The sequence below is a fragment of the Bactrocera latifrons genome, unplaced genomic scaffold (assembly GCF_001853355.1).
Source record: "Bactrocera latifrons isolate USDA-ARS-PBARC rearing strain unplaced genomic scaffold, ASM185335v1 scaffold_195, whole genome shotgun sequence".
Classification (NCBI taxonomy): Eukaryota; Metazoa; Arthropoda; class Insecta; order Diptera; family Tephritidae; genus Bactrocera; species Bactrocera latifrons.
The window spans coordinates 360,324-432,412 of NW_017535463.1; the positions used below are offsets into that span (position 1 = coordinate 360,324).

The following is a 72,089-nucleotide window of genomic DNA, read 5'->3' on the forward strand; positions in this document are numbered from 1 at the left end:
ATTACAATTTGGTACAAGGGCATGTAAGGAATAAATCAAAATTAGAAGTAAAGAATATGAAATAGTACTCTTCTTGATAAGACCGTATTGCATAAGCGATATTGAACGAGTGAGTCGTATTCTCCTTTCTTTAGATGGCGCCAAATCGAAATATCTAGTGATTCTCCAGTCCTTAAGTTCAAAGCATCGTGTCTCTTCATGGTCAACAAAGGACGTACGGATAAACTTTTTAGAAAATTCTTGCTCTATTTAAAGTTTGACATTGAGCCAAGTCACTGCATTTTACTGCTTTAAATTCTTTCGACTACAGTACGGCAATACTAGTTAGATCAAGGGGAACATAGTCAATTGGCAACTTGCTTTTGAATAAAAAAGTTGAGTATGTTCCAAATGAAGTTGGGTACATTCAACTTTCTGCGTTAAACACTCTTTAACGTAATGTTGCTGCTTGGGTTACGGTGAAACCAACGATTCACGGAAATACCACAAATTCTATATAACACACCACACATACAGTAATGTCTCATGGTTCATATCGCTTTCGTGTATTTGTCGTCCTTCTTATATAAAATTATTTTAAACTTTTTTGCTTGCAACAAAATGTGTCACAACTCCATGATTTACGGAGCGCTCGCCGACACAGTGGCAGTGTTAGCGCCAGGAATTGCACGGAGCAACTACTAAAGCTGTAAATTAAAATAAAGGTGAATTTTAAAGTTTTGCAGCTGCTTAATTCCATACACAGACAGTTTTCAGACAATGGAAGTCATGAAAAATAAAAATCGCGTTGTGTCTGTTGCACGTTGTCAAATCAAAGCGACACTGACTTAATTTCTTTCCTTATTTGTAGGTGGATTCGTTTAAATGTATCCAACAAAAGAAAAATGAACGCATAAATATGGTTTTGATAGGTGTGCTGATTTCAACTAAAGCACCCTTTAGTAAATTAAATATCTCTGAAAAAACAGTAGAAATAGACTAATTTCAATTAAAAAAATTGAAAATAAATGCTTCTGTCACTAGCATGATGGCTTAAATAACCTTTATTACAGCCGATAATTGGCAATTTCAGTCGTTAGTTATTTCTTCGAGGAGGGTTAAAAAGTTTTTACTTCACAAGCAAGACATATTTTTTCTTTCATTCCCCGTCTTTTCGCCGTACATTTATGTTCAAATTTTTATAAATCGCTGCCGCTAGTCTATAGCTCATAATCTCCCATGTGTGTGCGTAAGTGTTTAACAAAGTTTTGAAAAAGTTTTTTAATCATGTACGCTAACATGCTAGCCACGACTAAAGCCGCTTAAGTCTGAGACTAGGCGCATAATTATTTATGTCTTGGTTGAACAAAAACCGCAGCAGCAACCGAGCTGCTACCAGCATATCCTCGTAAAAGGCCGCAGAGACAACAGTAACAGATGAACCAAATGTTTTTGCGCAACCACAAATAATGTTGAGAAAACAAATAATGTTTTACCACATATACATTGACGTACTTACAAGCATATATGGCGTTTATGAAAAATTGTGCAACTTTTGCATCCGAATGTTAGTTTTATATTTAATAATAATCTTTGCCTACGGCGATATTTTGCGGAATTTTGTTTTCAATTGTAGATTATTTTTTGAATTAAGCCAAATTAAAGCATCTACTATTATATATTGTAAGATGCAAAGAAGTAATGTTACTCAAAACAAAAAAAAAAAAATATAATTTGTCCTAAAATTTTTTTTGGAAACTTTTTTGGCAAATTAGCATTGAAGCATGAAAATCTGCCAAAACTGCTTCCAATGCCAAAACAGCAAAGAAGATGCAACATGTGCGTTTACGCCAACGTCGATGGCTGGTTAAGTCAATAACATAAACCAGAAAATTGTTTCGCTCATTACATTTTTGTATCGTTATGGGTTTATTTAGGTATTAGTAGCAGCTTTTGCATATTTTACAACTTATAACTAGCTTTTATCATACAAAATAATTACACCAGTTCTATTTATTTATTTATCATCTACAAATTAAACATTTTAATGCTCGATACATTATTCAAAAAGGGATTAGCAGTACACCACTACGTATGAGCAACACAAAATTCATAATTCACTTGTGGTATGAAAGCTTACTGCACTATTGTATTAGAGAATTCTTTTTTCAAAGTTGTGGATATACTTGCTTAATGCAGTTGATCAAATGGTGATCGAATGTTATTTACATAGTGTTTATGCGACTTCATGGCATCTCGCCCATCAACACAAAATTCACAACACAACATTCTGCACACAACCCTCATCATCATACACGCAACCCCACGCAACAAACAAACCACACTACACACACACTATACGTACTCGTTTTCACCACCTAACCGGTCAAAAAGGATTGGTTAGACCGGGATGGGCCCAATTCGAATTCTACGCCCGTAAGATATACCCACGTCCCGCCAGTTTATCGAGTGTTGATCCGCTTTAATTTCATTTGTGATCCGAAATTGGAAAAACCCTTGCGGTCGTGCGTGTGGTTGTGCACTAGCAGCAGTGTAAATATATACAAAATTATATTTGAAACCATATCAAATTGTGAATATAAATAAAAGTTAATTATATCAACATAAAAAATATAAAATATCATGAGCATGCTTAAATATCATTTTGTTGAAGTGGTGCCCGGATACAAATAAGATATAAGTTGTTGAATTCTATCTTGCTATTGCCAAATTACAAATCTTTCACTTAAAGACGAACAGAAAGGGTCACATCATCAAAGGCTAAAAGCGTAAGTATTTCCCACACTTAATCAGTGAAACTAAGTACAAAGAATGCATAGGAAAAAAGAGCCTTAAGGAAGCATAATGAATATCCAAAAAATATTCCAAAGTCATTTTAGAATCTTGGAGCTTTTTGTGCAAATTTTTATATTTCTCCATTTTCATTTATTTCATTTTCTCAATCTCTTCTTCAATTAATCAATATCATGTTTTGCTCTTGTGGGATATTTTCTAAAACAATGAGTAAATGTCATAAGCAATTGATTTGAAATTAAGTGAAATAATTTCTACGAATCTCAGTAACGTCTAATTTCAAACGAAATGCTAAACTTTATGGCCCAACCTCTGGAAATTCACACAAGCACGAATTTGAAACCTGTCAAAGACACTTTAGCACTCTCATGCTGCTGGCAAATTAAGTTAAGCTCAAGTACTTAAGTATACAAAAGCATGTATCGTGCTCTTGCATTAAGTTATAATTGCCACGTGAAAACATACTCAAGGCCATCCTTGGGGTCACAGAAATTGACGTGTGTGCAAAACTTACTGTCCAGGTTGAAAGAGAAAATGTGTCAAAACTCTCAAATTTAATTCTAAGACTAAAACTAACGCAATACAAAAACTTATCTTGTTGCTCGACTTCATTTACGTCAGCATTATTGAAATTGTTGTAAATGTTGGACAAACCTATTTAAAAAAATTTTTGTAAGAAAAACCTTAAAATTTTTAAACAAATTTATTTTTTTCCCTTCGGCAAGTAAATTTTAGTGAGCTTCAATCAAAAGGGCAGCAAAGAAATACATAAACTAATTTGAAAGTAATGTAAATGCAAACATCAAAAACACGAGACGTGGAAAGCAACTATTTGAATTGTCACGGCGCGATAACGGAAAAAGCTGGCATTAAGCCTAAGAAAGACAAAAGGACAGTTTCGCTAAAAATAGCATAGCGAATTTGCTGTTTTGCCAAAAAATGTGCGGCAATAAGTATTTAAATTAATGTAAAAAAGAGGAAGGTAATAAATGCAACGACAAAGATTGGCATACAAAACAAAAAAAGAGTAGACAACACTTAAAAAATATGCGAATTGTTGACACAATGCCAGCTGCTGATTTATTTAAAAGCAACATAAAGAAAACACTTGGCAAATTTGAAAAATAATTTCAAAATACAGGCTACAAGTGCTTTTAATTGTTATACTTGTAATTATTTGAAACCCAAAAAATAGTTTCAAATTCACGCAGAAAATCAGCCGGTATTCTATTAATCACGAACATGTTTTACTTCAAATGCACAACGTTTTAAAAATAAATAAGCTTTGCTTTTTTTCCAATTTAATGGCTAAGTGCACTTCCTCAAATTTCTATATAGTATACAGCACCCTCTTTCTCTTTGCGTGTTTAGAGAGGAAGTCAACTGTAAATGTGGCACGCACTTACAAAACTAAAATGAGGCATTAAATGAGCTGCTTTCTTCGTTTTTAAAATTTATGGCTGCGCGGTTAGTTTGCGGTGTATGCCAAAAAGTCTTGTACCCAACAGCTGCACAAAGTACAACAAGACGTACATATGTTGAATGAACTTAAGTTGTTGCATGTTACACAATTTACTTCTTACGTTGCACAACATAATGGTCTTAAGTGACTTTTGCGGTTGACGAGGTTTGCCAAGTCCTTAGCGTTGCACTTGAGAGCTAAACGAAGTTACATTAGCGAGGATAAGTTGCAGGTGATGGCTTAAATGAAACCAATATGAGTCTATGCAAAATATAAGGAAACTCTAGAGCTGAAATCAAAAGACACACATATAAACGATATAACCAAATAATAAAAATTGTAGGTGTCAATTTATATATTTAATTTAAATTATTTCTTGAAATCAAAATATTTTTCTTATATAATGTGATTTGGTGCATTTGTCAGAAACATCTTCACAGGAACTTCGTCCAAATCTAATACTGCGCTTTTAAAAGATTTATTTAAGAAAAGTCTCAACCCTTCTTCATTTTATTTTACTGTGAGCTATTGCATAACAATGGAGGGAATGATTAAGTAACGGGTTCAATTGCTTAAGCGCAAACGAAACAGGAAACTTAGTAGCTAATTAAAAATGGCAGCCAGTGTAGCGTTAAAAAAAATCTTGAAAGGGTTCAGAGATTGCACAAAAAGTGATATATGATGAATTCGAAGAAGAGAAGCAACAGTGCAACAATCAAAAAAGAAGCGTAAGACACTCCAAAGTAAACGAATGCAAAGCAACCTAAAGCAGATATCAATAAAGAGCTAAAGAGAAAAATAAAGCGGGACCGATATTATCGGCAAAACATGACAAAGTTGCCATTCTCTATTTTTGCTGAAAAATTAATCGCTGCTTACGCGTAAATATGGGTTGACACGTGTTACTTTCGTAGCTTTTGCGTTTATAAGACTAAGAATTATTAGCTGTATTAAATGTGTTGATATCTAAACTATTTAAATATATAAATTAATATTTTTTTAGCAAGTAAGATAACCGCCTCAGTTCATTACATTCCAATATTTTATATAATAAAACTTTATTTTTTTTTCTGAAATATTCTTGACGCAAATTAATTGATTTATTTTAAAAATTAAATGTTTTTTTTTTTTAACATTAAACACAATATATTATTACACTAAAATATGTTAAATTGCACCGAAGCAGTCTTAAGTTACGTATACGCACCGCTGACTTTTCAAAATACTACTGTGTAGAATAGAATGCAAAGTAAACATGTAATGTACTATTCAAGTATCACTTGTATTAAAAACGAAAAACTTATGCATATGAAAGCATATGAAAGCCGGTTCGGCTGGCTGAGCTTGTACTTATGTTAAATGAACTCTTATTTGCTCACCTACCGTATCAAAAAAAAGGAGTTTTGTGTCAAAGTAAATATTTTCAGAATTTATATAAATTAAGTTTTGCTGTTACGCTGCAAGCACTGTTATTCTCGGTTTTAAATTGGAATTCCACTTACCACAAACTTTTTTACGGTAATAAATCAGAAATAATTGCGGTCCTGCTTGTGGTTGTGCGTGGTATTAAATTAATAAATAAATATTCTGAATAACTGAACACATGTTTGTAAATATATTAACAACCTTTTGCGCAGGATATTTTGCAACTACTTTTAATATAATGATTTACAGGGTGCTTCAGTTCGAAGCGACATACAACAACTGAAAATCTGGAGTCTTTTATTTTAGACTTTTTCGTAAGTGAAGCTAATCTGGCTGCCAATTATTACAATATAAGATGGCAGAATTAATCACTACTAAAAGAAATATTATCTACTTATACTTCTGAATAAATTCTAATTTTTAAAATGTTTCACTTTACCACATGATCCAAATATGTGACCTATTATATTAAAATATGTGAAGAATATAGCTTGTAATTGACATTAAATATCTACATGCCTCGATCAGTGTAAAATTAATTAAAATGAAAAAAAATTTTTTTTTTTTTTTTTGCCTTGGTCGTTTATCGAGTGTTTGCAAGAATCAAATAACATATGTAGACACAATAAATAATAATTCAATTCAAATGGGATTAAATAGCTACGTAGTGAAAGAATTCAATTAGTTACGCTTTTAATAAATTATATTTAAATGAAAAATAATAAGTCTTTGTGATTTTCAACAACTTAAGATTATTCAATTGACTAAATATCAAATAAAAGGGCAAGGATGTCAGCCTTGATCATTCCTGCGCTTGACGCAAGTTTTAATAGATTCTTGGCATCGACCATGGCCACCCCAGATGCTTACAGCGTAGTCTTGCCAATGCGGGACAAGTGCACAAGAGATGTTTCATTGTTCCTTTGGTGTCTTTCTTAAGTCATTCCCTGCATCCTACCAGCATTTAAAATATTAGCCTGAGAGGAACTTGCAGGTTAAAAAGAAGCTTAATACTTAGAAAAAGTATCTGTGCAAGACAGGAAATGAAATCACTTAAAAGCTTTCAAAAGTGAAAAAAAGTCTAATGCTTCGAAAACATGTGTTAAAAATTACATTAGATTAAATTTTTTTTCAAAAATACAAATTCAAAATACAAATGTAGCAAAATGTATGAGTTCGTGAGGAAAAGTTTAGCTCTTAATTTTAAAATACAAAAACCCTGATAGATAAAGTTAGCATATGTTTTTACAAACGATCGGTCAGTTTATATGACTAAACAATTTGTTTCGAAATTTTTGAGTTCTGTAAAGATAATTTTACAGATAAAAAATTGTTTCTTATTGTAATTTGATTTTTATCAGTAAGTTTTTATTGTTGTATGTACTTTATATTTTTTATTATTTTATTTTAGTCGCCTAATATCAAATATTTCGACAAATGAGTATATTTTTTAGGGGAAAAAATTGTGGGCAATTTCACAACCGTGTCTAAAAGGCTGTAGACTAGTTCACATATATACATACAGACTCATGCTGAACTAATAATTTATTTGATACGTATGTGGTTTTTATATGTCAACTAACATGAAACTACCATATTTACAGCAATGCTTTATTCAATAGAGATTTCCACAAATATTATAAATATACAGGCGGTAGGAATACTGGAAGACACATAAAACATGAATCTAATAATTTAAAAGGTTTAGCAAAAGTGACGCGTTAACAACAGAGCAAATAACAAATACATAAAAAGAAAAGTCAATTCTATTTTATTGATTTTATTGATTATTGATTGTAATTAAACTCGCCACCAGAAGGACACTTGCGGCTGTGCATGCTTTCATCGTTCATAAGCACGCAATAAGTTACCTCGAATTGCTGCCTCTATTTACCAAACATCTATTGTTCTATAGAAAACGTCGGTTGGCAGCTCGCCAGTCTAATGACCATAAATTGGGGGCAATAGTCCGCACTGATGGAGTATACACAAATTGAATAACAATTTGCTTTTGCTTGCCACAAACAAACTTTTATCGAATAGGCCAGAAACATATGCGTACTGATACGTTGCACTGACAATTCAAAACAGACACTGAAATTCAATCATTTTGCAAGGAATTCAGAACACCGACAAACAATGCACAGTTCCGCCCACAGGAACTCAGCCAACTGACCCTTAGTTAAAGCAACAATGGCAAACTAACACAATAGGGGCAAAAATAAACTGGAGGCCCAGGCATACATATATTTTTCTGTGTTTGTAGTGTTAGAGGCGGAAATGTTAAGCGCCCAGAAATAGCCATATTCGAAAGTTTGCGTTTTATTGTTGCTATTATGTGCTCACATGGGAAACTTTTCTGTTTTGTGTATAAAAAGGCAGCTATAGGCAGGAATACGTTAATAGAAGAATCTGATTTGGACATATGGGTCTTGGTTGCAACAACAACAGAAGCCAAAGCTGAAGTATTTGTTCAAGGCTATTTATTTGTAAAGTTGACGCCCTGAAACCCGAAACAAATGATACGCAATTGTTTTCTAACGAGCAACGAAGAGGCCGAACAATAATAAACAACATAACGGAAGTTGAGGATTGTGCTATTTAACTGGAGTTAATGGAAGTGGGTAAGCCGAAGTATTTCTAACATTGAAGTAAGATACAACAACAACACCATGCGTAATTAACCACTGCAGATTTCTTTATATAGCATTCACAGCTATAATATATATGATAGTCTCGATAGTATAGTAAAATACTTAGATCTATTGCTTAAACGAGACACTCACAGTCTAAGCGACCAATTTTCACTACATATATTTGATCAAATTGAAAGGTGAATATTGTCCGTTTTATTTCCTTCAAAGTAGTCCTCCCCCCCACAGCAATACACTTATGGCAACAAATTTAAAATTTCACCTTTCAGTTTGATCACAGTAGTATATTACTTTATCAATCAAATTCAAGAACCAACACTTACGCACTCTACTGCATGAATTAAAATCAGTGGTGTGCCTTTCGCTTTTTTTTAATCAACACGATTTTTAAACTAAGCATGATCAATCTATTTGTGGGAGAATAACTAGCAGCTCGATTGCTTTCATATAGTTACTTAACATTACTCCCCTTGTTCTTATTCTCTTTTATGGTATTCCTAACAGCTTGAACGCCAATTTGATGTTAACATTCCATCCTACTACTAGTGGCAGTCATCACTTTGCTTGTCCTCCGTTAACGCAGTGATTGTCAATTTGAGAAAGATCAACATCAGTAGTGGATATCCATTTACACTGTAAAATTGAGCCATGCAATACTATGCAATTGCATAAATTGTCGAAGGTAAATTGATTGCACAAATGGAAGCAAGATTTCCGTTTAACTTCTCACTTCTTATTCAAGCAGTTATCAACTATAACTGCAGATAACTAACTTAGATTACTTAAATGTTTATGCGTTTCCCCAGCTATTTGCTTGGCTTCACCGACTTACAATTTAAAAATCATGGAGCTAAAATATTTGTATACCGTTTACTATTTAAAATTAACTAAGTTTGATACACTTCTTTACACAATGAATTGCCAGCTTAGTCATTATCAATCCACTTATGTCTACAACACAATCTACAGTAAAGATTGCGTAGCAGGACGTCAGAGTTAGACTCGTTCCTCAGCATGTACATACATACGTGGTTCCTTTGATTACTTTAATTTAGTTTTAATTGCACACCGTGGCGCATTTATACTTCGTGAGCTAAAATTACATCTTTTTTGAGGAGTCTGCAAGACAAGCTCAATATTTTAAAGAATTTGTAGACAAGAACATTAACGTCCCTTAGTTAGCAAAAGTTATGGTATTTTTATGCTCTCTCATACATAAACATATTTAATTACACGTGGGCTACCAGCACATCCCTTTGGTTTATAAACGACACCAACTCAAGTGTGTCAATAATCTAATAGTGATAGAGAAGCAATTATCTAAAATTATTATTAACATAAAATTAACTCAAGTTGAAAACATCCTTATAATTATGTCGGCATTAGCTTCTAGAAATAGAAAATGTTGGTTTAGTAGTCATCCAGTAATATGCTAGACATTTCAGACACATAAAATATTTTTGATAACTAAAGAACATATATTATATGTATTTATTATATATTTTAAATTAAATTCTCTTGAAAATGAAGGACAGCCCTCTGAAATAATTTTAATGGTTTGTGAATAAAATTTCACTACATATAAATGTGTACTGAAAATTTATGAATGATATGAACATAATATTATATAATATAATATTATCTGTCTTACACCGAGCCATTTCACTACTTATTGCTCCGTTAATCAGAATTTATAGCAATGAACTCTCATGCCAATGAGAAAATTTATTTTGCCAACAAGTTCATAAATTTCAAACTTTAACTAAATGCTCCCAAATAAGGAGAACAGATTTACTCGCTATAGCTTTACATTTCTTACTCACACGATCGTCTGTGCTTTGCTCGCCAATCTTCTAAGTTGCGGTTCGTTAATCACTTACTTTTGAATAAGCGCAAGCATCAATTTGTATATATACATAGTATGTTTATTTAAATAGTATTCTCGTAGCCTTAATTGTAGAAAGTTTACTTTTCAAGTTGCCTGCGAAGGTTTATTTTTTCGGCACGAAAGGTGCAAATTTTATGTGATACTTGAATGTTACTAAAATTATGAAAAAAAAGTAGAGCAAAAGTTTTTCAAATAACATTAACAAAGTTCTAAAATTATGAGAGCTAAATCCAAGTAAAATAAGTACAGTATATGCAGAGAGTAGTAACTTTCGCCATATACAACTGAGAAAACATATTGTTTCCTAACACTGTTATTGTAAAGGGATGTAAGGATTGTTTATTGCATATCCTACCAGAATAAAACGTGTAATTTGTTATTAAATTTTAAGATCGTTTTAAGATTATAATATGTCACCGGTAGTTACTGAATGACGGCAGCTCTTAGGTATCGATGAGGTGCAAGATTTATTTTAAATAACATACAATACTGATACAATATTTTCTACTTCAAACCAAATTTTGCGGTTCATTGCAGATTTAATCCATACCTTGATACATATGCTGGCACTTGCAAGATAATAAAGTTCGTGAAACAAATTTTTAACTGCATCAACTCGTCCTGTGTAACCACTCGGAACTTGCTACTTAAATCACGAACATCACAATACAAATTTATGCTGAATATCTATATATGTAAACGAGTGAGTATGTAATAAGTGCCTTCGGGTGCTGCCAGTAGCAGGCTTACCATGTTTGCCTAAGTGGTTAACGCATTGCTCGCACATTCCTGCTAATAGTTTTGAGTGGCAATATGGCCACAGTTTAAGTTGTTATACATATTGGCGCTGAGTAACTCCAAGCCAACTACTTGAACAAGAAACTAATTTGAAGACCCTGCTTGCACACCTATACACCTCACTGCGAGAAATATTGCATGTGTAAACTTGAATGGAATTAAATGGTGGATAAGTCGAAACTGCAGAAGTAGCAGAAGTTGAATGGTAGTCACCGTCTTGGCCTTTTGCCTTTGAAAAGTTTAATCCCACATTGTTTGCAGAATTCAGAAAATACCTTTGATTTGTAATGTACGAGTGCTTACCCAAAAAGAAATAAAAACTCTGAAAAGCAAAGTAAATTTAAAATATATTTTTCTCATAAAAAGTCTTTTCATTGAACTTTAAATCAATTTTTATGTAAATTTGATAACCGAAACTTCCATTGATGGGAGCCATTTAAGGCGTCAGCATTCCGGAACATAGCACAACCCGGAAGCAAAACGCAAATTTTACGATTTACGAGTATAAATATACATGTGTTGTGCGCCCAAAGGGATTATTGCTTAAACCGTATGCCTGCCTACCCATCTGACTTTTATGAGCGTACTTAAGTAAAGTTAAGGAGTGTAGGGCTCACACGTGCAGACATACATAATCGGATATAAAATGTAAGGGTATGTAAGAAATTGCCATTCCGGTTATCCCTTGACCTTTAAGGCAAACTATTGACCATAACCGAGTTTTGATATATGTGTAAATATAGGGGTAGCTGAGTTGAATTAGAAAACAAATTATAAATAAATAAATAATATTCTATCATTGCATATGGAAGTTGTGTTCATTGTTACGTCATGCCTTTTCGGAGCTACTGACGAAGAACTTTCGAAGTGATTTATATGGAATATTTTTCGGCGAGCTGTCGCACTTTGATAGAAGCTAAGCTTTCGACGTATAAATACCTCAAGAATTTTGTGTGCACATATATGACCGGCAATACGACATTGTTATAGAGCTCTTAAGCATTTTGGTAAACACTCGGGACGCAGGTGCAAGCAACAATGTCGAACTAAATTTGTTTAGCAATTGACTCAGAACTCAGAGAATTAGTAATTTCGACCAGTAAAATGATAACTACAAATTTAATTGCATGAAAAGCTTAATGAGTAAATGTAATAAATTTTGATTTTATGTTGCAGAGACAATAAACTTCAATATGAGTTTAAGTTATTATATACAATTTATTCACATGAGTCATTAACATTACAGATATACATATATGTATGTACATACTTATATATAAGTAAGCTGTGAATGTCAATTTAAATGCTTTGGCATTTAAATAGTAATAATATTACAAAATAGTGACGATCTGAAAACCAATTAAACTAAATAATGATTTATTGCATTTTAGCACAAAAATAAAATATTTAACCTTCTCAGATACCACTCATAAATTTTTTAACTATATTCTAGGGCAGGGGTGGGCATATTAGCCCTCAGTGGCATTTTGCCCGCTATTGCACGAGTGCACATTTTGAGAGCTAGATGAGGGGAGCATCGCGGGCAAACATGAAGGGGGAAGTGAGAGCAACGTATTTTACCGCACCAAGTTTACAAATGAGAGCGCATATATGGGAAGTTGCACTTGGATAATAACTGTAAAATATCCTAACAATTTGAAGTTCTTTGTAACTACTATAAATTAATAAAATGTAAGACAAATAACAAAAACTGTAATAAACAGTTAATATAGTTTATTTGAAATAAGAAATTCTATGTTTGGTCTAATCTCATTTGCTGTAGCTACACGCATTATTGTACCAAAATTTAAATCACATAATCTCCTTCTTATTTTATGTTTGTTTAATTTTATTATTGAAAAAAATTGTTCACAAGTGTAGGTACTTCTAAACATAGATATAATTTTCGCATCAAAATGTTTCAAACCAGTTTATTTCTTTAAACTTCCTTATAAAAAAAAAGGTAATGTCAATAAAATCTTCAGTTTATGAATTATATATTTTGGTTCTTCAAACACATGTACCCAAATGAATCTTATGAGAGCGCAATGAGAATGATTTCCAACGATTTGGGGTTTTCCCTATAGAAACGAGACAGCAGATCGCTCTCTCACAACGCAGGGTTGCCAATATCAATATACTGTAGTAATTATAAAAAATATCTTCAATATGTTCGAACTTTTCTTAAACTAACTCAAAATCGGAGTCGAATGCTATTATTTAAGTTTTGATATTTAATTTTATGAAAAATTGTAATTGAAAACTTAGATGTGGACAAAACTATATATGCGTATTGAGCAATGGCAACATTGTTCGAATGAAAACGAGAACAAAACGGTTGCCGCTCGTAGCGAAGTGAAAAGCGGAATTCGATGTTTCTGCCATTAGCATTTGTATTCTATTTGTGTGCTTAGCCACTCTCAATCAATAATGCCATACCGCGCAAATATATTTTTATTTGATGATTTCTAATATTTTTGCAAATATGTGTTCCCTTTCTATAGCATATATTATTATTTCCATACATTTCCAGAGGTAACTTAGATTTTTAAAATTTAACAAAACAATTATAGAACAAACCTCAATTCTTTGAATATTTTGATAAAACGGCCAAACTGAAAATATCACAAATTCTATATTTATATAAGCATTTTCATTAAATGGAACTGTTTAAACAAAATATATATTATGCTCACAAGTATCTTTTCTTGTTTATATATGCAGATATATAAAACTGCCTTGCATATGTATATATGTATAAACACAACTTGAGAAAAGTTTTTCCAATTGTAGCTAAAATGAATTTTTACAACTGGCATCACCACCACCAACTGAACCATAAGGTGTTGTATGGTTTATAATGTGATATTTTCTTATTAAATGAAATTGTTCTTAGATACAAGCATAACTTATATAATTTTCCATAACACTGATTAGAATTTCCCACCATGCAAAGGTAAATAAAAACCAATATTAATGCGAAACTCTTAAATCTGCAAATTATGTTTACCTCTTTTTGCTCACACAACTGTACAATCCGATATGAAGTAAACTTCCGCTCTTTAATTTGTGTACAATGTCAGTCAGCCATTCTGCGATGAACATTAAGTTATGGAGGAATTTAATTTATTTATTTATTATTATTATTTTTTTTTTTTGCAACTTCTTTTGCCCTTCCCTACGTAAACTGATATCCCCCTCATCTAGCCCTCGTGCGCACTTTGCGGGCTAAAAATGAGCCCATCCCTGTTCTAGGGCATCCATATTGGCCAAGATGTGATACTTTGATAAAATGCGGCGTGGTAGTAAGCAAATGCCGTCATCAATGAGCAAAAGATATTACCATAAAATTGATGAAGCGTGAGCATAAAAAATCATAACTGAATAACATTCAACTTATGGTAATCGCATTTGCCATGAGCAGCAGCGCTGATAATACTAAAACACGATGACCAGCCCACAAAAGCACTCAGCTTTATTGAAATGCATAAAAATGCGGGAAAATAAATATTCCGACTGAAGGAAAAATGAAATGGTTCGAATTTTCAAGTGGAGTGCCAGAAGAAGCCATATGAATATGAAAGTCAATCTGTCAAAATAAATAAATAAAATGCTTGAAAACTGCAGAATTATAACAATAAATGATTTCTTCGCCGAGCTGCTCAGGAAGACATTAGTATCAGAGTATAGATGACGGATAGAATCAACTGACATTATTTTCTTGTAGTTGGAAGTGTTTTACTCAAACTCAACTGGTTGCCTGGTTTGGTTTCTTGTGGGTGATATAACGAAACCTGCTTCTGAAAACAAACGTTTGAAGTAACGCGGTTAAATTTATCGCCGGCTCAGTAATTTTTGATAAAATTTGATCATGTAGGGGAATGTAAATAAGCGGTGGAATTGGAAAATGAAACTGTATAAATCTGCTGTATAAAGTTGCACATATTTCTGCCTCATTCCTTCGTAGAGTTCTTTCCATCATACAAGTCAACTAACATTGTGCACGTCCATTCTTTTCTCTTTCTCGGTTGAAAACAAAGGTGCATTCAACTCTACCTTTAAATTTTCGTATATAAAAGTTAGAGCCAATATTTCACCCAGCAAATTGAAGCCAAGACACCGAAATTCACTTTTTAATTAAACTTCAAAATTTATGACTACGACACCCGCTGCACAAAAAGTGCTTTTAAAGAAAGAATAATAATTAATTACAAAAACTGAGTTTGGATTGCGAAATGGCCTTGATGTACACTTCACAGTATTAATAGTATACTGTGGTCGTAGTATTGGTTAGATTCAAAATTTCAATTGTTGATAAATAGTATCGATTTTACACAAGCCGTGTGATACAAATGCTCTTACAAATTTATAAAACTATAAGTTGCTCACATTAACGTTAAGCTCACATAAGCTGATAGAAATTGCATTCATGAAATGAAAAACAAATATGATCTTTAATTCTACCATAGTATTGGGTCCACTCAATTGCCACTAAACCCATAATCCAATTACGCAATTATGCCGAAATATTTTCTTTAACTAAGCTATCGATTTTCTTTTTTTTCTTAAGCCTGCATTCCATTTGTCAAATGTTGAGAGCTTAAAATCTATTCCTTCTTTTTCGCAAAAAATTTCATTGATTGCATTTTACTTTCATTAAATCATTAGGTCAACTATGCAATTTGAATTTTTAGCATATTTCAATGTTCAATGAAAAGTATTGCTTCTATGCAATATTCTCCTTTCACCGTCTCCCGTTGTAATGTAATGACTCATATTATTAAACAAACGACGACAGAAAGCAACGTCAGTAAGGACACTGAATGTGTGAGCAAATTCATTTCTGTTGGCTAAGATTTCATACGTCTAATCCAAGCGAAATCGAAAATTCAAACATGAGAGGGGAAAGACGAGTTTAAAAGGTTAACGGTAGAGGAAGTATAGTAAGTCGCATATTATGGTTAAACCTAAGCTAATATTTGGTCAAACTTAATACATATGTAAGCATTTGAGTTGATACTGAATAGGATTGTGCAAGTGTGACTAGTGTTGCTGTCAAACTCTAGCGTTGTGATTTTAAAGTTGATAAGATGCGAATGCTAAACCAAAGATGTTTCCTCGGGCTAGCAGTTGAATCACGTACATATGAGCACTGATTTTGTTTTTGTTTCGGTTACACTGCTTGTACTTGGAAGTGTTTACCATATTCATACAAGCACAAGCAATTGTCTTGTGGCGTTACATGTGCTCTCAGCCAAGCAATTATTAAATGATTGCCGGAAGTATTTTGTTTGTCTTTGTTGGTCATTGTGCTGTCTTTATTGGAAAGCACGATATAGAAGAAACAGTAAGAGTAGTGGACTTTTATTTAAAATACCTTTGGGCTAAAACTGATGTAAGCAATGAATATTCTACAATTCATTTTAGATTTAAAAGTTGCCAAAATTGTTTTTTCCAAAAGCACAGTCAAAGCAAATTTCAGAAAATTATTATACGATAAATAATATTTACTGCATGATATGCTATTACATCATTACAAATTAAATCACACCATATCAAATCCTTTCATATCGCATGACTTAAAGGTACAACACATTACATCACATAAGATAAAGATTTCAACACATACCACAAGAAATGATGTCACGACGTAATGTCACATCATATTATATCAAGTAATATCATTTTATAAAATCACATCATGTGATATCAAGTGACATCATGATCACATCATATGATACCACATGTCACTACGTGATATCATTTAATATCGCATGATTTAAATACGCATGACACCACGTTATATCACATAATGGAAAATCACATCACTCGACAATATCAATTTACATTACATATCATATTATATCACATAATATATTCCCATCACATGATATAAAGTATCACTTTCATGTTGGGTGTTTATTGCTACTCTGCTGTTGCATGATGCCAATGCAACCTTTATTAGTGGAGTTTGCTCAACGTGAAAAAATGTTTGCGCTAGAGGCATTTCTATGTTATAAAAGCATGCAAGTAAATATGAAAAGCCAAGCGAACTTTTCTTGGTACAGTCAATAAGATGCTTGGTTTACCATACATGATCATGACATAGATATTTGGTATTCTAAGCAATCAATTCAACTTGTTCAAACTTAAATTTACTTTGAAGTTTATCTGAATTGAGACCAGGAAAGTTGTACATAATTAGTTTTAAAAGTAAGCCGATTTAACAGCTCATATCAATAAAATTAACATAAAAAATACTAAAAAATATATTATCAATTCTTGTCATTTACATTTTTTCTTTCGCTTGGTTTGAGTACCTTTGGATATCCTCTTGAAATACGTTATCGCTTTCAATTTTCCGTAACTCATAAATAATGACTTTAAATTATGAGAGCTGCCATTTAAAACGAATAATAAATTAATTTTCAGACAATTTTGTTATTTTACGACTATCTGTATCACTCATCGCGAAGCAGCCATAAAATCACAACATCACAAACGACCGCGCTGAGACTGCAAAGGTTTACGCAATGTTGAGCCTAAGGGGCTTCTGTTCCACTCCAGCGCAAAACAAGACCGTAGCAGGAGAATTTTTATTGATTTACATTGAACTTCGGTCTACAATTGCTTTGCATTGCTTCAAAAGTGTGTGTACGTTTAATGCAAAATATGCTACTTGTGTTGAAAATGTTCACGCTTATGCAAAATGATACTGGGCGGCTGCAGTGTCTCGTTGGCGCTGAACAGTAGCGAGCGCTTTCTTCCATAGGCTTATATTATTCCATACACATTGTTGATCCTTTGAATTTGCAATAAAAATTCATTATATGTGTTACAAATTAAAAGAACGAATCAGTAAATCAATGCAGAATTGTATGTGGGTTAACTGAAGGTGGAAATTTCCAGAACGCAGAGATATGCGTTTCATTTGAAACCCAGAATAGATGTCAAATACTAACCGTTCGAAAAATAAAAATTTAATCTGCAAATCAACAAATTACCAAATGATGGATGACAAAAATACATTTGTGGATTTAAGACTTAGGACATACATACTTACGTTATTGTATATGTTTACTACTCTTAACGCAGAGCAAACCCAGAATGATTGTTCCAACAAGCACACATATTATTTGCTTTAAATGCAAATTTACAAATCCTATTACGGCACATTTGCTGYCTTAGCGTCGTGCAATTACTGCGGCAAATTGTGAAATTCTTGAAACATGTGCACATCTTTAGCCGCTCCTTTGCAAACTGACTCAGTCACGCTGGCACTTCCTTCCGTTCAGTTGTCGGAAAGGAAAACATTGTTCTGTACTCGTTTAACAATCACATTCACTCCTATTTTCAAATACATATAYATGTATGTACACTCCGCTCATGCAGTATGATAAGCAAATATGAAAGACAACTTTTCGCTTGCAGCAGCATAGCCCATCATTTGTTGGCTCGCTTCCTTGGCAAATGTTATCCTTAGCGACAAGAAGCTGAAAATTGTGCGAASACTTGGAAAATGCATCTACTTCAAGGATGTGCAAAACTAAAGGATGTCGTTGCAGCAGCACACTATCGCGTGTAAAATATATACACTGAGCAGTTGAAGGATGATATGAGCCAAAATTAGTTCAAATTCCCTATGGTTGCGATATGCATATGTTATATGATTCCAGAAAAAACTACTTCCTTATGCATCTTCCGAAGGCAGATGTGTTCAAATTCAATCGAATGATCTCGCTGTACAAAAAAAAACTTTTTTTAACCCAATTTAACTTTCTGAACAAAACTAATTCTAAGCTGATGAATGATTAGTGATCTTTAGCTCTTAGGGCTCATTTCATGTATTTTATTGGTATCATAGTAATAATTTTTACTCTATATCTATATAAATAAAATCTTTTTTCCAGTGTATCGTTGCATTTGCTATTTGCTCTTCGAAAATTTTCAGCTTGCTTGACAATTTGCAAATAAAAATGTYCGACTTAGATGAAGCTGAACGCTCGTAAATCTTTATCATCGCTTCGAGCGTTGTAACGCTGTCATTTCGAGAATTTATTTCTCTCAATCTAAAACAATATTTTTAATAAGGCGGCAAATATAGCGAGTATGATGTCATGTTGCCGGAATTAGAAGCATTACAACGAGTTTAATTTCCAAAAAAAGCGAGCAATGAAGCAGGCATATATCTGTTTACTTAAAATAAATATATGCCTTTTTATTTAAATCTTTAAATATTAATATGTGGAAGTCAGAATTATGCAGCAGTTAACTTTGAAAAGCTTTTGTTCGTATGACTTGGTTGGTTCCAGCCGAAGCTTTTAGCAAATGTAGTATGAATGAATCGTTGAAATGATTTTGTTGCCTTAGGAGGATCTTTTGGATGTGATAATAAAGATATGTGTTCAAATACTTTTAAATGTCGTTTTTGGTTTCCCARTCCGGGTCAAATTTGATCAGACAGTAAAGTAGTATAAAGCTGCATAACCAAATGATTTTAATTTTCGCTCAAAGCTTACGTTCAGTAACAAAAATTTAATTTATTATAGTCTCGACTGGCCTAAGCCAAAATATCACTAACCATTAATATCCAATAGTACTTGAAGATAATTTAGGGCTATGCTGAAAAAATTCTTATACTTATGTAACACTAGTAAAATTTATGTCATATTAACCTAATATGAAGATTTAATTATTATTAAAGTTTAATGACAGGCTTAATGTTTTTGATCACATATATATGCACTTAACAAAASTAAATAAATTTACATAAAAAATATAAATAAATAACAAAATAAAATTGTGCATTGCACAACCCACACAGACTTCAGCCCTGAGTAAATATTTKGATGGCCCTTTTAAGCCTGCTGTGATTTTTATCTGATGGGCCATTTGCGGGCGCTTTTTAATTGATGCAGTGCAAACACTACGCCGGCTTTAGTTACATCAAACAAACAACAATTTTCAACATTTTATAGAATTGCGCTTTTGGCGATATTCATTCTTTTCGAATGCTTGTGTGTGTACATTTGTATGAATGTATGCATTTTATTTTTTTTACTATTCAACTTTATTTCGTTAAACTGAGTGCCGGCATTTTAGCAGCAATTTCTACATAAAATATTTATCTCTACAAATGACCAAAGGCTTTTGGAAAATCTGTTCCGGCTCTGCAGTTTTTGTCTGACGGCATTTTATTTACTTATGGGTGTGCATGAATGCTTACTGTTATATATATGACATATTTACACATTTACTATTTACACACTATTACGTAAACTATCAATGCTGAAGGGCTTAACAATTTTGCAATGGAATGTCAGTAATTCTATTTATTGTGAGSCTATTTTGTACTTTCCAATATTGCCCCACTTCAATGCTCGTTTTTTATTCATCAACGCACTTTTATTGATCTCTCTATGATTTATTCTCGTCAAATTGTTGATTCTGACCTTTTGAAGGAAAATACATATGAAAGCAAATATGGTAATTACCTCAACTTTTCACTCACCAAGTGCACTCGTGGCCATGCACACCTTACCACTATACTTTCTGACATTTTTTTCGGACTTCGTTCGTGATTTTTTTCAATTTTTTTTTTATGTTTTTTGTAAGCATAAGTAAACTAAATTATTTTATCTAATTATGAATACAGTTTTTAATWTATTACCTTTAATGAATAAAACACAAATTAGCTTTTCTGTGCTAATACAAAAGCGGCCGATTTTAGTGTTTTTAAAATCAGACACCTACTAAACTTCGCGTTTCAATTAAAAAGTTAAATAAAATAAAATATTGCTTTCAAGTATAGTGTAAATGAAATTAAATTTAAAAAAATATATATAATTTTGTCATCGTATGTGAGTATCTCACATTTCGACCTCATTTTGTAAAGCTCACTATCTTGCAGWTGATTTATCTATAGCTGAACGTGTTTTGTTTTTAATTCTTAATATTCTTGATTAAATTGTGTCTAAATAAAAAATTTCTTTACCGCAAAAAGTACCGCTATAAAGTGTAGGTGAGGTTTGCGTGGCCACAAGTGCATTTCAAAATTTATGCACCCAAATTATGCAACATTAAAGTACAGCGTCAGGAGGCCAGCTTTTGACACATACACATACGTGCCATGAGTACCACATATGCAATGCACGTAATTACTCCATAAGTCACATATACCGAAATATGCTTTTGTAAATGGCCACATTCATCATACGCCCTGTGGTCCTCACATGCAGTATAATTTATCGCAGAAAAGGGGCTAATATTTTACAATCAAGAAAAAATTTAAACACATAACAGCGATAAAAGAGCAATTAAATTAAAAATAAATTTAATTTATTAAAATTAACAATTACTCCATTTCCGGAGATACTATGATCTTTTTGAATAAAAAAAATTTCTCTATGAAATGTAAATAAATTATAAAAATAAAATTCTAAAAAATAATTCAAAAATGACCTTCTATAGAACTAAAAGTCAATATAAATGGAAAATTTACGAAAGACACTGACAAATATTCAGAAATATAATTTTTGCCAAASGCATTACTGCAGCTGAGTTAACAACGAATTAACCTACTCAATCGCCTGAACAATTCAAGATAGCGTAACTGCTTTTATAATATTTGAGAATAGTATTGACTTTTATTTAAAACTAAATTAYCAAACCTTGGGGGACTTTAAAATATCAAGTCACGTGTGAAAATTTGTAATGGCATAAGCATCATTTATAAGCTTATTTCGTTGTTAATAAAAATTCAAAAGAAGGGTCGCCTTTTCAAATACTAGTACATTTTAGCACGTGAAAAAGATATAAGCCAATAAGTGCTTCACATAAAGGTGTTATAAAGTGMTTCTATGCATATACATAAAAACCACATGCACATAAAAATACTTAAACATATTTGTTAATTATAAGATAGGGAGCTATAAAAGCTCCTACAAAAGATGCAAAGGCACATAACAACATGTTACACAATAAAAAACAAGCGTTGAGAAATAACAAGCACAATAAAGATAATCGCAATCTAAAACGTTTATGGGAGCCTSGCGCGCTAAATCAGCCCACTGAGCACTCCCTGTACAACAGCACGCTAGCTACCACATGCATTTCCCAAGCTCCGGCGCCTAAATTCACACATATAACAATGCCATACATACAGCAGATAGAGTCTTCTGTTTCACACGCTTCCGCAATAAACATAAATTCCACAAAGAAMCGTTGGATAAGCAAAACAAAACACTTAGCAAGTCGAAATAAAATACCACAATGAAGTAATCTTTACTTATTTTCACAGTGAAAATAAAAACAAAAAGTAGCTCKCAAAACCACAAATATCCCGGAGTACGTGGTCGCCACGCGTCTTTTATATGGCTGGRTAAGGCGTACACGTCCCGTTGATCAGCKACGCTAGGCCKGTAGACAATAACAATGAACGCCTGTTTGCTCCCCTGCAGGAAAATGAGGACTGCTCGTGAAGAAGTGGTGTACTACTGCGGGMAAAAAATAGTAGGATTCAACAACTGTTTCGAGAATTGGAAAAAACATTGCCACAAATATATTGGGGGGATGATTTTGAAGAATAAGTTAAAAACTCTAAAATTATGAATAAAATCTTACTATTTTTTGCTCACAGCAGTTTGTAACTTCATAAAATTCATAGCCAGTTTAGGGGCTATTTTGCAGAGCTGAAAATCTATGTCCCTTCTTTGGTTTCTCTTCTTCAAATGAATTAAGTTCGGCGGTTGGTTTTGGGCTTGCCTGCCGGGAGCATACTTAAACTCTTAGCAGCCAACAGTTTTCCCGAACCTGTGTTGGCAGTGGATGGGAGGTCATGCTGTGAAGTTTTCCTCTTCTCAGGCATTTAAATATTTACGGCGTGGGCACATACCATTGTTTGTATATATTTACGATTATTACATGTATTCATAATTTAAYAGACGTGACCAAAATAAGTTGCACACGTGGCCACAATTCACAGTTTCGAATGGCCATTTTGGTTATGAAAAGTGGCTCAGCGGATAGCAAGGTGAAAGCTTGTTATTAAATGTAATTATTATTTAGAAACACTGTTGCGAAAACTGAAATTCTGATAACGCAGAATTCAACAAGTATACAAGAAAAAGCTTTCATAGTTTGATTTTCGTTCAGCAGATATTAACACATTTATTTTGAAGTTTTTTTCGTTTTCGACATTTCCATTTTTTCAGATGCTTTTTCGGCCACACGAGGCACTATTTTTAAATTTTAAATATACGAGTATTGCTACACTAAGTTAAGGTTTATTTCTAATGCTCGAGATTTACCCCATTCGTCGAACATTCCCCACTTATCCTTAAAATCTAAGTATGCCTATCATTCCTCCGTGTACAATGGCGATGGTTTTTTATATTTTCGGCAACGTTCCAACATCAACCGCTCTTCTCGTGACTCACTGCGTTTTCGCTGGAAATCATTCATATATGTGCTCATATCACGAACYGACGCCTCGTGCGCACGTTCGCAGTTTAGCCGATGTATAATGCCAGTCTTCGTTGGCTGATTGTAGTTTCTCAACATTTCTTCAGTTTTTTCAAGCAATTTTTGCCCACTGGCGGCCTCGGCGCGCGCTTTAGCCGGTCGTATATTGTACATGACGTCCGATGTTGTTGTCATGTTCTTCAAAAACTCTTCCGAATCTTTGGTTCTGAAGTGGGTGTCCATGCTGTTGAGCCTATTGACAAAGGCTTGTCTTTTGTATTCGTGATAGTTCCATTTGTCCGCCGCTGGCTGCTGGTAAGTCTCAACATAGAGACTGTGCTCTGCGGGGCAATTGGAGCTTCCATAGATACCCGGTACGATGGCTTTCTTGTCCACCATGCGATCGCAACGCTCCTCAAACCAGTTTCCGACCAACACATTCGGATTAAAGTATTTCTGYGTCAGATGATCGAAAGCAAAAAGCGCCATTGTGGTTGTGTGTTTAGTCACTTTGAACTAAGCTACATGCATGCGTGCAGCCAAGGTCAAGGATCGCAATTTTTACCGTTGCCGAAGTAATTTGCGCTAATAACTACCCCGCTGATCTAAATGATTTTTATTCTAAGGTTTTTGTATCTTTTTCTATAAAACTACTACTGAGAAAGCGAAAATTTTCACTTAAAATATTTTTTTTTTTCGAAATAACATAAATCGAAAAATTACTGTGATAGAAATTTTTTGTCAGCTTCCAGCTGAGTTTAAAATGCTTTTCGAAGCAGTCCGAAGGTAAAAAATGTGCAATTTACACATTGCCGTTTGCCAGAATTTGCTCTTTTGTGCGCTTGAAAAAGAATTTATTTTTTCTTAGAAWTCCTTTTCACTGGTGCATGAATAGATGAATGGAGCAATGCATAGCACTTGGCTGCTCATCTCAATCCTTTGCTGCATCGCTTCGCTATTGAATTGGCAATTGAATCTGCCAATATATTACGCTCCAGTTTCTTCGATTGAATTCACAAACATACACATATTTGTTTGGTTATTTTCTGATATATTGGTGCATAGCTGCATGAAATTGTGTAACCGATTTTGTGAAAGCTCTCAGAAATGTATAAAGTGTTATACTCAATATATTTTCTCTATTGATCTGYTCATCTTTATTCTTCACACATGGGAATTTTTATGTACCTTGAATATTTATTTGTTGCCTTTCTATTTAAAAAAAAGAAGCAAATAAGCTCTAAGGCAGCCCGTTTGATGGAAGGTGTATATAGATATGGAAATTGTCTTCACAGCATAAAGTTGCTCTTCACAGAGTTTTCTTGAATTTAAGAAATTAATTAAAGATGTTATAAATACTTAWACCGCAAACTTCGCTCAGTCTTTCGATCATTACATATTCACCTATTGAAGTCAAAAAAATTTGTTTGGTAAATTYTAATAGTCGACATGTGTTGCCCATATTCCCTTAATGATCTGGAAAGACTTTGCAAGTGCAACGCTAAAGAAGATGTTAGATCCACTAGGAGATCAAAACATTATTTTAATAACTTTAAAGAGGCTCTAAGAGACTCTAGTGATCCCAAAGTCGAGCAACTGTCGGTATATTCCTTGTTGTAAGCCCTCTTCTTGTCGAAACAAAAAGGCTTTCCTTTAATTTCAGTGATCTCCACTTAGAAGACACTTCAGTGGAGATTTTGGTATTTATCTTTGCAGAGGAAACCCCTCAGTTGTTTARCTTGAGGCCATCTGTATAGATGATTATCTTTGCGACATTGTCTACCTSCTTCCTTTGCTACTCATCTCTGGAAGAGAAGGCAATATTGGACATCTTCAAAAACATATTTCAAACAAAAATGCTTTATAATTTGAAAGCATCCCACCTTTAAGCGATCAATTCGCTTTTAAAACTATGTGAGTTAACATTTTTGGACTATTAAATGAAAGATTGATCACATAACTTCGAGTAAATAGAAAACTCACCTATCGACTGAAATAAATTATATACTTAGACAATAGATTTTTAATTACCGATATGATTTCTAGCAATAGTTGCTATTTTTCCAGTTAAAAAAAAAACGGAAAATATATTTTGTTTTATGTTTGTTATAGCTGCAGCATGATTGAAAGCAACGTGAATTAAACAGAATAAAAAAACTAAAAAAAAAATATTTTTATATTTTATTTATAAAACACATTCGTATGCTTGTTGGCATCCCTYCAAACACATCGATGCATTCACGTAACCTTTAATTTGCGAACATATTTCCATTGCGAAGCATTCTTGCGAACAGCACTTACCATTCTTTGACATTCAGATATACTTTTATTTTTTTATTTTTTATTTCWAAACTTTATAGAATTTCCAYTCAATCGCAGTGCTTTCAACGCTTTAGAAAATAGAGCATGTCACCAATATTTAATTCATATTCACCGCCGCAAGCCAACAGCAATTGAAATTTTTTATTCATTTGCATATTGGAAATTCAAAGCGAAGGTTAGGCAAGCAAAGTGTTTGTTTTTATTTCTAAAAAAAATATGCAAATAACCACAAATACACGTGTATGAAATTTCTGTGTGTACATACCTTCATATACAAATGGTCTTCATCAGCTTTGGCCGCAATTGAATTGAGAAACTTAGTGTGTAAATATTCTCTAAAAGGCATTTGTATACACAGTTGGAGCGTGGAATATTTCAAAGCGAAATATTTTTAAATAAATATTTTATTTCTATAAAAATGTTATTATTATATATTCTTTTTTTTTAACGAGTGTGTATCAGCTTCTCCATTTATTTAACTCAAATTCCATTGCCGTCCATTAATATCGTTAGGATATTTGGTAGTTTTAGCAAATATAAGCAATTTTGTTGTCATTTTTATTTTTAAATATAATTTTTTATTATTTCCTGTTATATTCAATAGTTCTTTGAAATATGGTAACAGCTTCCTAGCTTTGTATTGAATATAAAAAAATCAGGTATATTTTATACTCGCMGCGCGGTCAGTAAAAATCATTAAGAACACCAATTTCGATTTTTTACACTTTGCACACTTCCTTTTCACACAAATAAACTGCACATTTTTCGCAACTGTCGATATCGAACCACTATAGCACAAAGCTGCTATACAAACCGGCCGAAAATATAAAACTTTTTTATTTGAGGAACTACCTTCACTAAATTCAGCATAGATTACTTTCTAAGTCTTCGCTGCAACTGATTTGCGAACTGCCACACAAACTGACCGATCAAAATCAAGACAAAGATCTTTTAATACCCTTTTATGCCGTAACAACTAGCTGTGAAGAGTGCTATAAATCCATYTCGGGGTTCCCTACCTTTTTAAAGAAATAACCACATAAATTCGAAACTTCGAACTTTCTTTGGCATTTATTTTTTGAAGATTGGTAACTGACGAATGACAAGCGTAATGTTTTGCTCCAAGGTCTGAATCGAAGCGAGACTTGAAAACAAATGTCAACGAGATCACGAGCTTCAATTTCAGTTGGTTATCAGTCGGTTAGCATGGCGCAATATCGGTCGCCAAGATGGCTACGTTCGCAGCAACATCATTTTAGAAGAAAGAAAGGACCGTTGATTTCACCAGGACACAAACCACACCACACACACTTTTTTTTGATGGAGTGGCAGCTTTTGAATCTCTTCAGTTTGCTCTTCGTCCCAAATGCATCAACTTTTCTTTTTTACATACCCAATGTGAAATAAATCAGAAATTGACCTCATGACTGAACAAAATTTACCTCGACAATGTTGGATCTTTTAGGAAGTTTTCAAGAGCTCATAGAGCGAAGCTTCAGTTTTTAGACAACCTATATTTTCTACACTTACAATTTTAGATCTTTACGTAAAGTTCGCTAAGTCGTTCCGCACGTCAGTCCGAGTTGCTGCGATTGGCGCCAATCGTCTCCCACGGACTTCGTGTATACTCTACATCTACGACTGCTGTATTTTCTTCACTGAATATTAACCAATAATGAATTCTGGGTCTCAAGATGGGTGATGGCGTTGCGAATATTACGCTCAGTAGATCGATTATGTTGACCATAAGCTCAGCGAAGCGCGTGAGACACATTCTTTACAGAACGGAATTTTTCGTAACAAAGTTGAACGATTTGTAAACGTTATTCAGGCATAAGTCTTTCCATGATCAAATACCTTTACTGAACAAAAATAACATGACAACTTAACTGACGCGTGATCTGTCAAAAAAAGGCTATTGAAATAAGTATCACTAATGTTTTTCTCGTTTTTTCATTTTTTTATTTTTATTGCGTTCCATAATAATATTTAGAATTTATATATTTTTATGTTTCCTTTTATGGTACATTGAATAAAAAATTAGTAAGTTCTGGCCCGAAATATTTCATTCTCATGCTATTCAAAAACTAAAAAAAAAAATCATCAACAACTCTAGTAAAATTATTTTTCAATATAAAATATTGGATTACAAATTAATTGCCTTAATTACTCGCAATTTAGTAACGTGAAATCTCTGTTTTGGAATATGCACCAAAACTACTCGCAATCAAAACACCATAAGCCGCTGAAGCTCCAACCAATGCTTTTAGTGCTTTAATGTTATGATGTGCCGAGAGAAAGGGGCTATCAGTGCATTTCAGTTTGAAACTTTCCAATGCTTTGGCAACGCAAAATGGCTACTAGAAAGGCAAGCGAAGCCACCGTTATCAGGCAATGGGCCAACGAGCCAATGGCGAATAGTGTGATTGAAGCCATGCAACGCGACTTTTTTCTGCTAAAAGTGCATTACAGATGCGTGTGATTACTGTCCGTTAGTGTGCTCGCATGCCGGTATATGCTGGTATATACATAAGTTGACGCTAATGCCAGTTTGATGCCTTTTAATGTAATTGTTGCCAACACTAATGGAATCGTAACGCTCAATGCGCGCACAGATGGGCAACAACAATAACAATGCCACTTACGTGTATCGAAAAGTGCATGCAACAGCTATGGTGCTGCTGGAAAATTGGTTTACTTGAAATTTACTTGTATGACTTTTAAACTTTTTACTTCACACATCAACATTAAGCGAGCTTTTATTTTTTTAATTATCAAAAATTTCTTTAATCACAATGTAAAGTGATTAAACCCCCAAAAAATCGAATATGTCCAGTTTAAAGTTTATGGGATTTGTATATATGTATACCAATTCGAAAGTTAATTAGACATTTTCATATTCGCTTACATAATATTTATCAAATATTTGTAAACATTTGAACTCGATCAATACTTTTCCTGCCGGGTCACACTACATCTAACTATATGGGAATGCGTGATTGCCAAGCACGCAAGTAAAACTTGCAATTCGCGAAATGTGTGGCTATTATGCTAGTGCAGCAGCTGTCAACTGTGGCGCTAAAGCACATGCCACTTAAGGCCTACATCCGTATAGGCATTACTGTTATCGTACACTGGCTCTAGCCCACCAGCAATGAGTGGATTGCTGATAGTGGTGTTTGTGGGTTGCAACCGAATTCACTTAATTTTCCGCGAATTCAGTTCCAACTTAACTGTTTAATACGAAAATTAGGGCACACACTTGCAGTTATCTGGTGATTTGAACCACATTCAAATTAATGATAGATTATTTGTATTCACTTCAATATGGTAAAATGTAAACCAGATGGCTTCAACTCAACTGCATGTTCGTTGATGTTTTGAATTTCGGTATTATCGATACGAACTCATTTCGTCAAAAAAAAAGTTTCGCTTGAAGTAACGAACTTCAACTTCTTGTGGTATCACAAATTGCAAATCTAGGTCAGTTGGGTTGACTAAAACATCAAAAACTGCTACCAAGCAGCAGGTCATAGGTTGCGCCAGCCCAGAGTTAAAATCATTTAAACTGCATTTTCGATATCTGCCGTCACTACGGAAGTAGAGAGTTTGTGGTAATGACTCTTCACCTCACTTAATTAAATTTTGTTCAACGATGAGGCTTTATGGGCATGTAAGAGAGTACAATTGCCGCATTAGATAGGAATTCAAGAGCTGCCACAGTTTGGTGTGGTAGAATCAACGGTCCATATTTCTTCGAGAACGATGCCGGTGTGAACGTAGCTGTCAATGACAATCGATAAGCGACTATTTCAGGTCTGAAAGTGAAACTTGTGGTCTCGGCGACATTGGGTTGCAACATTTCGCCGCCACTTCCCACACATGGCAATAATTAATGGATTTATTGAGAGGACACTTGGGTGAGCACATAATTTCAAATTTTTTGCTCTCGCTTCGAATCAGGTCTTGGAGCAAAACATCACGTCTTCGAAAGTTGAACTCAACCGATAGCAAATCTGAGGCGTAGCCGCGGCTAACATTTGAAGGAGAAAATAAATAAGATATATAATAAGAAAAAATAAATGCCAAAGAATAGTCTTTCGAATGATAATATGTAATATGAATTCCCATTAAATTTTTAGTTTCCTCGAAATGGATCACCCTTTATAACTTATGAATATTCAACARACATTATTTAAATGCCACTTAATTTTCAATAAAATTTGGCTTACTTGGTGTTAGGTAGTTTCAATAGATTTGAGTGATCACGAAGGCTTTTCGAAGGCGCARTACATCACTTTTGACCCTGATATTTTTGTTATCGTAATCGGCAGTTTGGTGGGATGTCTGAAGATATGCGCTCCCAAGTGTTTAAGGCTTGACAATCAAGAAGTAAGTGTTAAGTTGTTTCTAGCTCATCTTCTTCCATACAGCTCCTGGTAAGATTTCTACTTCTGGTAAGATTTTCCAATGGTCTGTTAAAAGACCCACAACTAGGTTCAGGTTTGTAACACTAATGAAACTTCGACAGCAAGTAGTTTAAGTTTGTAATATTAAAAAGTATCTGAAGAACAGTTGTTTTAACTTTACTTCGACTGAGTAGAGTTAAAAAATAGTCGGGTTATAGGAGTATAAGTAAATATATGTACCAATATATAAAGGAGACTTTAACAAGCGGATTAACAGAAATGCTTTGTTCGAATAAGCAACGTCAATTTAGAACAGATCTATGGTAAATTAGGTTAATACCCGTTTCAATTAATATCACACCCTAGTAAAAGGTAGAAATATCGCGTGTTTTACTTATATAGTGCGAGTAGTTTATGAAATATGTATGTATATTAAACATCGTAGAAGGTAGACTTTTCAAAACTACAAAAAATGAAATGCGCTCCTCCCAGTAAGATACGAGACAAATATTACGAAACCACTTTATCTCGTGTCTACCACTTCATTTCGAAGCACTTTGATCTACGTTTGCACATTCGAAAAAAAAAAACAAAACAAAACAATACGATTGAGAATTTAATCAGAAATTAATTGCTGCAATTAGCTGTTGTTATGGTGGTTCACCGGTTGCCAAAAAAAACTTTAACACGTTTTGTACACTCTGTTCAACATAAGAGAAATGTTTATTCTAATTAAATAGATAAAAAGTATCAATGACGTTCTAAAAGCAGAAAAACAAATAACAAAACCTAAAAAGAAATATGAAACGAAATAGTATAAAACCAATTAATGTGTACACTTCAAATAACAGTTAACTTTTGAATCAGTGATCACTATACTTACATGCATACATACGTCCATATACTATACATAAAATACGCATTCACGCTTATCTCGCACACTTGTTGCGGCAAAATGAGTGTTGTTTCACCAATTTTACAAATAACTGTCTCCTCGTCATACATGCGGCTTGTCATAAAAAAATATATGTATGTAATCAAGAAAGCGCACATTGATCCATAATAATAAAGCAATAAAAATATTGAATTGTTGTACAGACTTAAATGTGAACCATAGAATAAATTGAAATATTATTGCAAACTAACTGAGAGCCGCACATCGTATACGTGATTGATAGATAGCTAAAGCTTTTGCAAGAGATAAAGCGTTAACTGACTTTGCTGACGAATATAAACACTTACATATAAATACATACATATGTACTATATGAAATAAGAGTAAACAAAGAGAGACGTTATAATGCCTCTACTAATAAATATGCCATAGGCAGTGTGATAATTCGATCAAAGTTTTAAAGCATACTTTTACGAGTGGCGCCATCTTATTGAAGCCAAATGTTGCCGACACCACGAGCTTCAATCTCAGGCATCAAATAAACGGTTATCATAGCGCAATAGCGGTGGCCATTTACGGTTACGTTCTCACAGGTATATATTTTGAAGAACTTAAAAACGTCGGATCTTTTTGGAACTTTTCAAGAGACCATAGAGCGAAATGATGTCACTTGGAAAGGTCGATCGCGTCGCCTGTCAAAAAAGGCTACATCTTTATTTTATCTAAAATTGATTAATTACCTATGATGCATATATACAGTTAGAAAAAAATTTACATCCAAGTAAGACAGTTGAAAAAAAAAATTATTTACAAGATTCGATATTCTGTGAAAATGAATATGAAAACAGACGACAATATTTATGCAAGTTTGCAAAAAAAAAATTATCTACAAATGTTATCTAAATAAGTGAAGTTTGTGGAATTTCCTATAATTGATTGTTGGCAATATTGTGTATCTTCACTCTCAAGTGCACTTCCGGCCCCAAAGAAAGCGCAGAGACAGCTACGCACGAGAGACTCTCACGCCACAGCAAATAAAATTCAGCTTGCAAAAAAAAAACCGCTTCCTCGATCAGCTGTTGCCATAACTCAAGTTAAATCATTTGAACAAGCCGGTGCAAGTGCCGAAATTAACAAACATGACTAAGCACATGCCGACACCGATACCGAATCACCGCATTATACACAGTATTTACTCACTCTAATCACTTCAGGTCGTCAAATTATTCTGCTGTTGTGAAATGTTCGAACAAATTTATAAAATATACTGACCAAGTGACGTTTGCAAACAATGAGATAAGAGCGCAGGTGATCGTTGTCCGTTCCGAAGGTTACGCATCATGGTCGACACCACGCAACGGCGAGCGCGAAAGCGACTTGCAGTATCGGCGGTGGCATTACCAGTTATGAAGCATTCAGCAAACACACTTTCAAATCGAACCGCCAACCGTCAATCCGTCAGCCGGTAATTATCTGTTGCGTGACGTCATATCGCCACCGAGATAGCGACGGAGTTGGTGACAAGCAAAAGCATCGCATTGGGTCAGTTGAACACAGCGTGTAAATAACAAGTGTCGACTGAGATAAAGTTTTAGCGCAAACCAAAATAACAGCAAACTGCTTCGGCTAAATTTGGTAGTGCGAATCAGTTGGCCACTGCGCGTGCCGTTCAGTTACAGTTATTGCGTCTCGCTACTTCCATATTGATTAGAGAACGCTAAATCACACAACAGCTCACCGATTAGTATCAAGTATTGCCTGATAGAACAGCAAGCGGTCGAAGCTAGCCTTTCTTCGTTGCTAAATGAGAATCACTCACTCAGAACCACAGCTGGTATCAGCGAGTTCGGACGCGCTGACGAAACACATTGTCTCACTGGCGTGAAGAATTGTGCAGAAGCTTTAACACTTTATCAATTGTTATTAATCAGAGACAACTATCTTTGTAGCATTGCTAAGATTCGGTGTTGTGAAATTAAAAATTAAAAATATGTATAGAAAATATTAATACAATTTTGAAATTATTTTTAAAATAATAGGTATAAGTGTCTCGACGAATGAAAGTGTTAAGTTTGGTCTGTTAACAATACTGACGACCGATTCAAAGTACCAAAGAGGCAACTAAAGGACTATTTTCTAAAATCAAAATATATAATGTGCCTTTAAGTGAACCCAAAACGAGACGCCATTTGATCACAGCGTGGACTAAGATTAATAGACTGCGGCGGATTTGACACGGCAACCAAAAACAGTCCTAAACAGGTAATGAAAGTAGCATTAGCAAAATATTTTTGTTATGCATGTATATATATTATATCTGTTATATCCGTGTATATGCATAATTAACATCTGTCTCCACAGTTATCTGCACGGCGTTGATGTTTTTATGGCATTTAATTGATATACCCAAAAATGTACACTCAAATATTACACACCCTGCAGCTCCAGCTATGAATTTCACCATTTCTGTATAAAAAAGTATATAGAATACCCTATAGGAAATCCAATACCAAAATATTCAATACAAGCTTGTTAGTGGTTCGATATTTTTTTGATTCAAGAGAGGGTGGCCAAGATAATTTCTTTCAAATCTTTGTTCCAAGTAAAGTGTTGATAAGACAAGAAAAACGTGGCAGTTTGTATGACAGCTTTATATCATTGTGGTCCCATTTTGGTGGTTCGAAACAAATGGTCAGCTTTTTGGAAACAAATAGCGATATCTAAACGCTGAGGAACTAGTTTCCATGTATAAAGACCTAAATCGACTCAACTCGTCGCGCTGATCATATATATACACTGTTGAGGGTATACATATATACAATTATTTGTTCAACCTGCACACGAAGCAGGTTGTTATTTTTCATTGGGGGTGTTTTTTCGTGGCGAGTACCAAACCAAGCACACAACTATGTAGGGGGTGTTTCGCCTTCTCACTTTAGCTCACCTTCAAACGGATGTTCTTAGGCTACCCAGAGGATACTTGGTCAAAGACCGGAAGTCTTGAACTGCTTGAGTCATATGTAAAATAATCGTTTCTGGCCACTTCCAAGTGAATGGCAGAACTTTCTTCACTTCAGTGATCTTCTACACATAACTCCATCCATCCTCGTAAGAGGTTTCTACGCCAGTAAAGTAGAAGAAAAACAGACACCCTAGACCATTTTGCTTTGAATTTCGTTTAGAGCATTTTCCATTAGCGTATTCCTCGAAAATCTATATATGAAACTAGATTCAGAACATCTCTAGACGATAGATATCAAAAGCATCTGCCGAAACCTGATTTTCGAGTTAACTTTTCCTTTTTTATTTTTCTTTCTTGGCACCTCCTTTAATATTATATTACTACAGTTTCCACATCTATTCTTAGCCCCAGATTTTATTAATTTCAGAATCTCTTAATTTTTATAATTAAATATAATTAATTTCCCGACTGAACTTGGCACTAAAGTGTGTATTTACTTGAGTACTTTTCCGCTACTGAAACTACCCTTAAGTAGTACATGTAGTATATTTGTACATACATATATGTATTTATAATTCTTAAGCATTACAATTTACAGATAATTTACAATAATATACTTATATTGTATTCGATTGAAGAATGACAATTGAAATTGAAATGTTATCAGATGCAACACCCAGCTTTGATTGGCTTTCAAGTATCGGCCTTATGTCTGAAGTGCAATTATTTTCATTCACATAAATAAATAACGCCAACAGTGTTGCTTACGATTTAAACAATGACAATTTTTGAAATTATGAGAAAAAGCAACCTCTTAAAAAAATTGTTTCGATAAGCGGAAAAAGCGGTTTTATAAGTATGTTGCAACTGGTGGGGCTTACTTCTACTAGTTCACTGATTTAAAAAGCTATTTCGACCATTTTTTTTATGAAAGTTTGGAACTGCAGCTGTCAAACTCGTTGTATTATTTTGTAACGCTCCATTTTTACTAAGCCTAAACTTTTCGCTGTAGATTTATTTTTTTTCAGCGTTGTCAATACTTTACTACATAAATGGCGGCAAATTTCAATCTTCGGTAATTTTGAGACACCCTGTGTTTAATTTCAAACTTATATTAATTTTGAGATACCTTTTATACACATTTACATAGAACAGTAAAAATATCGTTCGCCGATTTTTCAGAACACCTACAGTAAAAGCTCTTTTCTTACGTTTCTTACGCTTGACTCCGATTGAATTCTTGAATTCAAGTTGTCCCTATCTACAATATTAGCTGGATTCTCGTCACCTCCACCACTTGTGGGTGTCGAAAAGTTATCAGTAAATTTGATTTTGTTTCCAATTTTACCTTCATAATTATCATTTTTTAACTACTATTCTCTGGTGATGGCGGCTGTTTCGATATCTCCTTACTTTATGTCATTCAAACTTTAATCTTGACATTATCAGCCACTTTAAATGTGGAATGCAAATTAATTAGAAGATTTTTATTATTATTTGCGTCATTCTTAAATCATAACAATGAAAGGAAATGCACGAGACCGTGTAAAACATACCTACATCTATTGGAGTATAATTGACAACCTTGACATGTGGAAACTATGCATTTCTTGCAATTGTTTTTGCTGTACCTATTAATTGAATGCTGAAAGATAATAAGTTCTTTTTATCAGAAGTCGCTTTACTGACAAGTGCACTCAATATATTTCCAAAGCCACTTGAAAGAAACTGCTCTCAAAACTGATCACTTCGATGCTTTACGACACCAGAATCACACCAAAGTCGTTAATAAGTCGTTAATTTTAAAAGCATACGTACCCGAAATCGCGCAGACAGAGATTATTGAAATGAAAAATTACTTTGAACTCACACGACCTGAGCGTGAAGTCGATTAGAATGCTTCGAAACGTGTGAAAATAAACACGCACAAAATAAATTGATAAGCAATTGTTCATGAGTTCAATAAGTTTTACGGGAGCTTAACTATGTATGATTTTTGTAATTATTTGTTAATTTCTATGTGGCTACTTCATATTTGAAACAATTGCATTTTTGTTATTTTTGAATCCAAATCAAACGTTAGTGACACAGCAATATTAGAACGTCATATCAAGAAGCTTGACATAGAGGTCTCGGTATAGCACAGATATATTAGAAAGATTGAGGTTTTGCACTGCGACACATGGTCTATTGTCCCGCGGTATAGCATAAAAGTATGATGCATACCAGGGAATTTCCAACACTTTTTACAGCTGATTATTATTATACACACTACATATTTTTGATTAATTATATGGCTAATCTTTATATTTAAAAATGACGTGTCACATTGTTTGTTCGCGATGGACTCCTAAACTACTGAACCGATTTTAGCAAAATTTAGCACACAGTGTCCAGTTCGAAGCAACTGAGAAGATAGGACAGTCAAAACAATTAAAAAATAAAAAATACAGTGAAAGCTATATTAAATTGTTCTATGTCAGATTAGACTTAACAGTAGAAAAGTTCACACAACGCATACATTATGCTTGTCTCCTTCGAATATCAGATTCCGCGACAAACAAACCTTGCAAATGGGGACTAAAGAATCTTCGACGGTACTCTTACAGGGCCCTTAAAACGGCTATGCGGTTCGGTTAGTGACCAATGTTGGGACGTTCGGCCACACATGGTCAAGTACACAACGTAAGTGCAACGTCAGAAACTAAAATAGAAAGACTACAGCCAAACAAATGAAGATTGTAGGGCACTAAATAAGAAGAGCGAGACATTTCCAACTTGTCATATTATCCAGTAGCGGTAGTAGTAAGAAGATCTCATGTTCACCCAATAAATACAAGAAGTTACCAAAGTGTTTAGTAGTTTCAAATCTTTTAAACCAGCCGGAACGGATGGTATTTTTCCCGTTCTACTACAGATCGTTTCAGATCTATTTATATTTATATATTTTGGGACACTTTGTTCATTAAATTATTACTTCTCCCCGACAGGGAACAGGAGCGCGCTTTTGTTGTATTCCACTCGCAAAAGAAGTTACAAACTAAATAATGCAGTCATCCATAACCAATTTTTGTACATAACTGAAGGTGTCAAGTGGACTTCCACTCTAACCGGCAAATCCATAATGTCTAGTGAATAGCAAAGCGGTAATTAAGGACACACGCAGCGACAGTACTAAGTCCCATTGCGTTAGGTTATGCAAGCAGGCATTAACTGGGCTTTCGGTAGATAAATCGGTTAATATCGTCTGGGTACACGGTCTTATAGGAATAAAAGGAAATGAAAAGATAGACGAGATGTTCCGCTCGGGGGCAGCTGAAATCACTATTCCACTAAGTTTACCCAGACATTCAGCTTCCTCAAGGATTGGAAAAGAGTCAAGATTTACCAAATTCACTGGGTTGGTGGATAAATTTTAAATTTGTTAAGTACTTAATGAAGGTTAATTAGTTGATTCAAATCTAACCACCTTTCATCAATATTAATATAAACTGGCTAAGACTGATGATTGTCCTTGTGATAATCAAACATGCCTACAAATTTTCTCAATTTGCGTTCAATAAAATTTAGTTACACAATTCAAATTCCAACTTCTGAATATTCGTCCACAATTAAATTAGCGGCAAATTTGCCGACATGATAAGATTTTATAAGATTTATCTTTTCTTTTTGCAGCCTACATCAGCCGAAGAAGACTATAATAATCACATATTATTTATTGAAGCCAAAATATTGATAGTATTAGTAGTATTGTAAGCAGAACTAAACTTAGAAAATGAATTCTGAATTAGCGAAGATAGAGGGCAGCACGCTTGCGCTCTCACCACTCATCACAAAAGCGCTGAAAAAGAAGCCGACGAAACCGCTTGGCGAACGCAAGAAAGCCGTGCGACGACAGGTAATTATACATCATGCATTCAATTTCCAAATTTTCCACTGAAGTTTACTTCCCATTTCAATTTCAGGAACTTATGGTGCTGCTTGGTAACACCTGTGTTGTGGCGTCTGGCATGTCGGTCGCATTGCCCTCCGTTTCATTGGGTCAACTGACAAGTAAGGATGATATTTATCAACTCAGCACCGAGGAAAGCAGTTGGTTTGGTAAGCAGACACAATCTTATAACGTATTAGTAGTAATATACTTGCAAGTAGTTTGTAATTTGGCTGCTCCTACAATTAGCTTATTAATAGAGTCGCCGCTTACCATGATATTTTTGGAGAAAGTTAAGGTTTGATGTTCTTCTTACAGCATCCATCAATAGTATGGCCTGTCCAATTGGCGGTTTGATTGTTGGTTATCTGATGGATCACTTTGGTCGCAAGAAGACAATGCTGCTTACCAATGTAGTTGGTGTGATCGGTTCGGCGTTGTTAGCCACGGCACCCTACCAAACTTCCAGAGATGCTCTTTTCACTCAAATGTTAATTGGTCGCTTTGTGTCAGGTAAAAAAAAGTCGCTTCATTACTTATTGTCAAAAAGACTTACTCATTCCATTTTACTTCCTTTCAAATAGGTCTTATGATGGGCGCAGCGCTGTCGCCCATTGGCTCTTACGCGGCGGAAATCAGTTTGCCGCTCATGCGTGGTCGTCTGATTTTAGGCTCGTCCATTGCCATAGCCACGGGCATATTGCTGATGTATGTGCTGGGTTTTCTGATACGCGTAAGTAATTAGGTCAACCAACCTTTAGAATGCCTCAGACAATTACAGACTATTTACGAATTCTATTGCAGGACCAATTTCAACTGGTTTGCCTCATTTCCGCGATTTATCAATGCATTGCCTTTTGCTGTGTTTTACCAATACCGGAATCGCCCAGTTGGTTGATGCAGAAAGGTCTTGTGGAGAAGGCGCGTAAATCGCTGAAGTATTTCCGTGGGCTCTCTGAGAACGGTAAGTTGTGAAGAGTACACTCAGGTAATACGTTTCTGCGAGTAACACATTTTCTCGTGGTCTTTAGACAAAACCACCTATGACGAGTTCGAGAAGGAATTAGCAATGATTAAAAAGAACTCCGACCAGAGTCGAGAAGCTGCCGAAAGCGAATCACTCTTACAGGCCATACGTTCACCCGAAGTACACAAGCCACTCATCATGATGATGGGTTTTTTCTTCTTCCAACAGTTCTCGGGCATTGTCATTGTAATTGTATTCGCTGCACAAATCGCCACCAGCGCCGGTGTCTCCGCAGATCCTATGCTCGTGGCCATCTTCGTCGGTGTGGCACGCATCACCACTACCTTCTTCATGGGCACGATTTTCGAGCGTTGGGGTCGTCGGCCAGCAGGTATGCTCTCAGCGACTGGCATGACAGTCGCCATGTTTCTACTAGCGGCTAACGGCTGGTGGCCTGTCATCGGCGAATATTTTCCACTGTTGCCAATTATGTGCATTGTGCTACACATCATATTCTCCACTTTGGGAATGCTGACACTGCCATTCTTGATGATCTCCGAGGTGTTTCCACAGCGTGTGCGTGGCAGTGCCAACGGTTTCACGCTGTTCGTGGGACTCACATTCTCGTTCTCCGTTGTAAAATTGTATCCCAGCGTAGAGGCGCTGATCGGTACGACGAATTGTTTTGCTGGCTTCGGTCTCATTTCACTACTCGGATTAGTGTTCATCATTTTCTTCGTGCCTGAGACAAAGGGCCGTACATTACTGGAAATTGAGAACTACTTCCGCACCGGACGACGTGTAACGAACGCGCAAGTGGCGCGCCGCGAGTCCCAGATCGCAATAGAGGTCGCCGCGGGCGTTTATAGTTCACAGTATGAGCTGGATGAGGTCATCAAGCGTCTGAGTAAACTGCACGAAGACTGTGAGGCAAATGAAACGGATGATTGTGCGTAAAATATTTTAGAGTTATGTAATCTATTGTAGGAACTTATTTATGAATTGTTTGGTTGTAGAATATATTGTAATTAAAGTAAACATTAAATAAATTATTTATACTATGATGCTTACCCGAGTTTCCAATTAAATTTGTATGTCATAAAGGAGAAGTATGCTGAAAAATTAATAAAACAACAACTTGAAAGACTTTCGGTGGTTTCTATTTGTTATAATACGTACAGTTTGTATTACGCAGCAAAAAGCAATATCTTTAGTACTGGATACCTTTCAAAATTTTTAAGGAACTAGTAAGCCACTTTCCAAGAACGGGCATATTTTATAATCTACAATGAATTTTTCTAAATACAACAATAAAATTTTTTTTATCTATATACACACATGTGAATATGTAAACTTTTGTCAATGTAAAATAAACTTTGATGTAGTATTCGTTTTAACAACCAGAGCTATATTTTGAATTTAAATAAAATAAAATATAGGTTCTAATAACGCTTTGCGACATCTGTTGTGAAAATTTTGCACTGATTGCTTTTAGGTTCGTACAGTACTCACTGTACGGAGCAAAACAATGTATTTGGAAATGGAACCCACATTACATTGCTTCGGTTGGTTTGCGTCTTTGCTAAGCACCCCATAAAGTTGTGGAGTGTGGATTTGTGAGGTTATTGTTGATAAGGTTTATGAAAAATATGTTGCTTCGTCCTTTGAATCGTGTTGCTAGACATACGCCAAATTTCTTTGTTAGTAAGAATGAATAAATATTTTATTTTATGTTATTTATTTTCTGTTATAGAATAATTTTATTATTAATAATTAGAGCTGAGTAAGCCGTATCCGTTTATAGGTCTCTCTATCAGTAAAGACGCAAACTAGTCCCTTAGTTTTTAAGATATCAGTCGGAAATTTTGCACACGTCCTCTCCCACAAAGAAACTGCTTATTTGTCAGAGCCATCGATAGCGAACACATAGCTGTCATAAAGACTGACTGATTCAAAAATGTATGGAATGGAATTAATATTTACCATATATGATATATTCAATAAATTTGGCATACATTATTGGCCCAGTCAACAGCAGAGTCTCCGCTCACACCACAAAATCAAATTAAAGTTCATTTTTTTCGCTTTTATGCTACAAGAAATGCATCCGTTAATTCCATTTTTCGATTTCAAGGCCTACATCGAAGCGAGATCATCCTAAAGCCCAAAACGGCACTCAGATCGAGCTTGGTGCTATTACGCATCTCTTACTGCCACAGCGTCACCTGAATCTATAGAAATACAAATATATGGCTTTTGGTAAAAAAAATTTTTTTTTATATATTTTCTTCCGTTTCTTACCATGCTGAGTTTAAATATTATTGTTAGTCCTAACGAATGACTACTCCTCATGGACGTAGTAACTCAACTCAACTGGTATCGCAAAGGACCAAAACTGGTCTGTGCGTAGCTTTTTGGCCCACCAGATTAACCTAACCCTGCTTATATTCCGTACACCTCAATTTGTCACTTTTAAGTACTTTTTTGCTGGAGTGTTTTTCGGAGTTTACTTTTTCACGAACACGGATTTGAGTACCACGAAGCATTTAGTGAAGTTCGTTCATACGAGTCGTCCTTATACCTCTGTTAATGACGACAACATCAGTAGGTTAAAAAAATTTTTCTTGAAAATTGCCATGCATCAGATAAATAGCTGAGTATTTCAATATCTCTTAGAGATCAATTCAACCATTTTGGTTACTGAAGCCTGCCAATGCTAGACTTGTATCAAAAGATCATAATCTTTTGCAAAAACGAAGTCGAGTAGAAATTCTTTACAACGTAGCTGAAAATCCTACAGTCATGAAGTGGATAATTTCTGAGAACGATACGTGGAACGATTGATTGGATATATGCACAATTCGGACAATTTAACGAATGTTGCTCCAGATATAAGACGAAACCAAAAAACCAAATTTGCTGAAGACCTTTCCAACCGTGGCTTATACTATGTGTATGAAAAATTTTATTAATCTTTGCCTCCCATTTGAATTGCCTGTGGACCCTATTTTGAAGGCGATAATACTGATTTGTACTACAACAAGATATATTTTGATTTATTTCTTCAGTTCGGGAAAAATTCGATCACATTATACATGAACTGTTCAGAACTCGCCAAATACATCATCCGCACTCTTCCTAAAGAAAAACATTGATTGGTTTTTTTTTTTTTTATTTTTTTTTTATTTTTTTTTTTTTTTTTTTTTATTCGAAGATAATGTTAGAACTTAGCAACTTAATCATCTCATCGGCTATTAAGGGATAAAACACTGCAAGCCAAATATAATTACTGTGCTAGCTGAACAGAGTGTGTACGCATGCAATCTGGGTGTTCTGGTCATCCGCGAGACCCCTGTGACAAATCTCCGAATGTTACACTCATTCATCGCTTTATGCGATTCAAAGTGTCATCCAAAATGTATTGACTAAATATATTACACAACAAAAACAAAAAACAAGACACTTATCGACACACGGACAATATGTAAGCATGTTGCAACTTTATTAACACATTTGTGAGTTCATTGTTTTCCTGCGATTCTTCGCTTTCCCTGAAATATATGTTATGCATTGTTGTTGTTGTTGTTGATGTTGCCGAAGTGGCATAACTTATTCTGTCGTACTTTATTGGCAAACATTTGTGAATTCTAATGTGCTGCGCTTGCGGTGGGTATATAATTATTGTTGTTGTTGGTTTTTTTTTTTTTTTTTCATCTAACCTCACCCAAGTGGCATAAATATTATGCTGTACCGAAGATAATCAAGCAACAATAATAACAACAGGGAAGTAAAATATATGCGATGGCAACATAATCAAATTGCCATCACACCACAACTACAACAACAACAATGACAGGAATAGATTAACGCAATAGCAAAGCAATCAAAACAACCACAAAAAGAGCGAAAACAATTAACTGCCAAAGGATCGCCCGTGTGTTTGCTTGTGTGTAACCCCACCAAAAGGCACATTCAAGCACTTTTGTGGCAACACAAACACTTTTGGTTTTTGCGATGTGTTTTTGTGTGTGCGTGTGGGGTGTGAAACTGCCTTTCCCTTTCTATTTGCTTGCTGTGTCCTGCATAGGACCTTCTCCCCTCTTGCAGACAGAGTGTCACCATAAACGCATATGCCACACCGCAACCGCATCATAAATCATCACTGCAACGTCCATGTGCCACAATATGTGGCATTGTTTGACAATACCTTGGACTCGGTCACGAGGTTGTGGAGCGGTGAAAGGCTGAGCGATCGTCCTTTCTTCTTCCTAGCGACCCTCTGTCGTGGATTCTCCTCTTCCGCTTGCATTGAGCATGCGCGGCATTAATACGCTGTCTATGCTGGTGTGATGCATGAGGCGCATCCGTTGCGTACGCATGAGTGATGCATAAATTTGCGAGTGTGGCACGAATTTAATGGCGATTCAATGAGGTGTGAATTTTCACGCGCTGATTTCTGCCGCAGCAGTTGCAAACGAAACAGGTGTTGCCAATATAAACATGCCACTTAATGTTGCACCGCGATGTAGCGGACAAGAAATAGAAACGCATGTGGGATATTAGCAAATCTGTTGCAAATTTCGCTGAAATATGAGACACCTCGATGATGTGGCAAGTGTACCGCGCACCGAGAAGATAAATTGCCAATTTGCCACTTCTGATGCAAGTAGTTCGTTCAAACGAAACGCTTCCGCGCAGTTAAGCATTTGTACCGTAATTTATACAGCCTCGTCGCATTGTGTGCGCCACGTAGCCGCCGGCAGTTGCATGCAACCGTAAAGACAAGCGATGACCAACACATGACCCGGTGTGTATGTGTTTTTGTGTACTTTCCGCCGGTAATTACTGCCACACTGCGACGTATTTTAGCGCCTCAACGCATGCAATCACAACAAACACCGCAACAACGCGTCATTTTTATGCGCCGATAAGGACAACGCGCGGTTGCAAGCATCTCCGCAGCCACTGCACCACTCGCACGCTAATAACTGTTATTAATTATATTGGCCACGTAGCGTCCACCCAAAATTGTTGCACGCTACAGACACACACCTATTCATACCGCATGTTGGTTGCCGTCCGCCACTTGCGTGTGCCTCGCTTTTGGTCGCATGCATTTCCGCGCCCGCCAACCCTCCGCAAGCGCTCTTGCCGCACATATTAAGCCATAAAATTGATTTCTCATTGAAAGCCATTAAAAATTTCGTTAAAATTCTCTAAGTGATCATTGTCATCAGCAATTCGGTATGCCTCGAGCTCTGCCCCTTTTGCCAGCACTTGTCGTGTTGCATGCAAAATTGCCGGCTGCAGCTGCTAAAGAGTCGCAGGCCGCGAACTGCATGCCTTTTTATTACCCAAAATCATGGGTTAACAAACAATGAATTTGTGAACATGTTGTGATTAATTTCCTCGTAACCTGCAGCCGCTGCGGCCCGTTGATAACGGTTTAAATGACCGACAACTAATTATTGGGTGTTTAGTGGTGATGGTGTTGCGAATGGTGCAACATAAAGGCTGAATATGTAAGCATGTGGTGTTGTGGCTGTGATTATAGACACTATTAGGAAAGGAAAATAAATGTTTACTTAAAGATCCAAGTAGATTTAGCGGCAGTAGTGAAGTAGTAACAGAAAGTTGATGAATTACGTGGATCTAGTAAGCAACAACCGAGCTTTTGAAACTACAATTCTAGAGAGCTGACTCCGTTTAGTTATCCTATGTCTAAACCCTCATGAACAATAACTTTCAGTAACACCTATTTTTCCTCCACAGGTTTGTGTGCTGGGTTTGGGACCCGCCACCTAAAAACCGCACCCAATGAAAAAGCACAAGCAGCCTCGGATGAGAGACCCTCCTTTTGGTGACGACCATGGCAAACACGCTAAGGATAACGATTTAAGGGGATGCACCTGGAATGCCTGGTCCCTTAATTGGAAAGGTGCCGCTGTCCACATGGTTGATTTCCTCGTTAGAGTGAAGGCTGATATTACCGCCGTTCAAGAAATGCGTTGGACGCGACAAGGAACTTGATTTTGATCAGTTTGTATATAAACTATATGCTAAATTGGTCCGATATTAATAGTTCAAACAAATGAACAGCTTCAAGGGAAGAAAAAGACAAGAGAATGATTGCAGACCGATATCTCAAAAACTGAGATCAACAACAATAATCTTCAAAGGAATTTTCTTTCAAAAGAGAATAATACAATGCTTTTTAAAATAAAATTTTTTTTTTTTTTCTTGCTTTCTGACTTATTTTTACTCATATATATATTTTTCATATAATCATTAATGAAGTTGGCCAGTCATTACAACAATCTGTCTTTTAGGGATCTCCCCGCTAACTCAACATGCAACATAAACATTTCAACAAATTTGTTAATACTTTTAAGTCTCTTGTAATCGCAATTTTTACATCATTAAAGTCAAGATAATTAGAGTTGAGAGGCTACAACAAGTGGACGCGTGCCACGAATGGCCGGGCTTGTAACCCTTTCGGTGTAGGGGAGAATGTCTGATGACTGAAAACCAACCAACAAAAAACATTTGAGAAAAGTGCGACCAAAAATCGAGAAGGCACTTACGGCAAGCCCTCACATGTTAAGGCAAACATTAACTGATGGCAAAAAATTGATTACACACCTCGGCACCGCCAACACGAACAACAACAAAAACAACAGCGGCTTGCTCAACATATTAACTCGACGTTACCAACTCCCCGTTACCTTTCCCAGCACCATCACTGAGCTTCATCGACATTTTAACGCTTTGCACCAAAGATTGCGATCGGTTAATGTGCAGTTCGCAATGCGATCGTTGCTGGAAGCGAGTCACTTGTGGTTTGCATTTCGGGGTTGCGCTGCAATGCAAATACTCGAAGACTAATTACAGATCGTCACGTTAACGTGGTTGGCAAATGCGCACCGTGCATTGGCCGGCGGTGGGCCATTACACTTCGCAACCAGCCGATCGATTGATGCAGCGATCGAATGAAGCGTAAATCGTCGAAGGTGTTGGTTGCGTTTTTGGAAAATTAAAGGTTCTGATTGTGTGCGCACACGGTCGAGGAGTGCAACAATGGGCGAAAATAAATTGCAGAGTTGCATTTACTGAACGGCAGGTGAGCATAAGTAGCCAGTGATTGCCCACACGACAGCCCAATCATTATGGTTCCGATTAGCTGTTTCGGCTGCCGTTGCCGGATGGAACAGATTGTTGGTTTGATTGGTGTAAGTGAACTCACACTTTAAGCATACGCGTTTGAGGCACGCCCACTGCACCTAAAACGTGCGCATGGATAGGAACTCAGAAAATTCGGCAATAAATAAACAAAGAAGTAGCCATTCATTAATTTTGATTTCGCACTGTTGCTGGGCAAGTGTTCACTGGAAATAAATAAATGGCACCTTTAAGACATAAATGCGTTCCGGAAGCTTTTTTCCCAATTTCTTTGACGCTTACGTTTCAATAGTATATTTTTTTTATTTGCAAAACGTCTACAATTGTTCCCTCATTATGCCCTGAATCCTTTTTTGTACGGGTGATTTTTTTTCATTTCTAGGGGAGAACTGCCGTTAGTTAAATATGCATTCAGCGCCCAAATATGCCCAAGCGCTTTAATTTGATTAGAAAATTGGTGAAATTTTCTACTGTTGGGGTTTACTTAAAATCTTTAAAATATATACAAATTTATACAGGGTTTTCCAATAAGAGTGATATGATTTCCTAAAAAAAAAGAACTTTGTTAGGGAAACTCAAATTTTTTTATTCAGTACACAGTAGAATCGAAACAATTAACTTCTGAATATCGCATCATTCAAATGACCTCCACGACTTCTTTTGCAGGAACGAATTTCAATTGAAATTGAAATCACTTTTTAAGTATTTTTCCCTCTATTCCAAGTCGTACATATGTCCTGAAAGCACGTTCAATATTGATTTCTAAAACGTGAAGAGAGTCTGGTTTAATGCTAAAGACCAAAACATAAAATAACCCCACAAGAAGTAGCCTAATGATGTTTAATAATATCTTCTTGGAGGTTATTCAATGTCACAGTTTCTTAAAATAACCGGTTCTTCAAACCTTTCTCACAATAATTCAGTCTGATCTACTTCTTCCAATTGCGGCCATAAAAAGTTGGTTATCTTCGATAAATACCGCTCTCCATTGACAGTAACGGTGGAACCAAATTATTTTCGAAAGAAGTACGGACCAATGATTCCACTAGACAAATATCCACACCAAACTGATAATTTAAGTGAATGTAATGATTGTTAATGATGGCTGAAGATGCTTTTCTTAAAAAACTCTTTATCTTGGTCCAATGGCTTCTTCTTGAGTGAAAGCAATTTCATATGGGTGCAAGTCCAAATTCTTTCTCAAAAAATTACCGAAACGACATTTAGAAATCACATCATCCCTATTGAAAAGTCCGATATTAATATTCATGCCTTGAAATCTTCGGCCGAGGGTTGATTTAGAACTACTGATGGATATTTTGATTATGAAAGTTTAATATCAGACACATCTAGCGGTGAGAGATTAGAGCCAATATCTATAGTCCTATAAAGGTTGTTCAATAAGTTTTGTTGTTTGATAAGAAACACACAATTTTATGATTCAAAATACACTTTATTTTTCAGTATAATCTCGCTGGACATTTAAACACTAGCTCCAACGATCCTCCAATCTGTGGATCCCATTCCTGAAGGGAGAATCCGGAAAGTCTGCAAAATGCTTCAACAGCTGTTAAAACCTCTTCATTTGATGAAAAACGCTTGCAACGCATACATTTTTTGAGTTCTGAAAATAGGTGGAAATCGCTGAAGGCCAAATCTGGTGAATATGGTGGATAATCCAACGATTCGGACTTTAATACAGGGATTTTAGCCATTGTCAAAACACTCTTGTGACACGGTGCATTATCCTGATGAAAAAGGATCTCTTTCTTCTGCAAACTGGGTCTTTTTGCACGAATTTTTCCTTCAGTTGGTCCAAAAGAATTTAATTTTCAGAATACATTTTTTTACCAGTTTGTAAGTAAACCACAAAAAAAATTACCTCTCGCATCCCAAAAAACTGATGGCATAACCTCCTTGGCCTATTTCCGTGCACGAGCTCCTTTTGAAGCCGAACAACCTGTTTCACACCACTCTTTAGCCTCTTGTTTTGATTCAGGATCATGGTGATAGACTCAAATCTCATCCATAGTGTTGAATCGACGCATAAAATCCACTTTATCCTTTTTAAATTTCTCCAAATGTTGCTGAGAAAGTCACATTCGAATGTATTTTGTGCTTTCTTTCTAAACCCAAAATTTCACTTAAAATATGGTTCACACTGTCTAATGAGCTGTGTAGAGCCGCTGCAAAATCTTTCTCAGTCAATCGACGATCTTCCAGAGTCATACTCCGTATTTTTGGCAATGATTTTTTATGGTTGAGGCGCGTTTTGAACGTCCTTCACGTCTTCAAGGCTTTTGCGACAACTTTTATTTTGAGCAATTCATCTTTTTACTGTTCTAATTGAAGGTGAGCAATCATTACATCGTTCCTTTTAACTTCGTTCGTGAATTTCTTTTGATGCTACACCCTCCGAAATAAGAATGTTATCACCACACGATATTCAATTTTTCCATTGTTAAAAATACTGTGACACGGCGACACTAAATGGCTTGTAAACAAAGAAATAATTGACAGATTGAAATGAAACTTTACATACGTTTCAAATAATTGTCCTTTTTCCCCTATCATTCATCTCTTTCTTTTAACATCGGCAGACAACTGTACTTTTCGCATAGTAACCAAACAACTCTCACTCTGATTGAAATATGGAGATCAGTTTTAAGGCGAACATAAAAAGTTATATTTTTTGTCGATTTAGCTTGTGGGAGCAGTTTAAATCGACAAATCCATATTGAACACATTGTATTATAGAATAATTATTATTGGTTGTCTGGTTAGGGATTCTAATTAGTTTTTATCAAAAGAGTATGAAACTCCATAACAATCAACAACACGGTCTGTCTAATCGACTATTTGGACACCTACATGCACACATATAACCTCAATTTCTTGTGCTAGCAAATCGTTTAAAAATATATGCAAAATAAGTTGAAGTTCATTTAAAAATATTCAAATCAATTTAACGGCTGTCCATCTTCATGCACCTAAAATGGGGCAGCCTGCAGGAATAGGCCAAGCCGAAACAGACACATATGTACGGAGAAACGCTTCAGCCGAGAACCGAAGTTTAAACGACGGCGGTGAGAATAAAAGTTTCAGTATTCGACGAATTTCATAGAAATTATTTAAGTTTGCAGTTTTGAGTACAACTTACTCAAGTGATTGGTTGTAGGCACTTATCTAACAAATAATAAAGGAATCTATTAATTTAATTTCATTTATTTTTACATTTAAAAAGCTCAGTCAGTCACTGCTTGAAAAGCATTTTAACAGTTAATATTTTTTAGAGGATACGTTTAGTTTATCTGCTGCAAGAGGCTCGCACCCTTTTATGGGCATGCGTACGAATGACTGCAGCGAACCATTAAAATACACTCAAACCGAGATTTAACCGTTGACCTGACCGACCACCGCCAAAACGAAGAACTGCACACTGACGCAATTGCGATTTTACGAGCTCCGCATTCTCATTCACCTTAAACTGCCGCCATCACCAGCCGCACATCGGCGAGAAGAAGGGTGAGCGCATGCGCATCCGGATTTATGCGTGCTACTCAACGGCGCAGCCTTTCTGCTACTGTACACATACATACAGACAGAGATGCAGCAGAGTTGATTGTTTTTGCATAGCTGCCAGCGGAAAAGAATTTATATTCCAAGTTATTTATGGCAAAAGTCGGCAGTTAACAAGATTTAATAGACCAGCTAAATACAGTAGCTATACTAATTGAAAAAAATTGCAATTGGCCGCAGACTGCCGATTATTGCAGCTATGACTTCGTATGTAGAAGAATCGCGCCGTCGGCGATACCAAAGCTTCGAGAGCGCTGTTACATGCTCAGTTGCGCCTAGACGGCTGGGATTTCGTCTGCGCTCGATGTGTTCTTTAATAGCCGAGGTGTCGATGCCGATTGCAGTTGCAGTAGCACATTCCACATTTGTGGCCGTAAATCTTCCGGTTATGCATGTGACGCTCAAATTAGTCAACGGCACAATTGGGCAATGAATTCGGCTAGTATGTCGAAAGCGGTAGCCGCCACAATGGCTGATGGTTGGTGGCTCATAACAATTGCACATTTTTAAATTTAACTCGCTTAGGACGTATTAGAAGGAAAACAAATTTAATTAAAAGCTAGTAAGAAACCATTGTCTGGAAATATCAGGCGTTGGATTGCCACAATGAGTTACGAAATGCTAAAATATCACTAAAGAGATATTAGTTCTTGTCAAATCAAATTAATTTGTCACGTTCACAAAACTTAATCGAAAGCAAATCTGCAGAAATTACAGTTATGTAAAATATTAAACTTCAACAAAGAATTCACGCTTTTTAATACTTTCAGTAAGATAGCGTTAAACTAGCTTCGAAGAATCAAGTCAACCACAATCAACAAACAGGTTTCAAACTATTTATCATCAGGAAAAACAACTAACTCCGTTTGCACCGAAGCTTTTATGCCATTCATAAATAAAAAAGTTTTCCATACAAAATCTTGATCTTATGATCGATCTATTGTGTGATAGCTTTATTCAAAAGACGTTCCATGCTTGTGATTCCAACAAATGAGCAGCTTCTTGCTGAGAAAAGGACGATTTAGATCGATTTCTTAAAAACTTAGGGACTTTACGTATGTAAAGACAGACAGAAGTATAGATAGACGGACTTGGCTGAATAGACCCCAACTCGTCACGCTGATCATTTACATWTGTATGTATGTATATATTTTAAAGGATATTCACTTCTGGGTATTACAAACTGAATACACTCTTTCTTGGCATAAAAAAGCCAATTTAATAAACAGAATCGTGGAAATTGTCGCATAATTGTTTTAAAGAGTCTAATTTATCCGGAACAAAAGTATTTTAGAGACACAAAGCATTCAATGATGGTCGTGAAGTCGTCGAAAACATGGTTCATGCGAGTCGTTCATTCACTTCTGTTAAGAGGCTATACCGGTGCAATACTTTCAAATAATCTATTTTGTTTTTTGCTTTCTCGATACTTTATATTTTAAAAATATCCTGTGAAATCGGCAAGGTCGATTTGGGATTAAAAGGCAACCATTTTTTTCAGAACTACATCAGGCTCAAAATAAGCCTATTTTGAAGATGATAATAAAAAAAAAATTTATTAAAAAAATTTAATTAAAAATATTTAAAAAAAAAATTATATAAAACTACTTTCACCAGTAAAGCATGAATCACAACACATTGTGCATGCTTCAGAAGACATTTGCGCAGGGTTGCACTATGGCAATTGCGAGTATATTCCCTGATATACTATATTTCAAAAAACTATTGTTTGCTAAGTTGGTAGACTTGTACTTCATTACCATGCCAAATATGAGCACGATCTGTCAACCAGTTTTTTTTTTTACAGCAGCTGCTTAAGTCAGTACAGATCAGAAGTGGGTTGCGACTTTCACAAATATAGAACGAAGAATTTATCTCAAATTTTGAGACGTGCGGTGATTCAAAGATACGAGCTTACGAGTGGTACAAAGCCTTTAAAGACGTCGAGAGATCGTTGAAGACATGCCTCGTTCTGGACGACCTTCGACCTCTTCAACTAGTGAAAACATTAAAAGAGTATAGAAAATGATACTTGAAAGTCGCCAGCAAAATGTTTGAGAGATGGCAAGAGAGATCGACATCTCGAATTTAAAGCCAAAAATGCAATGAATACCATCGATCAACCACCGAATTCACCAGATTTTGCTACGTATGTTTTCTTCTTCTTCCTCAAACTGAAATTGCCACTTCGTGTTCGCCCGTTTTCAGTCGATGGAATAAATAAAATAAAATTCGCTGAAGAAGCTGAAGGCCATCCTAAAAAGTGCTTGTGAAAAGTGTTTCAAAGACTGGAAAAATTGTTGGCGTAAGTGTATTACATCTGGTGGGGAATACTTTGAGCACGTATTTAAGTAATTACTGAGTAACTACATAGAAGATTGTATGTACTATTCCGACCTAATAGACTTACTTATTTCGGCATTTAGTTTTATTGCTTCTAGACTCTATTGGTTCAACTTTACAAAATTACTTTTAATTTAAAGGCAACTTCGCTTTTCCTCGTTTCCTCATTTACACTAACCCTTGACATGAGACTCACGTCATCCATTTACTTAACATTAAGTACGAAAGATCAAATATTGAACTTCTGAAATGAAAAAGATTGTTTTCATGGTATAATTTAATTTTAGTTTTTTATTCAATTCTAGAAAGTTCCATTGAATGGAAACTTATTACAGTGTTGTTGCGATTGTATTATGATACAAACCTTCTTACCGTCAAATAATTCAATACAAATGAACATCTACAAAAATATGATATTTTCGGAAGAATCCGATTTTACAACGCAAAACTATTGTATATACTGCGCAGCTTTCTACCATTCATATTGTTGTTGTAGCGGCAGAGTCCTGTCGATTTCCATTCCATTCATCGAACATGATAGTAGCAATTTGCAGCAATTCGGTCAGTAATCCTTACCACACCAGTAGCTTTTTACTCGTACTCCAATTAACGCCAGATATGTTTTTAGATTGTCAACAGTCCCACCTTCGCAACTTCATGAAACCCGGTAGGAAAGCTATCTCAATCGTAAGACTATAACGTCGTCTTTAAACTGCTGAAATAAATGAATAATTGACGCCTACGAGGATGGAACATTTCAAGCGAAAAATTTTTATGGACGGAAAATTCAAAATCAACGCGAAACATAATGCCGAGGTTATCAGAGACTTTTTATTAAAGGTCTACTACTTTTATTAGTGATTGGGATCCTAGAACTTCTAAGCAGGTCCCCAATGACCAATCGATAGAAGTATTTTATAAAAATGTTTGGACAATTTTGAGTCCATAATGTATATTTAACTATAACGGGGGCTAAGAAAATCGTAGCGGGTGAAAAAATTGAACCCACATTCTAGGTTCGTTTTATATTATATCAATGCTCAAAAACTGCAGGCGAAAAACAGTTTTCACAAACCGAATAATATCTCCCAATATCCAAATTTTTTTAGAGGGAATTTTGCTATTGCCTACCAAACTCCAAAACAAAGTCGCTTATAAATTTATTTGCAGAAGTGTTTGCTTAAGAAATGAAGCCGCAATGTGATGTCTACTTTGTTTCAAAAAGATAATAGCTGCTCTTGCCATTGCCTGGAGTCACCAAAGTTTAACACATTCTGTTCTGCGAATAATATTATGTGTGTAGCGCACGTACAATAACTGCTCACCACTGTCGTCCTGAAATCCTTACCGCTGTCCTGTCACCGCCATCAACTTTATTGTGTTTGTTCAGATAATTTTCGGTTTTATCGCATTCAATAAACGTCTTATTGCTGCTTCTGCTGCCGCCACAGCCAATTCAACTCGACAGGCTCATCCTTTTCGGTTCCTCTTTATTGGCACAGGCACACGCACACGCACACACACAAATCCACGGCAGTGCTTATTTCAATTTCCTAATAATTATGTCAGTCATTTAATTTATCGCTTTTGCAAGAAACTCGACGCGCTCGCCGCATTTCGCCGGCTGCCAGAGCCACGGCTCGCATTATTGCTGCTATTCGGTTGCACGCAAACTTTTATTTACCTTTTGACAGTGTCCTTTTCCAAAATGTCAGATCAGATACATGTTTGTGTGTGTGTGTTTTGCCCTGCCGTCGCACTGCTTGACTTGCGCTAACGCTTGAGCCACGTCGCCAATAATTCTCGAATTATTGCATTCTGGGTCGACCGTTTTGGCTGTCGTGGCGTCCTTTATGTGTCGTCCTTTCTTCGCTGCCAGATTGTAGTTCTCGATTGTCGCTCACATCGTGCGAATCCTGCGAGTGAACAGGCGGCGGCAAACCTGCAGGCCTTCGTGTGTACAATGTGAGAAAATGTTACTACATAATGTAATTGGCCGACATTATCTTGATGAGCATCTTGCCAACTACGCAGTGTCCTGTGCCCGGCGCTTCTTTGGTCGCGACCCGCCTGCACTGTGTTGCAGGTGTTTGCGGCGCTGTCACTGGCGTGCGCCAGGCGGACAATGCACTCATTACGGGCATTACAGTACCGTTCGGCCAATTTGGGCAGTTCGTAAATACATCAAGTGTGCGCCCATCACCTGAGTGTCCCAGTGTCTCTTCGTTGGCATATTTTTTGTTCACTTAATTGCTCTTATTAATTGGGTCATATTTGGTGCCTTTTTGTTGTTTTGTTGCTTTTTTCGGGTGTGTGCGCTCTCGTTTTGTCCTTTATGTGGCGCAGACACGCGTCAAACGCCAACCCCTCGTAACAGTCGTAGAAGGCTGGCATTTTCCGAGTGGCGTTGCACATAATATGAGGCTGTTAAAACAAGTTGTAAAAAATGTCGTATAAATTATGTGAGTGTTTACTTTTATATTCAATTAATAAAAATTCCCTCAACACATAAACTTCTTACAACTCCCATTTGTCTTCTTCTAAGGATGCAATAAATAAATTTTACTCACCTTCTTTTATATATTCGTATGTATGAAATAGATCTTGATTAAAATTTGTAGATCAAAGTAGTTCCTTAAGTCATAAATATTTCGTAAATTTAACGGTTCTTTAAAGTTTGTAGACGAGATGTGGACTCGTGGACTCATGAATTGGTAAAGCACTGAATGTGAAAGATATAAAAACTACTTATACATTATGCATTAATTATTAACAGAAACGTAAAACTTAATGGGGAATGCTTATTGTCAAGCGAAAAAACATTCTTTGGCTTTTGCCACGGCTTCGTCTTAGATGATCCACCCATTGAGTCCGATTGTTCGAGCATTTCGACTGGTAACTGTTGAATGACACGCGTGATGTTTCGCTCCAAGACTTGAATCGAAGCGGGATTATCCGCATAGATTTTAGATTTTATTTATCCCCGCAAGCAAATTCTAATGCTGTGATATAAACCTGTCTAAAGAGTGAAATTGTCTGCTCAAGTGTTCTTACAATAAATCCATTGATTTTTGAATTTTCGTAATAAAGTTGAAGGATTTAAAATTCCAAACTATACTGAACACAAATAACATAACAGCAGGATTACCTCTGCTTCTGGATTTACAAAAGTTTAGGGCTTTTTGGTTACTTAGTGTACCCGAGTCCTGCAGCTTATAAGCATTTTTCCCAAAGCGCTGTCTCCAGAGTCGGTGAACAAATTTTGTTTAAACGACTGGACTGATCGACCTAAATTTTCACACAACTTTATTAGATGTCTATACATATCAGTGTACAATTTTTATTAATAGTTTTGAATTTTATGTCACTATGAAGAATGAATTTTTTAAATAGTTCATCGATCAATACCTGAATTCAACTGTAGCAATAATACTATTTTTGTTTTATTGAATTTGAAATAATTCCCAGCTTCCTCACCATCAGACACAATTTTTCGGAGGTCCTTCTGAAGATTGGCTACATCATCAAGGGAATCCAAAATTATTAGCCTATTTTATTAAGAATGTTTAAAWCTCTAAATATATATATATATTTTTATTTATCTATTAAATAAAATGTCCCTTCAAAATTAGTTCACAAAAAAMGCGTTTCTCACTGACTAGCAAGCGGATATAATCCCTTAAGGGGTTACGTGGATTTGAAAAAAATCATCGGACCGGTCGATTACTTTAAATTTGATCGAGATTTTCTCGAAATATCTTTTTCAATGTCGATAATCACGATCTCTCACAAACCTAAAGACGAAGACCTCGTGATTTTTTTTTTTTTTTTTTTTTTTTTTTTTTTTTTTTTTTTTTTTTTTTTTTTTTTTTTTTTTTTTTTTTTTTTTTTTTTTTTTGAAGGTCCAAAATTAATTTTTCTATTCCAAATCCTTCGATTAGTCTTGACCTCACTCATCTACCATCCATTGGCGTTTGATTTCTTGTTTTAGGCTGATGTCTTTTATGCTGACCGCCGCGAGGAGCCGGTTGGGTCGATTGGATCGGTTGTACAATCAGTTTGAAAATTTTTCAGAAGGAATTAGGGGATTCTACGTTATCACGAACGCAAGTACTTAAGTGGCATAGAGCATTTAGTAAAGGTTGCTAAGTCACCAAAAGCTAGCCTTGCCTCAAGCAAGTCGTCAATCCGAATCTGTTAATAATAACATATAAAAATATTTAAAAATTAAATAGAAAGTGCTTGAAAGTGATTTCTTTGGCAGAAGAGGTATCTGATATCAACATCTGTTATGGATCAATCTAGCTCAATGTTAGACTCCTACGAAGCGATCAGAATATTTTGCAAAATCGATATCGAGTAGAGGTCACAAAAACCAATTTTGACGACACAGCGAGGAACTTACATTCATTAAATGGTCACGAAACGTGTGTTTATGAATATCGAAACTATTCTATAATCTAGCGAACGATTCTCAAAAAAGAGATGAAATCGAAAAACCAAAAATTCGCTGAAAGCACTGACGGCCATCGAAATATTTCTATTTTTTTTCTTTTTTTTTCATTTGATCAGATAATACGTCAAATTTATTTAATATAAACTTTGTAAGCTCTACCTGGTACTAACCAATACCAATTGAAATTTCATCGGAATTTTCTCTGCAAATTTCTTATACAAACCGGCAAACAATACTTGCTATATCACGTATAAAAACCATTCAGAAAATGATCTGTACCCTCGAAGTGCATAGCACATAATCTAACTTGTACTACATGTACACAATTACACTGCTGCACTCCGATAAACAGATAAAAACTAATAAACACTTGCTTAGAGTTCCCTTAGGAAAAGGACATATTACACATCTTATATCTTGCCTTTACCCTCAAAGTAGCACTGTGTGTCGGATTTTATTGACTGTAATTACGATTACGTAAATGACATATAACGATAGTAGACATTTCATCTCGGTCAGTATTGCAAGTGCGGCGCATTCGGCGAACAGGTGACAAGGTGTAACAATGTTTGCAGGTGATTTTTCGGCCAATTTTCTTAATTTTTATTCCTTACTCTCCATAATTTCGCTTTGCCATTGTCGTAAGAGCAAACTCCTACTTTTCCCTTCCCTTCCTTGAGATTGCACTTCCAACATGCCTGTGTCACCGTCGGTTGCACACTGCAGAGCAAAATTTTTACAATACCTGCCACCAAATGCATTACACAATTATAGCAATGCACTGTTGTTGCTGCGATCGCGTGGCACACACTTCAGGCTACAACATTTTCAGTCAAGCGCTTGTAGGTATCTCTTTTTGGCTTCAATCAAACACGCATTTCGATGTGTTCGCGCTGCATTCGCATGCGCCCGCGCTTGTGCTGCAACAACGCGCGCCAATTTTTGATGTTTTTCAACGCTTCTCAACGGCCAGCTCTGCCACGTCAGCCACTTTGTCAGAGAGTATCAGTCAATCAAACCGACGTCAATTGCCGAAGACGCAATAAACTGCTTTGATGGTGGAGCGTTGCGCTTGCATCTGCCTAGCGTGCACGCTGCCGCTGAACCAGTAATTAGCCCGCCCCTTCAATTATGCCTCGCTCGCCTGTGTCGGCTGCAAAAAAGCAAGAGAACACCGGAGGTTTTTTGTTCCACGCTCAGAGTTACGGAATTTCTAAATAATACTCCGAAATTCCTGCCGAATTGCAGTCTGTGTGCGTCTAATTTTCTAAAATTCACAACAATAATTTCGCTTGCGTGCTACGCTGATGAGTCTGAGGAGTCAGCGCACCGTAAATATATGCCGCCGACGCATATCACGCACAGTGCACCCTCGCAATCACTGGTGAAGAAACTCAGAATTTGGCAAGCCATTCCATAATTTACGCATTCCACCACGCTAGCGTATGCTTAAGCCATGGGCGCGTCTACGGTAGCCGCTCCAATCGATTTTAATGCTATGGTAGCGCGGCTGCGGTCCAGTTAAGCAGCCCCAGGCCAACCACTACCAACAAAATATGGATCTTCACTGATTTCTGTTGCCCAAATTTCGTTAATGACCATGAAATTTTGCAGTTTATAGCCTGCGGTCCGAATTCGCAGACGTGTATAGCCGGTAGCATCGGTGTTTGACGTATTGCTCAGGCGCTGATTGACGCTGCAAACACTACCACGCGACCGTCATCAGCGTCGACGTCTACACGGAGGCACGCTTCGTTGTTTTTTGTTTGCATCTTTGCGAATCCTGCGGCAGCCTCTTCATGGTAATTGCCAAAAATCACGCATGCGCCCTAAGTGCCCATGGCCAAAGCAGACCTCATGGCACTTGACTGTTCACCTTCGATTTCGTGCGTTTTTAATTAGGTCTCGTAATTGAGAGACCATAAAAAAGTTGTAACCCTGCCTACAATTTGCTCATCCTTCTGCAAATTCAATTTTATGCAAATCAGTTGCACATCAGTGACCAAGTGTCGTTACTTGTCTGCTGTGGTCTGTGCTTGAAATCATCGCTGCTCAATGAGGATGACCGATTAGTGTGTGGTAAGAAATTGGACTTTTGTTGGAAAATGCGTATCAAGGCAAGTGAGCATTATCTGTGTGCTGTTAACTTATGATATAAGTTAATTGTGAAATAAGATTATAAAAATGAAATCTTAAGGCTTTGAAAAATGAGACAGAGTAATTACCACCTCCACGTTCCATGCATAATATACAATGTAGCACATATCCAAATCGGTTCATATCTACCCTGTATCTGTCAAAAAATCGAATTTGAGACCTCGAGAATTCTCGAGATTCCAGTTGACCATAAACTATCTGAACAAATTTGACTCGGATTTTAATGTCATCAAAACTAAGAGCCTATTTTATGTCTTCAAATTTAGAAGCCTATTTTGAAGACATTAAAATCCGGGTTGAAATTGATCAGATGGTTTATATGCTAACGGTTAATTCAATTTCAGAGATTTCAGTGCCTTCAATGAGTTTTTATTGGCTTGCGACTCATTTATGGAGTGCCATTCACTACAGTGTTGGACAGTTTCTCAGTCACCAGTAATGATGCTTTTAATAAATGTAGGGTTTCCATCTACGTTGACAACCGACAGGTTTAGGTCTTTTGAAACGAGCTGATCTCTGATACCGCTTATACTCAAAACTTTAACCAATACTTATTGAGTTGATCCATAAGATATGATGCTAACCCGACGAATTTCAAGCACTGTTATCTGTTCGATGTTATCGTCATAAAGAGAGGATATTTTGTGCTTGTGTTTGTAATAAAGCAGGCTTCCCAAAATACTTCTGCAACATTTTTCGATTCCTTAGCCGTGATTCCATTAGAAACACGAAATTTTGCGTAAACTTATTTACAAATTTTTAGATTTTTTAACGGCAAAAATCACCAGACAAACCTTTCGCATCATAAACACACAAGAGCCAAACTTATGGAGATAATATTTCAAACGAAAGTAAAAAATTTGTACCAATCATGGAAAAAAATTTCGATATGGTTTGCGTGGACCTCTCCGAGTCAAATTTGATCAAATGGTATCTTGGTGAATAACTGAAATTCATTTAAATCGAAAATGGTTTGAAAGAGAAAATAAGAGTAAAACTACTTCAAACAGACATTGCTGAGAATGTGCCAAATTATAGATATCATAATACATAAATATTTCAACAAGACGGCACCACCTCTAACAAATCGCATTAATCAATAACTTCACGTTTTTTTGGTCGATTAGCCATCAAGATCGTGTGATATCACACCGTTAGAATTTTTCCTGAGGCAATGTGTAAAGTCTAAAGTCTGTGCGGAAAATCCCGCGTCGACTCGGGTTTTGGAGCAGAGCATCACGCATGTCATTCGCCAGTTACCAGTCGAGAATGGATCATCCGAAACGTAGCCGCGGCCAGCATTTCAAAGAGATAATCTTCAAAAAATATACGCCAAAGAGTGTTCTAAGCAGCACTCTCCATTAAATTAGAAGTTTCTCAGTTTTTTTCTTTAAAAAAAGTAGGGAACCTCGAATGCATCACGCTTTACTTCAGCAGTTCACAATATTTGTCACATTTCTCCAAAAAATTATGTGGAAATAGATCGCTTAGGTTAATGCGATAATAGAGCCGCTCAATCCATTCTCTAAACACCTATAAGATATTGAACTAAAAATTAATAGGCTTTCAACAGTCATTTTAAAAGTTTCTTAATACCTAAAGATTTTCGAATAATATTTTAGACAGAGTATTCTACAAAATAGTGCTGATAATTTTGCGATAACTGTAAAGTCAAACCTTTTCACGGCTATACAACAGTTATTTTGGCTAGTTTATTTAGGCACAATGGCGCTCAAGTATTTCCTATACACCAATGTTTGAGGGAAAGCTAATCCACCCAAGTAGCACAAGAATAATATAGAAAAGACGCTGAACGAGATAATCAAAATATGAAATCGAAAAGCAAAATTATTCAGTTGGAAAATTAATTATAATAACAAAAGCGGAGGGAAGAAGGAAACGACGGTGGTTAAAGTCGTGCAACGGAGCGGCGCGTGGCAGCAAATAAATATTAAAGCAAGTGAGAACAATTTTTCGCAAAAAAAAATTTGAGAATAAAAAGCGCAACCCTCGCAAAGAGATTGATGTTTGAACCGCTACAAATGCAATAACAACAAGTACTTTTTGAGTGTGTGCTGACATATTGCAACACTTATGAAAAAGAAAGCAAATAATAGGCAACAACAATAACAAACACTCATACAAAATTAATGCGCTGATTACAGCAACGGATTACCAGCCGCCAAGCTGTTAAGGCACTTAACTCTACCCTGCTTTGACCACACAACAGAGTAGCACACGCTCGCATATCGAGATCGCTCGTCAAAAGGACTTCCCACACAGATTTGTGCGGTAATTGCTTGTTAAGCGGACGCATCGGGTGTCGATTAGCCTGTGTGAGTTGCCGCGGCACTTCTTTAGTTAGCAAGTACATACGTGAGTGAGTAAAGACCCGTAGATAGCAGTGATTATGACAAGAGAAGCGTAATGAGGGTTGCAACAGCTTGGAAATGCAAAACACCACCTCCTTTACGGCTGAGAAGTTAGGAAGTCAAGCAGCATCGCTAAAGTCAAAGTGGCTTACACATAATGCGTCAACGATACCCGCACAAGTCCACGTACATATGTACACACCAGCGAACAGTCAGGCTTCGGTGATTGCCTGTAGTGGGCGCGTTGACAAAGTGGGCGGACAGCTGCCGAGTTGAGCTCGCAGGTCGCCAAAGTTGACAGTGACAGCAGTTGATCCTATTACGCTGCGCTTCGGTGAATGGGAAAAGTTCTGGCTGGCATTGAGCGTCTCTGAAGTGTAGGCAAAACATGCAGGCTTGCCAAGTGGGCGGGCAAACTGCCACCAATAGTATTTGTGTATGTGTGTGTTGCGGGTTGGTGTTCACAGGTCGAGTTCTGAAGGTGTTAGTAAATTGGTGTTGTGTTCTGTATGTTATCAGTTCAGTTGCAGATCCTTGCGCCCTTACCTCCCATGGCTTCCCAGCCATTCACACTTTTGTACACACATTATGTAAATATACAGAACAGTGTAAAATTCTTAGTATACTTAAGAATCTTTATTAAATACTGAAGAGGGTATATTAAGTTTGCTACGAAGTTTATAACATCCAGAAGGAAATTAGTTATACTTATAAAATATGTATATGTATTTAATACATGATACGTCACGCGCTCTCGATTTAGCCATGTCCGTCTGTCAATCCATCTGTCGGCCTGCATTAAGCAAACTAATCTCTCAGTTTTTCAGATATCGGTCCGGACCACTATAGCATACAGCTTTTATACAAACTGACCGATCAAAAATTGTACCAGTTCATGCTATAAGGAGCAGTTGTGATGAGTATGCGTAATTACGCCTGGAACCTGCTTCCCATTACCAAAAAATAAAATTATGTGAACGAACAAAATTAAGTCATGGGGATCTTGGGCCGCCTAGCTATATTTAATTTATCTGAAGGTTACTAGCTGAAAATCTCTGCAAATTTTCTTCGTAACGTATTTTCTATGAAAAGTTTCACTGTGCCACTTTCCACTTTTTTGTACTCTTGCAACATGTTGCTACGGAGTATATTAGCTTTGTTGTCTTGGCGGTTATTATATACATTTATATAACTGAGCACGATGACGAGACGAGTTTAAATACGGATGACTGTCTGTCTCTCTGCCCGTTAGTCCGACCATGTAAGATGTAATTTGAGTACAAGCTACTGGGTTTGTTCGAAAAGTAATAGAACTCACTTTAAAATTTTTTATTAAACCAATCGTTACAATTCTTTAAAAACTTTCGAAATATGTAGGCTGCTTCTGCGTCGATGCAACGCTGCCAGCACGATTTGCAAGCATTGGAGGCGTCACAGAAGGCATAACTACCAAAAATTGTCCAAATCCAACCAAACTGTTCATGCCCCTGAGTACCCAATATGTGAACCACAGAAGTAATATTTGGCTTTTGACAGAAAATACCGGTTAATGTATGGGATATACATTTAAAATTCAGAGACAATCTTTTCCTGATTATAGTATATCTGGGTATGAAAAATACCTAATATAAAAATTTTCGAATACCCGGCTAACTTCTCTCCATATGATTCGTGATTGGGATACTTTAAGAAATCCAGCCAACAGTTTCTTAGTATGTGTCATGATAATAATAAAATTCGGATCGATGCTAGCGCCAGTCGTTCTTCTTTTCGCTAAGTGGCGCCAATTACATATTCAAAGCGTAGCCAGTTCCATCTCCACGTGGTCCTTCCAACGGAATGGAGGTCTCCCTCTTCCTTTGCTTCCCCCGGCGGGTACTGCGTCGAATACTTTCAGAGCTGGAGTGTTTTCGTCCATTCGGACAACATGACCTAGCCGCTGTCTTTAATTCTCTGAACTATGTCAATGTCGTCGTATATCTCGTACAGCTCATCGTTCCATCGAATGCGATATTTCGCAAAACTTTTCTCTCGAAAACTCGCAACGTCGACTCCTCAGTTGTTGACGTCGTCCAAGCCACTGCACTATATTGCAGGACGGGAATTATGAGTGACTTATAGAGTATGGTTGTTGTTCGTTGAGAGAGGACTTTGCTTCTCAATTGCCTACTCAGTCCGAAGTAGCACCTGTTATCAAGAGTTATCCTGCGTTGGATTTCCAGGCTGACATTGTTGGTGGTGCTTACGCTGATTCCAAGATAGACGAAATTATCTACGACTTCAAAGTTATGACTGTCAACAGTGACGTGAGAGCCACGTTGTTTGATGAGAGGACCCATTTGCTTTGCTTCATTGTCCAGTCTGGAGAAAGCAGAACTAACGATATCAATATCATCGGCATACGCCAGCAGCTGTACACTCTTATAAAAGATTGTACCTGCTCGATTAAGTTCTGCAGCTCGAATTATACTGCATATTAATTAATTATTTAATAGATATAATGATTCTCATTTTCTTAACAAACTTTGTGTCGAATAGATCGGTTGGTGTAGTTATAGTATATATAAAATTGCTTGGAGTATGTTTCTCTGGTTGACATTTTGCTCCTTAAGGTATTTCCCTGGCTATGATTCTTGAATGTTGCAAAAACATAAAATGTTCGATTGCACCCGAACTTAGCCTTCCTTACTCGTTATTTCGAACAAAATCCTTTTAGATGTAGGAGTAAACCAACCAAAGAGCATACATACATATGTATGTTAGTTGCATTAATGATTAGGGTTTTGCATATGCAAAAGATGGTCGCCCACAAGACTGTGTTGGACTTTCATAGATATTGGAACTTTTGCTGTTTGGCAAATGTTTCTGGTTAGAAGTACATGTAAAACACATCAAATTTTTTATACCCTTGTACATTAAATATACATATATATTTTTTTTTTTTTTGCATATGAAAATCAAGCATAAAGAGGATTTTTATTTTTTTAGATCACGCTGCTTTTATAGTATGTTATGCTTATAGGTAAAAGATTTTATTCACGTGTATGAAAGATATTCAAAATAGGAACGTGTGAAGCGCGAATAGGAAGGATTGGTCAGCCTATCAATGGCATATTCTGAAATGAGTACATGCTTGGATCAGTTCAAAGTCACAACAAAAAGGTTTATTTACTTAAAATTTACTTACAATTATACTGACACCAATATTTTGTATATAGTTATGTTCATATATATAGATATATGGTATCTTGGTAATTTCATAAAACACAGTATCCGCATCTTTAATCGACTAATCTATAAAAAACCACTATAAAAAAAAATAAACCCACAGCTTGAAGCCTTTCATAGTAACGCACTCGAATCCATTGAGTAATAGTTTATCTTGATTTAACAATTTCAACATTCAATTAACACCAAATCTGCCAACCATTCACCATTCCTACCCCATCCCCGCTCAAGAGCACAAAGTATTAGCCCGTGCTCAAACTGTTTTTATCTGGCAGCGGCACTCGCTAAAGGCTTTCAAATGGCTTTCGCCATTGAAATGCTACACAAAAGCATAAAGTCTCATTTATTCTTTCGCACACAAACACACGCACACACGTATGTAGACCACGAAGCGATGAACAATTGTGTCATTTTCAATTAATGTTTTGTGTTGAACCATCGCCTCAGTCTGTTCCATGGAGCGCTCGCTTAACGCCCACCGGCACCTTCCACACCCACTCCCACTCTACTTTTTTCTAACAACAACAAAATGGCGCGATATCGCTTATAGCGGAGCGTAATGTGAAAGGCAGAGCGCAGAGTAGAAAGAGACACGTTTCATGCCACGGCTTGTGGCCTTGGCGTGGCGTGGCGTGGCGTGGCATAGCATTCCATGGCTTCGCCTCTGGCTCTGGCTGTGTCTCTGGCTATGGCTATGGCTATGGCTCTGGCTCTGGCTCTGACTCGGGTAGAAATTGCAGCTGCGACGCATCGTTCTCTTCTGTTCTGGCATCGCCGATTGGCCGTAACGTGGGTGAAACAGTTACGCAAAAGTTATGCTGCAGCAACGGTTTAATGTTCTACCCTAACTACAAACGCATATTCATATGTATGTATGTACTTCGGTGCCACCTTATAGTTCTGACCTTTTTGGGATGGTATAATCGAGCGTCATTTAACCGCTCATTCCATGTTTGGAGAGTGGGAATTTATTTCCAGTTTTATTGTTTGAATTGGTTTGCTTTTATTTTGTAATTCGGTGGGAAAGACTACCACTACACTGTTCAGTTATTGATTTCGTGCTATTCAATGCGGCATATTTGTGTAGCACAGTGGAGCAAAGAGCTAAATTTAGTATTAAAATATTGCCGGAAAATTAACTAATATTTTAAATTTCTGTTTTGAATTTTATATTGGGTAGTCGAAAAAGTGTTTTTCTATTCCAAACTTCAATATATTTTTTTATATTTATAATGAACTAAATACATATCATTTTGGTTGACCACTTTTTGCTATTTTGCCGCTAGAGAGATTATTTCATCAGTGTAAAAGTTTATAGTTTCTAGATGAAAAACTACGACAAGTAATTTTCACAGGCTTCTCTTGACGCCAACCTTATTCCATTAACGGGATTCTGCATTGACCGAAAGAAATGGTAGTCGAAAGGCGCAAGGTCAGCGATATAGGGTGAATGTATCAAAACTCTACCAGTTTTTGCCGAGTCATCAAAGATGTGTGTTTTCTAGCGTTGTCCTGATGGAAGATGGTTGATCAGTTCTGGCCGTTTATTCGATTTCTCGTTTCAATCAGTTTTGAAAGTAAAATGTAGAATCAATCGTTTGACTAGGCTGGAGCAGGCTGGCTGGATTCTTGTCCAATCCCACCAAGCTATGGCACAATGTGATTGGTAGCGCTAGAGATATAGACTGCAACGACATCTACTGACAAAATACGAAAAGATTTTTTCGACTACCCAATATTTCATTTTTTATATGAAAACAAAAATTTTATTGAAAATTTTCCGATTTTTATTCGAGAAAACCCATTTTACCACTTAAATTGTTTATAATGTTCGTTAGTTACATTTGTTTTATTTAATTAATATTGTTGAGACAAAAATATTTATTAAAATTTATTAAAAATATTTATCAAACAATCAATAAAATCTATCTAAATTTCACAAATGTCTATTACATTAACATTATTAGTTTCACAAGCCCACTGTCTCCAAGCGTGCAATATTTCACCTTATAATGAACGCAACAACACAACCAATTATAATTTTCACACACACACTCACACAACGCCACATTCTCATCCTGCACTCGCACTCCGCCCTACCTGCTGTCAGAGCACAACAACAGTGAATGCGAGTGTGGATAAACACACACACCAGCAAGTGCCTGAGTTGACACTCCGTACACCACCATGGCGAAGCGCTTCTCTGCTACGCCCATCGCGCCAGCATTGCAGCCAATCAGCGCGCGTGTCGGACGATGAAGATGGGGCGCATTCGCCCGGGCATTGCTGGTTGGTCGCAAACCAGTTTCGCAATACGCGCTAACTGCGAAGCAAACTGGTGGAACCGGTTGGCCGCCGCTGTCCGCACCGCTTTGACTTGCTCAGAGCGTAGCCTTTTCGTTGCGGTTTTGTTACGCCTCCTCCTTGCAGTTGTGTTTGCGTGCGTGTGTGAGTGATCGTGGATTGCTTTTGGTGCCTCTTCTGCTTGGCGTTACGGCATTTTACGTTGCTTGGCATTCGCAACGGTCGGCGGTTACACTAGCGCTAGCACTAACACATATGCGCGCTCGCCTTTGAATGCGCATGTGTGTGTGGTTGAGTGTTAGCTGTATGGTGCTGTTGGGTGACAGTGGTTTCTGGCTCCGTGTGCGGTAGACGACACTATGTGTTGTTTGTATTGGTGCTGGTGGATAACATTTTTGTTGTTGCTGGCGCTGGTAAAGCGAGACATAGCGCGTGGAAGGTTTTTGTTGTTTATTTGGTTTTACGTTTCGCTGTTCGCTGTTCGCTGTTGGCTGTTGGTGGTGCGGTTGGTTGGTGGCGCTGTTTGTCTGATTGAGCGATGCCAAGTCATTAGTTGATATTTTGACGGTCGAGTGACAGGGTGCGTTTCGGAACGGCAACAGTTTTTTTCTGCTCCATGCGTTTCGAATTTTCGGTGCTTATTTGCTAAATTATTTGATTCCTTTTGTGAAGAAACGATTTTTACTCAGCTTAAAAATTGCGTATAAAGTTATTGAGAGAATATATTGCAGTGATAATTGAAGTGAATAAATTGTGATTTTGACTAACACACCATATTAATAGAGACTGAAGTTATTAACACATTGGTTTAAAACTAAACTTTGCTGTGTTTTGGTGACAAAAAATTATATAAAACAGTTCTACAAACCAAATTCCATACAGTGTTTCGAAACACTTTAAATACCGCATCAGGATACATACATTTTCAGCATTAAATGGTAAGAAAAAATTACACTTTCCTCGACTTTTTCAAATACTTTGTATTTGTAAATAGATATAGCCACTTTTAATGATTTTTTTGATTATAAACTTTAGTCGGTCCAAATATATATTTGAAATTCGCTTTCCAATGCTCTATTAAAGAAATCTTGCTCAGGAAAGGAAAGCTACATTTTTTGTTATTAATTAAATGCATAAATTAGAATATAAAATGCATTGAGATCCAAACTAAATCATCATATATTATAACTTTAATTTTTCCTTTTCGAAATGTTAAGCCTTAGACTCAACAATTTGAAATATTATACCTTCCGACGGAGTCCAAACTAATATTCAAGTCAAAGTGTATTTCCAAAATATGAAGCTCAGTCAGATAAAAAATAAATTTTGTATATCACTATTATCCCGAATGAAAGAAGAGAAGATAAATTTTTCATTCATTTTAAATTCCATCAATGGCTTGTGGAAAAGCTTTGTGTTTCTCCCACCAAATTGGTTCTAAAATCTTTTAATAGTTCATGATCTTATATCTTCGTACTAAATTTCAGTCATAACTGTGAGACGAGTTGATGAAAATGAGTTCTTCTTGGTGTACATTAAATGTTTTGTAGAAGCGCACTTTCTTTTCAAAAAAATTTCTAGGGTAACTTGAACTTAACTCGACAAATGGAGACACTTGCGAGCTTGATCCTTTCAATAGCCGCAGCACAATTCTGAACAGTTTTCAGAAAACTTCATCTCTTTGGTTCATTCTTACAATATTCCGAACATGAGTTGGAAAGCTTTGTCCTGGGCGTCTCTTTTGGTAAGCTAAGTCATTAATTTGAAATGTAAACAACAATCATTTTTCACAAGAACAGTGTGATGTAAAAATGAAATAACAAACTCAAATTCGATCTAAATGCATTCTGATTCCTTATAATGATAATTTTATAACATTTATGTTCGAACAAAATATGGCCAAATGGCCACCAGGCCTACGTTTGAAAGTCCACAACGGCTTACGCCAATTTCCAATAACCTAGTGAAATATATCGATTTTAATTTCGGCTATAGGGCGCTGCTGTCTTCGAGCTGCTTGAGCGTTCCAAGTCGCTTGGCTTAAACTTTAGACTTAACATAACCCAAAAAAAGTGCAGAGGCGTGCAATCGCACGATCTTGGCCGGCCATTTATCGAAACTAACGAGTAGCCAAATTCTGGGCAAAATATGTCCATATTTATTAGTAAAACAAAAGGCTGCGCTTCCCCTTGTTAGAATTTTTTACCTCTTTTCAAAACAAATAAGTCCCGATGACGCCGCCATCCCACAATTCGCACCAAACGGTAAGTTTTTGGGTATGCAATTACGTTTGTTGAACTACGCGCGGATTTGACTCAACCTAGCCCAAATTTTGTCTGCTAACGAAGCCTTTTAGCCAAGGGTTTCTGAGAAAATAATTTTTTGAGCAAAGAGCTCTTACAGAAGCTGCTGAAGAATGTTAATATGCGTAACAATCTTGGACAATTTTCAAGTGCTGTGCCAAAGTGAAATGTGGTGGGAAGAGATGATAGCATTTTACACATACCTATAAACAAACATGGCCGCCACGAGCTGTAAAAATAACATCTTTGCTATTGGTGACGCTTTGTGCTTGCAAAAGATCTTTTGCGAGGAGTTCTTCCACACTACTTTAATAAGAAGAAAACCTCAGTGGAACGTCAACGTCTTTTGGTGGCAGTTAATGGTGAATATATTCCAGTTGAGCTCACAAACTGAAAGTGGCTTGCACGGAAGAACGTCTTAGACGGAAAAAAAAGAGCATTACTCAATTGTTACAAAACGCAAGAAGAGCTCACAAACTGTTTATAATTACTCAAAAGGTATTTCCAAACGTGAAAAAGCTGTATGAAATGTTCATTGAAAGCTACAAAAAGAAATCCCCTTAGCATTAGAATATGAATGGTGGTAAAAAATAGCTTTATTACGATAACCCTGAATCCAACAAATCATATGTGAAAGCTGACCAACAAGCCAAATCAATGGCGCTAATATAATGTACTTGATGCGATCAGCGAATTGCTTCTGAAAACGGGTGAAACCGTTAACTTGGAATGCTACCGGCAAACTAAAGCGAGCGACTGCCAAAAACGACCGAAATTTGAGACCAGACGCTATAATGTTCCGTCAAGACAACGCTCGGCCTCATGTTGTACGACCGTTTAAGAACTATTTCCAAAACAGTAACTGGAATGTTTTGCCTCACTCGAATTAAAGCCCAGATCTTGCATCTTCGAACTGTCATTGGTTCCGGTCGATGTAGAACGCCTTCACTGAAATAAAGTTCAAATCACAGGTGTGCAGGGTTTAAAAAATGATTTGTTGGAAAGATTGGAAAATGTTAAAGCTTCAGATGGGGATTACTTTGATAAATATTATTAAATATACATATACATATGTTGTTATTTAATAAACTTTAAAAAGTTTTGTGTACAGTTATGTACCTGATATATTAAATCTTTACAGTGGTCACTCCAAACTTTAAAATTTCCAGTTGAGTTTCTTCGAACTTGTACTTTTTACTTCTTTTGAAATTTATTATTACAACAACATTTGGTTGTATTTTCCAATACAAAAAATTATTTATTTATCYTTATAACATCTTAATCTTGGAGTTAATAACATAAATGAAAAGGAACATGCAACCGATTTGACCAATTTTCTTATTATTCGGCACATAACTTTTCCCACAAACCAAAAAAGCTAAAATTAAACAGTAAAGAGTAGATCTAAACCACTTATTAATTTATCATACAATATAAGTATAAATGCGTATAGGCGATACTGAATGAAGTGAACCAATCTTTATCCGAATATTTAGAGTATTTAATTTGACACGAGCTGGCATTCGTTATAATCGCGACTAATTTATTTGAGTTTGGCCTAAAGAATTATTTACTTGAGTAATTTCGGGGAATGCGGCGAAAAAGAAACAAAGTATTGCGCGCTTGTCAAACCTCATGATTTGCTTGGCTTATCGGTTCTTATCGGGGTCGCCTTCATAAGCGACACAATTGACGCTGCGTGCACTCGTGAAATTACCGAACGCAATAACCGCAATGGGTCACCTAACGAGATTACCTTAACTCTTTGACAGATTGACTAAATTGCCAAGCAGTTGATTATTATGAGCACTATGAAATTGTTGTACCCCAACAAACACACACATGCGCTTATTAACAATTTTCGCCCAACAGGGGTACACCGAATGGCGTGCTACTCTTGCAGTTGCATGTCGGCGAAAAATATTTTTCGACAACTGAGAAATTTGGACACCAAGCGCCGGTATATATGCTAATGACAATGGGCCACTTTGATCACTTATCGCACAAAACGACAATAAAGACAAGCCTCCACATTGTTGGTGTAAGTATGTGTGGAATGTTGTAAGCGTACTCGCCTACATTACATCTACATACATGCATACATAGATAAGTATGTGGCAGCTTTCAGTAACTTGCAACAAAGCTCAATGGTTGCGCGGCCACAGCGGCAATTAAACGCGCAGCCAATCGTTCATTTTGGCCCGCAGCAAAGCACGGAGAATCGCTCGGCACTTGCCAATATGCTAATGTGTTGAATGAGCAACCACAAATTATGCATACATAAGGGCAACACCGCTGCGCCCCCTACATCGAATAATTCCTTGCAGCACTTCCTGCCGCTGAAATGTGTTAACAGTTTCGTTTGGCAGCGAAAGCTTCAAATATAATTATGCGGTGCACATACACATACGCATGTGGATGTATGTATGTATGTATGTGTGCGTTGGTACGTATTGGGCGCTTGACTGCCACTGGTCAACGGCGCTAAATCGCCTGTCAGTAGGCATGAAAAAACCCGAACCGTATAAATTAAATCCTAATTCGGAGCTAAGCATTCCACTTGTATTATCAGCAGCAAAGGGGACCACGGCTGTTGGCGTCTATAATTAGATTGTTTAAGTATGTTTTTAAATGCTTTTCCTAAAACACTTCAAATGTGTATATCTAAGTGCCTTTTGTCCTGCGTTGAGGGGTTTTCATCGCTAAAAATCTTAACCGAAAATGCACTGAGAGAAACTGAATAAGTTTTTTGATATTTTTTTATTGAAAGATATACCCCTCATAATCGGCTTCAAGCGCTTTAAAACCATTTTTCATGAAACATTGTTTTCAGAGTTGGTGAGGAAAGTTTCTTTTTACAAAAAAATATTTTTTATGATCAAACTTTTAAATCTTGATTAATACTTAGATCGTTACTTACTTTCATCTATGGTAATAGTAAATTTTTTCGTATTTTTTAGTTAGTTTTCAATAGAAAAATCTTCCTCACCCCAAGATTCTTTCTTTCGGAGACCGTCCTTGTGGTCAGCTACAGTATTAAAAGAATCTAAACTTTTTCAACATCAATCGCCGATAAGTAGAATATATTAAATTCTTCAACTCTACATTTTATTTGCTTATTTCTCAACAATAGAGCATCACTTCAAATTTCAAGTGGACCTTTTAATTTCGATCAGTTGCTTTGTGAGATTTAAGGCTAA

At 36.1% G+C, this 72,089-nt stretch overlaps 2 protein-coding genes across 3 annotated transcripts; one reads left to right on the top strand and one right to left on the bottom strand.

The window, feature by feature from the left end:
• Nucleotides 1-23,377: 23,377 nt before the first annotated feature.
• Nucleotides 23,378-23,971, bottom strand: LOC108967678. Its single transcript, XM_018931250.1, has one exon. The coding sequence runs from the start codon at nucleotides 23,969-23,971 to the stop codon at nucleotides 23,378-23,380; it is 594 nt and encodes a 197-aa protein (XP_018786795.1).
• An 8,828-nt stretch (nucleotides 23,972-32,799) lies between these two features.
• On the top strand, nucleotides 32,800-40,034 carry LOC108967679 (facilitated trehalose transporter Tret1-2 homolog). 2 transcript variants are annotated; one of them, XM_018931253.1, is made up of 8 exons: nucleotides 32,800-32,859; nucleotides 33,148-33,370; nucleotides 37,746-37,968; nucleotides 38,036-38,171; nucleotides 38,320-38,514; nucleotides 38,586-38,734; nucleotides 38,806-38,965; nucleotides 39,033-40,034. In XM_018931253.1, exons 3-8 carry the CDS (start codon nucleotides 37,846-37,848, stop codon nucleotides 39,923-39,925), a joined length of 1,656 nt encoding a protein of 551 aa, XP_018786798.1. In that variant the 5' UTR covers nucleotides 32,800-32,859; nucleotides 33,148-33,370; nucleotides 37,746-37,845; the 3' UTR covers nucleotides 39,926-40,034. The 2 variants fall into 2 exon arrangements, with proteins under 2 accessions (XP_018786798.1, XP_018786797.1); XM_018931252.1 differs by lacking the exon at nucleotides 32,800-32,859 and having other exon boundaries at nucleotides 32,867-33,370.
• The last annotated feature ends 32,055 nt before the right edge of the window (nucleotides 40,035-72,089 follow it).

Excerpts from the sequence above, each read along its gene's own strand:
- LOC108967679 (XM_018931253.1), top strand. The coding sequence starts at position 37,846 with ATGAATTCTGAATTAGCGAAGATAGAGGGCAGCACGCTTGCGCTCTCA. Across the intron at positions 37,969-38,035 it reads AGAAAGCCGTGCGACGACAG|GAACTTATGGTGCTGCTTGG; the intron begins GTAATTATACAT and ends TTTCAATTTCAG. Across the intron at positions 38,735-38,805 it reads TGCTGGGTTTTCTGATACGC|GACCAATTTCAACTGGTTTG; the intron begins GTAAGTAATTAG and ends ATTCTATTGCAG.